The 72,089-nt window shown below is 39.6% G+C and overlaps 2 protein-coding genes across 6 annotated transcripts; both read right to left on the minus strand.

The window, feature by feature from the left end:
- Positions 1–3,987: 3,987 nt before the first annotated feature.
- Positions 3,988–33,146, minus strand: RWDD1 (RWD domain containing 1). 5 transcript variants are annotated; one of them, XM_045071131.1, is made up of 9 exons: positions 32,627–33,146; positions 31,311–31,375; positions 25,899–26,001; positions 24,948–25,013; positions 18,713–18,843; positions 7,686–7,829; positions 7,226–7,358; positions 6,638–6,700; positions 3,988–4,273 (listed from the first exon to the last, which is right to left on the minus strand). In XM_045071131.1, exons 1-9 carry the CDS (start codon positions 32,697–32,699, stop codon positions 4,152–4,154), a joined length of 900 nt encoding a protein of 299 aa, XP_044927066.1. In that variant the 5' UTR covers positions 32,700–33,146; the 3' UTR covers positions 3,988–4,151. The 5 variants fall into 5 exon arrangements, with proteins under 5 accessions (XP_044927066.1, XP_044927069.1, XP_044927071.1 ...); XM_045071134.1 differs by having other exon boundaries at positions 25,902–26,001; positions 32,627–33,145; XM_045071136.1 differs by lacking the exons at positions 25,899–26,001; positions 31,311–31,375 and adding an exon at positions 30,111–30,224 and having other exon boundaries at positions 32,627–33,141.
- A 9,301-nt stretch (positions 33,147–42,447) lies between these two features.
- CALHM4 (calcium homeostasis modulator family member 4) lies at positions 42,448–47,742 on the minus strand. Its single transcript, XM_004740052.2, has 2 exons — positions 47,185–47,742; positions 42,448–43,330 (listed from the first exon to the last, which is right to left on the minus strand). Exons 1-2 carry the CDS (start codon positions 47,740–47,742, stop codon positions 42,944–42,946), a joined length of 945 nt encoding a protein of 314 aa, XP_004740109.1. The 3' UTR covers positions 42,448–42,943.
- Positions 47,743–72,089: the final 24,347 nt, after the last annotated feature.

Raw genomic sequence — 72,089 nt, forward strand, 5'->3', positions numbered from 1 at the left:
GGAAAATGTTCCAGATCTGTAATTTCTAGACAGTGAGTTCCACAAGAATCAATCTATTAAAGATACCACCAAATTTAGAGTATAATTCATTTTACTAAAGATTATATCACACCTATGGTTGGATTGGTATGGTCAAAGCTATATCCTATTTTTTTTTATTTTGTTTTTCCAGTGTTCCAAGATTCATTGTGTATGCACCACACTCCGTGCTCCATGCAATACATGCCCTCCTTAATGCCCACCACCAGTCTCACCCATTCCCCCCACCTCCCTTCCTTCCAAAACCCTCAGTTTATTTCTGAGTCCAGAGTCTTTCATGGTTTATCTCTCCCTCTGATTTCCCCCAATTCACTTTTCCTTTTCTTCTTCTAATGTCCTCCACGTTATTCCTTATGTTCCACAAATAAGTGAAACCGTATGATAACTGACTTTCTCTGCTTGACTTATTTCACTCAGCATAATCTCCAGTCCCGTCCATGTTGATACAAAAGTGGGGTATTCATCCTTTTTGAAAGCTGCAGAATATTCCATTGTATATATGGACCATATCTTCTTTGTCCATTTGTTTGTTGAAGGGCATCTTGGCTCTTTCCACATTTTGGCAATTGTAGCCACTGCTGCTATGAACTTTGGGGTACAGATGGCCCTTCTTTTATAACCTATTTTTTAAAGATTTTATTTATTTGAGGGAGCACAATCGGTGGGGAGTAGAGGAAGGAGAACTAGACTTACCGCTGAGGAGGGAGCCTGATGTGTGGCTCCATCCGCTCCTTGGGGTCATGATCTGAGCCAAAGGCAGACGTTTAACCAACTGAGCCACCCAGGTTCCCAGCTATAACCTATTTTTTGGGATGTCTTAGGCATGTGGCAGTAGCACATAGTCTAGTAATTTCCAGGCCCTTAATTGCTTTAGCTTAATAACTACTTGAAGCTGGTATGAATTATTCTTTTTTTCCTGAGCATCTGCATTTACACAAAGGAGCCCCCCTCCACATGGTTTCACCTCCAGGCCTGTCTCAATATTCTTAGGATAGAGACCAGAGAACCCTGAAAGCCTTTTGGAACTATCAAGGACTATGGTAAGGTAAGTGGCACTGATATTAGTTGCAAAATTAAAGGAGGCACCAAAAACTCAGTTATTAAGTTAAATACTATTTAATGCAGTATTTTAAAAAATAAAGATTAACATAAAATCCAAAATAAATAAAATATTCCAAATTTTAATTACTGGTTTGTCCTTTTACCTCAGGTGCCAAAATGGCTCTGCACAGCAGTTATTATTTAAAATTTTGTTTTGCTATCCCTTATAATGTTCTTGAACATTTTCGAGCATTTTTCCATTTTTTATTAATGGAAGGTAAACTAAACTGTGCATTCCCAAACTACCTCACCCATTTCTTTCCAAATCCTTTGCCCAACTAAAGTGGTAGGAAACAGAAGACTATCAACATAATATACCTTTTGGCAACATTCTGCATCTCTTATTCTGACACAGGTCCTAAAGCAGCGAAGAACCTAATGTCGTTGCTGTTTATACATTTATATGGACTCATACTCCACATATCATTTGCAAAAACCTTCCCCTATCACATTAGATATCGATGGTCTCTCCAAAATTACTCTCTACAGTTGTGGAAGTGTCAACCCATTTTAATATATCATACAATGTCTACCTTTGCTGCTTGATATGTATGTTCTCTGAAGGACAAACACTGTGAGCTACTGGAGGTCGTTTACTACCTCGTGTTGTAACATGAACTATGTGTTAGCACATAAATACTGAAAACCCACACTCCCCTCTCTCCTGGACTCCAAGAATGCATCTCTTTGCATCTTAGCACGTGTATCTTTGGAGTTTGTGACAGTACAAGCCATGAACTCATCCTGTGCATCCATAAGAGCTGTTATTCATCCTCTTCCTGGTCTTACCTCAACTAGGAAATGTTCCTATAACCTTTTAGATGTGTTTGCCTTAAGTCAGTATTTATCCACCTCTTCCCTAAGGCACCTCTGCTAGCAGAAGAGTATAAAGTAATGCAGAATCCAGTTATGCAAAACTGAAGATGGCAAACAGAACACTGAACTGTCATGTTTTATCTTTAAAAAATGCATGCCAATTTTTCATTCTATTTCGTAATTCACTCATTCAACAAATATTAGATGCCTACTCAGTGCCAGACATTGTCACAGGGATACAGCAAAGGATACACATACCTGTATTTGTTTTTAATCTTATATTTTATACAACTTAGCATACATAGAGAAACAAAAGCAAAAATTATCCCAAATCCAAGAACCAAACTGATAATCTGAGATGGCCAGTGATTGCTTCAAATACCACCAGTCATGCTTTTGCACATCCTGGGATTATGTGTGTTCCATTTTGAAAAGTAGAGTCCTTGTGTAACTCAGAAAACAAAAGAAATATTAGTATTTACTCTGGATGAAAATATTTCAGAGTATCATTAGAACTAACTCTTTGTCTTCATTTCCATACCATTAGGTTCTGCCTATATTCTGAAATGACAAAGGCAGAATTCAATTCAATACCTACAGAAAATGTAAAAAACTTATACTTTAAAAGAAAATCAGGAGTGAAGAGGAGGTGGAATCACTCTGGACACTCGAAGGTCAAATCTTCATTGACCATAGCACTACATTTCTTCATCATTGCTTGTTTTACCCTTTATTAAACTGCTCTTGAGTTCTTAATGCATCTTCAGAAAGGATCTCTCCTTAGAAAAAGTTAATTTTTGGGGTGCCTGGGTGGCTCATTGGGTTAAAGCCTCTGCCTTCGGCTCGGGTCATGATCTCAGGATCCTGGGATCAAGCCCCACATTGGGCTCTCTGCTCAGCGGGAAGCCTGCTTCTCTCTCTCTCTCTCTCTCTCTCTCTGCCTGCCTCTCTCTGCCTGCTTGTGATCTGTCTATCAAATAAATAAATAAAATCTTTAAAAAAAAAAAAAGAAAAAGTTAATTCTCACACAAAAGAAACTTTTAGACTTGTCTCTGCAGAGAAATGCTGAGCATTACTGATATTCCCTTTTATTGGTCAGAACCAAAGCTAGTGACAAAGTATTACATTCCTCAATGATAGTTTTGTCTTAAATAGTATGATTTTAGCCAGAGTTCTAACTCCAAAATTAAACATGGGACTGAGGTGCTTGTGCTTGTGGATATGTAGTATATGTTCTTTTGAAAGGAGGCAGTGATCTGCAATAGCACAAGTAACTTCCTATTAGGATTAAGACTCAATTCTCCAAAACTACAGTGACTGGCTAACCTGCATGAAGCCTGGCTCACCTACCTGAAGTCCCCAAGTCAGTCGTTCCAAATCATTACAGAAAAGGTCTCATATGTGCATTAATGTAGGTATGTATTCTCCTGCAGACAGTGTATGACCTCAACAATTCAGAGCTTTTCAGAACTGGTTAAATTAGAAAAGTAAGGGAACATCACAAATATATATATTTCACGACTGGAGGATAAGGATTATCCAACGATGTAACCTGAGTCAACTGGCATGAGATTTCACTGTTTCAAAATTCAGATTAAAGTCAGTGTTTAATAAACTAAACTGAGAAGAGCCTAGGAGTGCACACCTTTTAATAATTCCACAGAGGATGCTGACTCAAATACTACCATAAGACTAAAGTCCACTTTAATCCTGAATACAAATTAGACTTCTGTTTTTGTAAAGACTTAAATCTATCAAGACCAAAGGCTAGAATTCAGAAGGTTTAATGTGCTCTTTACCTCCGTCTGCTAGTATTTTATATTAATGATAGCACTCAGAAGCATAAAGCCGTCAGTGTCTCCAGCATAGGAATTCCAAGTTACTACAATTCCTTGTATATGAACCCTCACCTGTGCACTGCTGCACTCTATCTTCAAGTCTTAGTGTTACAGGCTGGATCTCTCTCTAACAGTAAATGATTTTAAATATGTGACCTTATTCCTACCAAGAACAGGAACTGAACATGTTATATTTGAAACTTTAAGGTCAGTTTATTAAGTTCAATGATGAAAGCTATCAGAAGAATATTCTCCTGAAAATTATTTTTTCTTAGAAAAAAAGAAAGAAAAATCAACACCTCAGCACAGCCACAGATACTGTGGCAGTCACACCTCGCTGCAGCTGGGGACAGTCCATTAGTCAGTCAAATCACTTTCTGGGTCAGCAGGATTATAGTCTGGATCATCCTCATCATCCTCTAGCTCCAAGTCATCCATTTCTTGGAACAGAGATTCATCTACCTCCACGTTGTTTCCAGCTGCAAAAGACAAAAGATTTCACTTTCAGTCTTATACTCAGGAATAAATCACATAACTCACTGGCAACACCACACACAAACTTCTAAATGTGCAAGTGAGGTGCCCATGATGAAATCCTAAACTACTACTGCAAATCAAAGCAACAGTGATCTGCATTGGTCAGCACAGACACATATTTTAAGAGCAACTTCATGCTTCAAGTTTTAAAAAAAAAAATCCAGTTATTAAAAAAAATCTTTCCTAGAATGAATTATTTATGACATGGCATGTTCTAAGCAGAGGACAATAGTATATCCTGGTTATACAAAGTTGACTGTTACTGACCACGGGGCCTGAACCAGGAGTTTATCTCTTCCAGTACTGGCAGATATGTACATCACTAAAGCTCAACTGTACTTGTTATTTCATTGTTAGATATAACCTGACCCTTCCTCTCACGTAGTTCCCCTTATAACCAATGGTATGCCTTCCTCAGATTCCAAATATCTGAGCACTATACAAAACAATACCTTGGCCTTGCATTAAACATCTTTACTCTTCTGTTTGTCTCAAGTACATAAACGTGGGATAGTACAGTACTCTTAAATCACCAAAAATTGTTCATCTTCTGTTCCTGGCAGACTCCAGCCCACTAACATTCAATTCAATGAGAATAAGTCTGGCTTCACGCCTGTGAGCTATTAAGTAATAAAATACACTTTTGCTAAGTGCGGGCCAAAGAATAATTCACTGTCTCTGGGAGAGACAGAGAAGATTTCCCCAAATAGATAACATCTAAAATATCTTTAAAATAAATTTTAATCCACCAAGAAGAAAAGGGGACAGGATGAAGCAATTATAGGTAGAGGTATACACAAAGGGAGAAAGAAAAAATAAGACTGAATATTTTCAACTGGAACACAAGATTCTTTAGGAAAAACATCTGGAGATAACATAGATGAAGTCCAAATTGAAGGACTGTGTATGCCAACCTTTTCCTCTAAGTAACACAGAACCATCAAAAGATTTTAAGGAGAGAAGTGTCATGATCAAACATAAGTTTTAGGAATGCCACCTCAGGGGCGGTGACTAAAGGCACCAAAAAGAGGAAGGGACCGAAGCAAGGAGACAATGCAAGAAGCCAGCACAAACACCGAGGGGTTAAAGAATGATAAAACACTCAAGTTAGGAGGAAAGAGTTGAAAATGTCTGGAAAAGACATTTCTGATGCAGAATTGATGGAGAGCTTTTGGGGTGAGTCACTGGATATGAAGAGATACTTGATCCATTAGACAGGGTAAGGAGTCAGGGATAAGGGGAGACAGTAAAACTTCTAAAGAACAAGAGAGAATAAGACACAGCTTTCTGGTTCCAGAATTTCTCAATAAAATAGGAGAAAAACAAGCTAGAAAAGTGAGGGGGGGTGCACAAGGACAACCTTGCTGGGTCGGTATGTCTGTCTGTTTGGGGTGTTTTTGTTTGTTTGAGACTAATAAATGTCTTGGAGCAAGAATGCAGTAAGATAAATAAAATAAAATGGTGAGTGTCCATAAGGGCCTAGCTCTAGTTAAGAAGCATGATTTGGCAGTGAGGCCACATCAACATTGCTTCTTAACCTTTTCCAGGAGATAGTCTAGGAACAAAGCTGAAAGGCCAGATGCTACAGGATCCCCAACTGGCAAGATGAGCATGAAAAAATGCTAATGAAGCAGAACTCTAGGACACTATCACAAGTGTGACTGAATATGGAACCCAGTTTAAGAACACACACAGGCCAGGGCAGGGAATTTGTCTATACTGTTCTCTGCTGCTGTATCATCAGCAACCAGGGCAACGCTTGGCTTATACTAGAGGTGCAAAATATCTATAGATGGATGAATAATGGATGGACAGAAGACTGAAAAAGGATAAGGTTTAGGATAAAAAGGAGAAGGAAAGTACAGGGAAATAGATGTTCAGGACAGTAAGATTAGTATGAAACATAAGATTTTCAGTTAGAGGGCATGAAGACTTTCAGATTTGAGGTCTTTATAAAGTTCCATGACCATGAAATAGTTTCCAGAGATTTTTGATACTAGAAATTTAAGTAAACCAGGTCACCTGGTTTACTGAGTTACAGTGGCCTGGTTTACTGGTTATCAGAGACTAATGTGACCACAGTTGTTTACTTCTATCTTTGATGTTGCTTAAGTTATCAGAAAACTTTAAAAAACATATTGCTATGGTTTAGTGTATAAATTAATCAAACATTATAATCTACTCTTCAAAATGTGTGTGTTTTTAGCCTTGGAGGAAAATTTTACATTAAGTTATCTCTCTGATTTTCATGGTTTGATATTAAGAACAGTACATTATGTACACATGGAATCTTAATATTATCTTACCATCTTCCAGAAACTGGATATCAGATGTGTCAAGATTATGATCTGTCTCAAAGAGCTGTTTCCCTAAAAGAAACAAATATATTTAATTCAAACATATTTTTCCTATATGTTCCAGTTTCCCACCTCTCCAGTTTTCCTCCATCTTCCCTACAATCCTTTAAAAAGTATAATAATCCAAGAAAACAAGAAAACCTATTTTTCTGTGAATTTCAATAAATTTATCAATTCAGTAAGTAGCTAAGAGGCATGTGATATGTATCTGCATTAAAATCAAACAAGTGAAAACCCAGTCTGCTTCAGAGTCCTAGAAAACCAAATGCACTTGTCTCTACCACTTCTAATCATTGTGATTCAGAATGTTGTGGGAGCCACATCTCAAGATCTATCCGTTGCGATATTTTCATCAGAGGTAAGCCATAAAAATTAATTATAATTATGGATGAAGAAATGTCATCATGTCGATAGAATGCTTTCTCTTTTTGTCCTAGATGCCCAAATATGTTACTTTTTTTATAGAAATCTGTCCAAATGATCCTCTTGCTGTGTAAGAATATAGAACAGCCTGGGCAGCAGTGACAGGAGTCATACCACTTAATTTATTTTTTCCTGCTTGTTCTTCTTCTTTCATTCGTTTCTTTTTAATTTCCAAGAGTTCTGCATCAAACTTGGCCTTCCAGCTTAAGAAATTCTCAATTGTAACAGGAGTGCCATGAAATAATTGCTTAGAAAATAAAAAAGACATATGATTACATAAATAAGAAACTTAAGATTTATTAAAAAATTAATACTTTATAAAGAAATAATGTATATTTCTCAAACTTACTTGCATGAGCTCTACTAACCTTTTATTATTACCCATGCTATGTGACCAATGCAGTAAGTGACTTCTAAGATTTTATGTAGGAAAATTTAAGTAAATTTTACTCTTATTTATTTTGCAATTGCCAAAAATTACTGAAATTTCCAAAAACAAAAAATCCCACCAAACAATTAAAAAAAAAAAAAAGATGTAAAAAATAATGAAAGAAAACCCAGCTTTATAGTATACCTTTTCAGCTTCCTCTGCCTCTTTTTCTTTTTGTTTCTTTTCTTCTTCTCTTCTAGTTTTTATTTGATCTACTATTTCATTTAATTTTTCTTGTACAGCTGTCACTAAAGTAAAGATCATCACCATACCAAGGTTTTCTTCTGCCTATGTAAACAAAAGAAAGATTGTAATAAGAAACATACTTCTCAGAAAAACAGAAAAACTAACCAATGAATAAGTGCTTCATCATAATCACTAAATTCCAGACATTTATGATATGATTACTAATTCAGTTACAATGTAAGTTCAGATACCTGGATAAATGAGCATTTAAGAATTGAGCACATACATACATATATGTAACTATATGTTAAATTTTAAAAGACATGTAATTTGCTACCTCCAACCTGAAACAGATACCTATTTTACTCAATTCTATTTAATAACCAGAATTCAGAAAACTTTTTCCTACAGCAGCTAGTAACATGAGCTCTCCACCAAATGTTCACGATTTAGATCTTTTGGGCTATTTTAAGAGCTGTGACAATGAACTGAACTTTGAGGCCAAAGTGACTTTCTAATATACAATAATAAAGAATATAGGTTGTGATCTAAATTACCTATCTTTTTCCTTCAATTTGAAATGGCTTAAAATCAAATATAAAAGTTCTCCAACTCAAGAAAGGGACAGACAGTTGACCAGTTGACCCTTGAACAATATAGGTTTGAAATGCACAGGTCCACTTACATCCATTTCCCCCTTCAATAAACACAGTATAGTACTGTAAATGTATTTTCTCTCTCTTATGACTTTATAAGAACATTTTCACGCTTATTTTAAGAATACAGTATAAAGAACATATATCATACAAAATATGCATTAATCAACTGTTTGTATTATGGGTAAAGCTTCCTGCCAGTTAGTAGTAGTTTTGGGGCAGTCAAAACTTCCACACAGATTTTCGACTGTGTGGAAGGTCAGTGTCTCTTAGCCTCCATGTTATTCAAGGGTCAACTGTAATTCAAAAGCTATTTGGAAGTTGGTCTTTTGAAAGCAGACCAAAGAAAAACAAGGTTTCTTGCTTATCATAGAAACAAGATATAGTCTGAAGGAAACAGACCTAAAAAACAAAACAAAACGGGGAGAAGTCAAGAAGGCGGAGAAGTAGCAGGCTGAGACTACTTCAGCTAGCAGGAGATCAGCTAGATAGCTTATCTAAAGATTGCAAACACCTGCAAATCCATCAGCAGATCGAAGAGAAGAAGAACAGCAATTCTGGAAACAAAAACAACCACTTTTTGAAAGGTAGGACTGGCGGAGAAGTGAAGCCAAAGCGACAGGAAGACAGACCCCGGGGGGAGGGGCCGGCTCCCGGTGGCAGAGCAACGGAGCACAAAATCAGGACTTTAAAAGTCTGTTCCACTGAGGGACATCGCACCAGAGGCTAAACCGGGACGAAGCCCACGCGGGGTCAGCGTGGCCTCAAGTCCCGCAGGGTCACAGAAGGATCGGGGGTGTCTGAGTGTCGCAAAGCTTGCGGGTATCGGAACGAGAAAACCGGCTACAGAGACACAGCGGACAGTAAGCTCACAACTCGGAGTTACCTTGAACCAGCCACAGGCTCGGTGAGCTTGGAGCGCGACCGGAGGTCAGGCAGACGGGAGTAACTGAGCGCTGTTCTCTGAGGGCACACTGAGGAGTGGGGCCCCGGGCTCTCGGCTCCTCGGGCCGGAGACCAGGAGGCCACCATTTGTATTCCCGTCCTCCGAAACTCTACGGAAAGTGCTCAGGGAACAAAAGCTCCTGAAAGCAAACCCTAGCGCATTACTCAGCCTGGCCCCTGGTAAGGGCGGTGCAATTCCACCTGGGGCAAAGACACTTGAGAATCACTACACCAGGCCCCTCCCCCAGAAGATCAACAAGAAATCCAGCCAAGACCAAGTTCACCTACCAAGGAGTGCAGTTTCAAAACCAAGGAAAGCAGCAAAATTCCAGAGGAGGAGAAAGCAAAGCACAGAACCCACGGCTTTCTCCCTGTGAGTTTTTTTAGTCTTGCAGTTAATTTAATTTTTTTCTTTTTCATTTTTTGTTTTTTTTTATCTCGCCTTCTGGTAAAATTTTTTTTTAACTTTTACCCTTTTCTTTTTTAATGTTTTTTAACAAGTTTATCTAATATATATATTTTTTCTTTTTTATATTTTTCTTTATTCGTTTTCTTTTTCTTTAATTCTTTTTTCTTTTTTCCTTTTTTTTTTTTCTTTCTTCCTTTTTGAACCTCTTTAAGGTTTTATCCCCTTTCTCCCACCTCACAATTTGAGATCTCTTCTGATTTGGTTAAAGCATATTTTCCTGGGGTTGTTGCCACCCTTTTAGTATTTTACTTGCTCCTTCCTATACTCTTATCTGGACAAAATGACAAGACGGAAAAATTCAACTCAAAAAAAAGAACAAGAGGAAGTACCGAAGGCTAGGGACCTAATCAATACAGACATTGGTAATATGTCAGATCTAGAGTTCAGAATGACAATTCTCAAGGTTCTAGCCGGGCTCGAAAAAGGAATGGAAGATATGAGAGAAACCCTCTCGGGAGATATAAAAGCCCTTTCTGGAGAAATAAAAGAACTAAAATCTAACCAAGTTGAAATCAGAAGACCTATTAATGAGATGCAATCAAAATGGAGGCTCTCACTGCTAGGATAAATGAAGCAGAAGAAAGAATCAGTGATATAGAAAACCAAATGACAGAGAATAAAGAAGCTGAGCAAAAGAGGGACAAACAGCTACTGGACCACGAAGGGAGAATTCGAGAGATAAGTGACACCGTAAGACGAAACAATATTAGAATAATTGGGATTCCAGAAGAAGAAGAAAGAGAGAGGGGAGCAGAAGGTATACTCGAGAGAATTATTGGGGAGAATTTCCCCAATATGGCAAAGGGAACAAACATCAAAATTCAAGAGGTTCAGAGAACGCCCCTCAAAATCAATAAGAATAGGCCCACACCCCGTCACCTAATAGTAAAATTTACAAGTCTCAGTGCCAAAGAGAAAATCCTGAAAGCAGCCAGGGAAAAGAAGTCTGTAACATACAATGGTAAAAATATTAGATTGGCAACTGACTTATCCACAGAGACCTGGCAGGCCAGAAAGAGCTGGCATGATATTTTCAGAGCACTAAACGAGAAAAACATGCAGCCAAGAATACTATATCCAGCTAGGCTATCATTGAAAATAGAAGGAGAGATTAAAAGCTTCCAGAACAAACAAAAACTGAAAGAATTTGCAAACACCAAACCAGCTCTACAGGAAATACTGAAAGGGGTTCTCTAAGCAAAGATAGAGCCTACAAGTGGTAGATCAGAAAGGAACAGAGACCATATACAGTAACAGTCACCTTACAGGCAATACAATGGCACTAAATTCATATCTCTCAATAGTTACGCTAAATGTTAATGGGCTAAATGCCCCTGTCAAAAGACACAGGGTATCAGAATGGATAAAAAAACAAAACCCATCTATATTTTGCCTCCAAGAAACTCATTTTAAGCCCGAAGACACCTCCAGATTTAAAGTGAGGGGGTGGAAAAGAATTTACCATGCTAATGGACATCTGAAGAAAGCAGGAGTGGCAATCCTTATATCAGATCAATTAGATTTTAAGCCAAAGACTATAAGAGATGAGGAAGGACACTATATCATACTCAAAGGGTCTGTCCAACAAGAAGATCTAACAATTTTAAATATCTATGCCCTCAACGTGGGAGCAGCCAACTATATAAACCAATTAATAACAAAATCAAAGAAACACATCAACAACAATACAATAATAGTAGGGAACTTTAACACTCCCCTCACTGAAATGGACAGATCATCCAAGCAAAAGATCAGCAAGGAAATAAAGGCCTTAAACGACACACTGGACCAGATGGACATCACAGATATATTCAGAACATTTCATCCCAAAGCAACAGAATACACATTCTTCTCTAGTGCACATGGAACATTCTACAGAATAGATCACATCCTCGGTCCTAAATCAGGACTCAACCGGTATCAAAAGATTGGGATCATTCCCTGCATATTTTCAGACCACAGTGCTCTAAAGCTAGAACTCAACCACAAAAGGAAGTTTGAAAAGAACCCAAATACATGGAGACTAAACAGCATCCTTCTAAAGAATGAATGGGTCAACCGGGAAATTAAAGAAGAATTGAAAAAAATCATGGAAACAAATGATAATGAAAATACAACGGTTCAAAATCTGTGGGACACAACAAAGGCAGTTCTGAGAGGAAAATATATAGCGGTACAAGCCTTTCTCAAGAAACAAGAAAGGTCTCAGGTACACAACCTAACCCTACACCTAAAGGAGCTGGAGAAAGAACAAGAAAGAAACCCTAAGCCCAGCAGAAGAGAAATCATAAAGATCAGAGCAGAAATCAATGAAATAGAAACAAAAAAAACAATAGAACAAATCTACGAAACTAGGAGCTGGTTCTTTGAAAGAATTAATAAAATTGATAAACCCCTGGCCGTACTTATCAAAAAGAAATGAGAAAGGACCCAAATAAATAAAATCATGATTGAAAGAGGAGAGATCACAACTAACACCAAAGAAATACAAACTATTATAAGAACATACTATGAGCAACTCTATGCCAACAAATTTGACAATCTGGAAGAAATGGATGCATTCCTAGAAACATATAAACCAGCACAACTGAACCAGGAAGAAATAGAAAGCCTGAACAGACCCATAACCAGTAAGGAGATTGAAACAGTCAGTAAAAATCTCCAAACAGGGGCGCCTGGGTGGCTCAGTGGGTTAAGCCGCTGCCTTCGGCTCAGGTCATGATCTCAGGGTCCTGGGATAGAGTCCCGCATCGGGCTCTCTGCTCAGCGGGGAGCCTGCTTCCTCCTCTCTCTCTCTCTGCCTGCCTCTCTGCCTACTTGTGATCTCTCTCTGTCAAATAAATAAAATCTTTAAAAAAAAAAAAAATCTCCAAACAAAGAAAAGCCCAGGGCTTCCTGGGGTAATTCTACCAAATATTTAAAGAAGAACTAATTCCTATTCTCCTGAAACTGTTCCAAAAAATAGAAATGGAAGGAAAACTTCCAAACTCATTTTATGAGGCCAGCAACACCTTGATCCCAAAACCAGACAAGGATCCCATCAAAAAAGAGAGCTATAGACCAATATCCTTCATGAACACAGATGTGAAAATTCTCACCAAAATACTAGCCAATAGGATTCAACAGTACATTAAAAGGATTATTCACCACGACAAGTGGGATTTATTCCAGGGCTGCAAGGTTGGTTCAACATCTGCAAATCAGTCAATGTGATACAACACATCAATAGAAGAAAGAACAAGAACCATATGATACTCTCAATAGATGCTGAAAAAGCATTTGACAAAGTACAGCATCCCTTACTGATCAAAACTCTTCAAAGTGTAGGGATAGAGGGCACATACCTCAATATCATCAAAGCCATCTATGAAAAACCTACCGCAAATATCATTCTCAATGGAGAAAAACTGAAAGATTTTCTGCTAAGGTCAGGAACACGGCAGGGATGTCCATTATCCCCACTGCTATTCAACATAGTACTAGAGGTCCTAGCCTCAGCAATCAGACAACAAAAGGAAATTAAAGGCATCCAAATCGGCAAAGAAGAAGTCAAATTATCACTCTTTGCAGATGATATGATAGTATATGTGGAAAACCCAAAAGACTCCACTCCAAAACTGCTAGAACTTGTACAGGAATTCAGTAAAGTGTCAGGATATAAAATCAATGCACAGAAATCAGTTGCATTTCTCTACATCAACAACAAGACAGAAGAAAGAGAAATTAAGGAGTCAATCCCATTTACAATTGCACCCAAAACCATAAGATACCTAGGAATAAACCTAACCAAAGAGGCACAGAATCTATACTCAGAAAACTATAAAGTACTCATGAAAGAAATTGAGGAAGACACAAAGAAATGGAAAAATGTTCCATGCTCCTGATTTGGAAGAATAAATATTGTGAAAATGTCTATGCTACCTAAAGCAATCTACACATTTAATGCAATTCCTATCAAAGTACCATCCATCTTTTTCAAAGAAATGGAACAAATAATTCTAAAATTTATATGGAACCAGAAAAGACCTCGAATAGCCAAAGGGATATCGAAAAAGAAAGCCAACGTTGGTGGCATCACAATTCCGGACTTCAAGCTCTATTACAAAGCTGTCATCATCAAGACAGCATGGTACTGGCACAAAAACAGACACATAGATCAATGGAACAGAATAGAGAGCCCAGAAATAGACCCTCAACTGTATGGTCAACTAATCTTCAACAAAGCAGGAAAGAATGTCCAATGGAAAAAAGACAGCCTCTTCAATAAATGGTGCTGGGAAAATTGGACAGCCACATGCAGAAAAATGAAATTGGACCATTTCCTTACACCACACACAAAAATAGACTCAAAATGGATGAATGACCTCAATGTGCGAAAGGAATCCATCAAAATCCTTGAGGAGAACACAGGCAGCAACCTCTTCGACCTCAGCCGCAGCAACATCTTCCTAGGAACATCACCAAAGGCAAGGGAAGCAAGGGCAAAAATGAACTATTGGGATTTCATCAAGATCAAAAGCTTTTGCACAGCAAAGGAAACAGTGAACAAAACCAAAAGACAACTGACAGAATGGGAGAAGATATTTGCAAACGTCATATCAGATAAAGGACTAGTGTCCAAAATCTATAAAGAACATAGCAAACTCAACACCCAAAGAACAAATAATCCAATCAAGAAATGGGCAGAGGACATGAACAGACATTTCTGCAAAGAAGACATCCAGATGGCCAACAGACACATGAAAAAGTGCTCCATATCACTCGGCATCAGGGAAATACAAATCAAAACCACAATGAGATATCACCTCACACCAGTCAGAATGTCTAAAATCAACAAGTCAGGAAATGACAGATGCTGGCGAGGATGTGGAGAAAGGGGAACCCTCCTACACTGTTGGTGGGAATGCAAGCTGGTGCAGCCACTCTGGAAAACAGCATGGAGGTTCCTCAAAATGTTGAAAATAGAACTGCCCTATGACCCAGCAATTGCACTACTGGGTATTTACCCTAAAGATACAAATGTAGTGATCCTAAGGGGCATGTGCACCCGAATGTTTATAGCAGCAATGTCCACAATAGCCAAACTATGGAAAGAACCCAGATGTCCATCAACAGATGAATGGATAAAGAAGAGGTGGTATATATACACAATGGAATACTATGCAGCCATCAAAAGAAATGAAATCTTGCCATTTGCGACAACATGGATGGAACTAGAGCGTACCATGCTTAGCGAAATAAGTCAAGCAGAGAAAGACAACTATCATATGATCTCCCTGATATGAGGAAGTGGTGATGCAACATGGGGGCTTAAGTGGGTAGAAGAAGAATCAATGAAACAAGATGGAATTGGGAGGGAGACAAAGCATAATCAACTCTTAATCTCACAAAACAAACTGAGGGTTACTGGGGGAGGGGGGTTGGGAGAAGGGGATGGGATTATGGACATTGGGGAGGGTATGTGCTTTGGTGAGTGCTGTGAAGTGTGTAAACCTGGTGATTCACAGACCTGTACCCCTGGGGATAAAAATATATGTTTATAAAAAATAAAAAATTAAAAACAAACAAACAAAAAAAAAAACAACACAAAAAATCCCAAATATACAAGCCAGAATCTCTATCTTAGAAGCAGAAGAGATTTCCAGCCACTACTTTGACAGGGCTGGCCTCAGTGGCATTCAAGTAGATATTTTATCTCCTTGGCCTTCTCTGAATACAAGGTCTCAAGCTAGCTCCTATGATTCTCTTCCGGGGGTTTCTCTGTGGTATCTTCATGCTAACCTTCCTAAATCTGACTACATAAACCTATCTCCTGAGTGCAAAACCCATATTAAAACTGCCCAGTGGACAGCAATATGATGTTCGCAGGCATGTGAACACTAAAATCATCATCTTCTCCACAACTATTTCTATGTTCCCCAACTCAGAGAACCAAACCACCAACCACCCAGCATGAACACTCACATCCTATTATAAGCTCTGCCCCTGCCTCTAATCTATTCTTATAATGTCATTTCAATGTGCCTATTGTTCTCTATCAACACTGTTATTACCCTAACCCAGGGCACCATCATCTTCAAGTATTACAAGAAACTCCTAACCGGTTTTCTTAAAACCTGTGGTCTTGTCACCCCTGATAACAACTTCTCTAGCCACTCAATACACACACATAACTGATCCAGTCAGTCTCTCACTTAAAATTCCTGACAGCCTCCCAAATCAATCAGAGCAACACCATACTTTTAAAATAGTTCAGAAGATCCTTTGGGAATTAATCTTTTTAGTTCTGTCACATAAGATCACTAACCTCAAATTCTAAGCTCAAGAAATTTAGTATGACTAGAAGCTCTGGAAGGAAATATTGATCTCTTCTCTCCCTCTCATTTCCATGCCTCTGAACAAGCTTGTTCCTCTGCCCTGAATCTTCTCTTCATTGCCTGACAAACTCTTTCTCTTGAAAGCTTCTCCAGTGCCTCAAGTCTATGTCCACTCACAGCACTTTTCCACACAGAATAACAATTTCCAATTTGCTAGTCCACATTCCTCACCAGAATATAAAACCTATGAAAGGGGGGATGGTGTCTGTCTTGGTCACTTAACTTAAAGCTTGATACATTTCAAAATCAAATCCCAGTATGCTCTCTTTTTTAACAACTTAAGTATTCCAGGGCTCCAATAAGAAAAGCAAACAAAGAATCAGTTATATGAAACTAGACAATGAGAAGTCACACAAGAGATTTCCACATCACTACTAATTAAAGAATTTCAAATTATGATTAAATACTATTTTCATCTTACCTTTTTTTTTTCTTTCTAAATGAAAAAAATCTAATGTTAGCAGAGGTGGGCAGACACCTCAATGGCTACAGTGAGATCATAACCTGGCGCAACCATTTTGAAGGTCTATTTGGCAATGTGTTAGAAATTAAATATGCACAACCTTTAACCCAGTAATCTTACTTATAGAAAACACTGGACTATATACTCATCAATAATATACTTTCTTCATTTATTCAAAAAAATATCCGAGTGTCTACTATATGCCAGGCAATAGGGATTCAATGGAGACTCTGCTCTAAGGATTTACGAATAGTGATATAGAAGAATGTGCAAAGGGACACCTGGGTTGTTCAGTCGGTGGAATGTCTGACTCTTGATTTCAGCTCAGGCATGATCTTGGGGTTGTGGGGTCAGGCCCCATGTTGGGCTCCGCACTGGGAGTGGAGCCTGTTTGGGATTCTCTCATTCCCTCTGCCCCTGCCCCTTCCTTCCCCCACAAAAAAAGAAGCATGTTCAAAGAATTACATATTAAATCAGATAAAAATGGTAAATATTGTTTCAAAAAGGATATGTGTAATTACACACAATGAAATTCTACACAGTTATCAAAAATGATGACGGAGAACAGTGTGGAGATTCCTCAAGAAATTAAAAATGATGATTCATCTGCATGTTTATTAAAATGGACAGATGCTCACATCTGGATGTTATAAAACATTATATATAGAATGATCTAATTTGGGGTAGAAGAGGAGTACTAGGAGCATAAGCATAAGAAAAAAAGTCTGGAACCATATCATACCAAAATGTTAATAGGCAGTTATACCTGGTTGGTGAAATTAACAGTAATTTTAATTTTCTTTTTTATGAGTTTCTATACTTTCTGAGTTTTTTATAATATGAATTATTTTGATATTGAAAATCAATACTATTTTGGAAGAAAAAGTATAAATATTCCCTCAATAGATATGATCTTAGGTAAGTATGAGAAAGAAATCAAAACTACTTTTCTGAAATGACGAAGCTTGAGTACAAACAAAATATAAAACACATAGAAAGTAATCACTCAGATCAAATAACTTACATTAATAAATGACTAACTGAATTAGCATATTGCCTCAGGTTCTCTGCAATGTTTTAAAATGAAGCATTTTAAGTCAAATATTAGAATTAGTATAACTTCATACTGGGTAGTAGAATGAACAGAGCCAGCCCAAGATAAGCATAAATTCATGTTTGATCTATTTCACTCTTCATTCTCTAATAGCTCCAGATATTTTTAAAATATCAGCAGTCGGAGGACCAAAAGTCCTTGAAACATTTAAAGTGTAGATATGTTTTCTGTCAATTGTTCTTAGAACAAATAAGCAAAACTAGGACTTCTATTTATAACATGGTGGAATAAAGATTTTACTCGTCCTCCCTACTCCCTACTCTGAAGAAGCCAGGAAAACGCTCAACCAAAGCAAGACAGAGCTTTAAATTCTGGCTAAGCACAAACTATGGGGAACTTTTCCTACCACAGAACTAACCAAGAGTTTTCCAATACCCACTTTTTCTTCACAACCCCCCATTCTCAGAGGGATCATAAACCCTGGCTGCTTCTTGTAAGGCTCAGGAGATGAAAAATAAGAAAAACAAAACAATCACCAGGCCTCTTCCCAGATTGCAGGCAACTAGCCTACAACAGGTCAGAGGGTTAGGAGTTTTAATTTTTTTAAAAGTCGGAATATTTTTATTTTTTAAGTCAGAATTTTTAACTGCACATGGGGCTAGACATTTTGAGAACCAGATCAAAACTATGTTTAAACTTAAAGTACTTACCAGACATTTTATTAACTAAAAGTCATGAGGCTGACTGAGTTCCAGGAAGTATATAGGAACGTCAGTTACTCAAATTTTAAATGTACAATGGGAAACAAAAAAATATGCTTTGTGAATACCTGTATCTGTACATACATATACATACATACAGATCTCATGAGAGAGAGAGAGAGAAAGGGAGAGAGATACATCAGGAATTCTCCTTGTTCAAGGTACTGGTTATACATATTTACTAGCATTTTCTGACTCTTGAAATTATTGCATACTATTTAAAGCCAATAAAAATGCCATTACAAAACGTATTTCCTTACCTGTAATGCTAATAGTTTTAAAATCTCTGAGACATCACTATCTTCTAGATTTTCCTGGGAGAATATTTCATAAAGAGGGGCTTCATCTGGGTATTTTTCACTGTATGTAAACTTGAGAGTAGTCTGGACAGCTAAAGACATGAGATAAGAATTTGATATGAGTATTTTAAAATGTAAAGTGTAGAGAGGTCAACATTTTTGTTGAATCAGTAATTAATTTACAATGTGTCAATGAAAAGTAGCACAAGAAATTTTCCTGCAAAGAAAAACAAGGTTACTATGAGATCAGACAGATAATCACTAAGATAGATAACACATACCACAAAGATAAGTGAAAACAAATCATGGGAATACCAAAAATCACCTCTAACACATGAAATACATTTATTACTTATGAGTATTTTACCACACTGCATGTCTGAGAAAGAGGATGGATAAAAGCCACTCTTTTTAAGACCCTCCTTAAGATGAACAAAAGGCACAGAATATAATACATAGGGAAAAAAATACTACCTTAGGCTTATTTTCAGGCCTCTACCAGAGCCAGCTCCCAGTGAGGAAGATCTGCGTCAGCCCTGAAGTCTGTATATCTATATGCACAGTGCCAGCAAGGGACTGCTAAGGGATTGCTAGATGACAGGGTTTGGGAGATTGTCTGAGAAACTTTTTGCTTGACTCATTATACATTCTCACTCACTCTTTTAGCCATATCAATGCATACATCTGACATTTGTATAGGAATGAGATCCTTATAGGCAGATCAATGCAAGGTATCTCCCTACAGACCAACCTGGTGAACTCAGTTCCACCAGGAAATTTACAACTAAGCAGCAGTGCTAAACATTTTCTATTAAAAATTAATATTCACAAATACATAAATAAATAAAATTTATTAATCACAATGATCCTTTATCTAAACTTCACCTTTCTTATAAAAACTCACATTTTAATTATTAAAAATTCCTGATCTTGACAATTTTAACTCAAATCTAGATTCCTCCCCATAAGAGGAAAAAAGAACCTTAAAATGTGTGAGTTTGATATTTTAATTTTTGTGTATGATATCAGTAAGAAATTTTATGAGTCAATGGATATGAGAAAGACTGGGGGCACCTGGGTGGCTCAGTGGGTTAAAGCCTCTGCCTTTGGCTCCAGTCATGATCTCAGGGTCCTGGGATCGGGCCCCATATCGGGCTCTCTGCTCAGCGGGGAGCCTGCTTCACCCCGCCCCGCCTGCCTCTTTGCCTACTTGTGATCTCTGTCAAATAAATAAATAAAATCTTTAATAAAAAAAAAAAAGAAAGAAAGAAAGAAAGAAAGGACTGTTAACCCAAAAAGATAAAATCATGAATGAAAGAGAGATCAAAATCATCATCACAGAAATACAATTATAAGAGAATACTATGGAAAATTATATAACAAATTGGGCAACCGGGAAGCAAATGAATAAATTCCTAGAAACCTACAAACTACCAAAACTGAAACAGGAAGAAATAGAAAATTTGAATAGAACCATAACCAGCAAAGAAATTAAATCAATAATCAAAAATCTCCCCCAAAATGGAAGTCCAGGGCTAGATGGCTCTCAGGGGAATTCTACCAGACATTTAAAGGAGAGTTAATACCTATTTTCCTCAAACTATTCCAAAAATAAAAATGGAAGGAAAACTTCCCAACTCATTCTCCAAAGCCACCTTGAATCCAAAACCAAAGACCCCACTAAAAAGGAGAAACATGCCATCAGAGGATGAACACGGATGTAAAAATTTTCAACAAAATACTAGCAAATCGAATCCAACAGTACATTAAAAAAATCATTCACCATAATCAAGTGGGGTTTATTCATGGACTGCAAGGATGGTTCAATATTTGTAAATCAATGCATGTGACACACCACATTAATAAAAGAAAGGAAAAGAACCATATGATCCTCTCAATAGTTGCAGATAAAGTATTTGACAAAATGCAGCATCCATTTTTTATAAAGACCTTCAACAAACTACAGATAGAGGAAACATATCTCAATATCATAAAGGCCATATACAAAAAGACCCAAAGCTAATATCACCCTCAATGGGGAAAAACTGGAGAGCCTTTCCTTTATGGTCAGGAAAAAGACAAGGATGTCCATGCTCACCATTACTATTTAACATAGTACTGGAAGTCTTAGCCTCAACAATTATACAACAAAAAGGAACAAAAGGCATCCAAATTAGCAAGGAAGAAGTTAAACTTTCACTATTTGCAGACAACATGACACTCTATGTAGAAAACCTGAAAGACTCCACCAAAAAATTGCTAGAACTAATACAGGAATTCAGCAAAGTTGCAGGATATAAAATCAATATGCAGAAATCTGTTGCATTTCTAGGCACTAATAATGAAACAGCAGAAAAAGAAATCAAGGAATCAATCCCATTTACAACTGCACCAAAAATGACAAGCTACCTAGGAATAAACCTAACTAAAGATATAAAATATACATACTTCGAAAACTGGAGAACAGTTTTGAAAGAAACTGAAAAGGGCATTAGGAAGGGCGCAAAGAAATAGAAAAATATTCCAAGCTCATGGACTGCAAGAACAAACACTGTTCAAATGTCTATACTACCCAAAGCAATCTATACATTAAGTACAATCCCTATCAAAATACAATACCACCAGCATTTTTCACAGAGCTAGACCAAATAGTCCTAAAATCTGTATGGAACCACAAAAGACCCCAAATAGCCAAAACAATCTTGAAAAAGAAAAACAAAACTGGAGGCATCACAATTCTGAACTGTAAGCTCTATTACAAAGCTGTAGTCATCAAGATAGTATGGCACTGGCACAAAAACAGACACAATGATCAAAGGAACAGAACAGAAAACCCAGAAATGGACAAGAACTATATGGTCAACTAATCTTTGACAAAGCAGGAAAGAATATCCAATGGAAAATAAGACAATCTCTTCAACAAATGGTGTTGGGAAAACTGGACGGCAACATGCAGAAGAATGAAACTGGACAGCATGCAGAAGAAAAGACCACTTTCTTACACCATACACAAAAATAAATTCAAAATGGATGAAAGACCTAAATATGAGACCGGAAACCATCAAAATCCTAGAGAAGAACATAGGAAGCAACCTCTTCAACCTCAGCCATAGCAACTTCTTACTAGACATGTCTCTAGAAGCAAGGGAAACAAAAGCAAAAAATGAACTATTTCATTAAGATAAAAATCTTCTGCACAGTGAAGGAAACAATCAACAACTAAAAGGCAGCCTATGGAATGGGAGAAGATATTTGCAAATGACATTATCTGATAAAGGGTTAGTATTCAAAATCTATAAAGAAATTATCAAACTTAACACTGAAAAAACAAATAATCCAGTTAAGAAAGGGGCATTAGAGGGGCGCCTGGGTGGCTCAATGGGTTAAAGCCTCTGCCTTCGGCTCAGGTCATGATCCCAGCATCCTGGGATCGAGCCCCGTGTCGGGCTCTCTGCTCAGCAGGGAGCCTGCTTCCCTTCCTCTCTGTCTACTTGTGATCTCTGTCAAATAAATAAATAAAATCTTTAAAAAAAAGAAAGAAAGAAAGAAAGAAATGGGCATTAGACATGAACAGACACTTTTCTAAAGATGACATACAGATGGCTAGCAGACACATGGAAAGATGCTCAACATCACTCATCATCAGGGAAATACATACACATCAAAACCACAATAAGATACCATGTCACACCTATCAGAATGGCTAAAATTAACAACAAAAGGAACAAGAGATGTTGGTGAGGATGCAGAGAAAGGGGAACATTCTTGCACCGTTGGTAGGAATGCAAACTGGTTCAGCCATTCTGGAGAACAGTTTGGAGGTTTCTCAAAAAGTTAAAAATTAGGGGTGCCTACGTGGCTGTTAGTTGAGCATCCTCTTGGTTTGGGCTCAGGTTAAGATCTTATGGGTTATACGACAGCCCTACATCAGGCTCTGCACTCAGTGTGGAGCCTACTTGGAATTTTCTCTCCTCTCCCTCTGCCGTCCCCTCCCCCCAACACACACACACACACACACACACACTCTCTCTCTCTCTCTCTCTCTCCCTCTCTCTCTTTCTAAAATAAATATTATTAAAAATAAATAAATAAAATTTTTTAAAGTAAGAAACAAAGCTACCCTACAATCCAGCAATTATACTACTAGGTATTCATCCATAAGATACAAAAATACAGATTCGAAGGGGTACATGCATCCTGATGTTTATACAGCAACAGCCAAACTCTGGAGAGAGCCCAAGTGTCCATCAACTGATGAATGGACTAAGATGTGGTATACAGGGGTGCCTGGGTGGCTCAGTGGGTTAAGCCTCTGCCTTCAGCTCAGGTCATGATCCCAGGGTCCTGGGATGGAGCCTCTCTGCTCAGCGGGGAGCCTGCTTCCTCCTCCCTCTCTCTGCCTGCCTCTCTGCCTATGTGTGATCTCTGTCTGTCAAATAAATAAATAAAATATTTTTTAAAAAAGTAAATAAAAAGTTGTGGAAATTTGTTTAAAAAAAAAGATGTGGTACATATACACAATGGAATATTACTCAGCCATCAAAAAAATGAAATCTTGCCATTCACAATGATGTGGATAGAGCTATAGTGTATTACACTAAGTGAAATAAGTCAGAGAAAGAAAAATATGAACTCACTGATATATGGGATTTAAAAAAGAAAACAGATGAACATATGGGAAGGGGGAAAAGAAAAAAAGAAGAGGGAAACAAGCCATAAGAGACTCTTAACTATAGAGAACAAACAGAGAATTGATGGAGGAAGGTGAGTGGGGGGTGGGTTAAATAAATGTGTGACGGGTATTAAAGAAGGCACTTGTTATGATGAGCACTGGGTGTTGTAAGTAAGTGATGAACCACTGAATTCTATTCCTAAAACCAGTATTACATGGTATGTTAACCAAGCAAAATTTAAATTAAAAAAAAAAGATTGTCAGGCCAATAAGGATACATAGTATCTTCTGGCATATTCTTTCTTTTTTAATTAACACACTTCTAATTTTATTGCTAGGAAAAGAAATCTTTAATACATTTACTGATTTTACTGTTTGATAAAATAGACATTCATTATAGAAAATTTGGAAATATATTAAGGGGAAAACAAAATTACTAATAATTCCACCACCAGGAAAAGATCACTGTTACCATTTTGGGATATTTAAAGCATCATAAAAATATTTTTTAAAGGTATTTTAAAGTATCTTCTATACATTTATTTACATTTCAAAGTATAAAAGGATACTCTGGTTGTATTTGAGATTCTATGTATAAAACCTACGTAAATATATAAATACATATAGAAGTAAAAATGACTGTGTCCAACACCTTTTTAATTCAGATTTTAGTAATATCTCTGTGCTAATCTCTTTTTCAATTGTACAAGACAGATTTAGAGTTATCAGGTGATACCACTAAAATTTGCATTATTGATTGCTCATAGCGAATTTTAGTTGACTAGCTTAACGTTAAAAAAAAAAAAATCCTTGGGGTTAACACCAACTTATGTAACATTTTATCAAATTCCAAAATTAACTGAACTAGACGAATGGTGGAAATGAACTTCAGATCCTCCCCCAACATCTGCCACATTTAAATCAAACTATTTAATTTTAAATTATTGGTTTTATAGCTGTTTTATTTCCATCAGTATATTTATCTTGGTTCAATCGTTGTATAATAATGGCTTTTACCTGGTTTTATGTATATATGTATTTAAACAACAATACAATATCCATCCTAAAGAGAGAGAAAATCATAAAGAAAGACATTTATTCAGTTTAATTTATAAATAACAGCAAATGTCCAATAAGCAATCTAAATGCCCAAAGAGTAAAAACAACCATGGGAAAATAACACTCAATGGAATACCACAACATAGTCACTGAAATATACTTCAAAGTCTCATTTTACAGAGTAATCTTCTAACTTTTCTCCATTTGCTATATTGTTAATGTTTCTTTTTCACTTTTCAAAACTAAATTCATTGTGTCAGAATACATCTCGGTGACTTCCTGTTTCTCTGTAAGTCATGTTTACATAGTAAATGCTAATTAGGAAATACACAACATTCATGCTGGATTCCTAACAGCACCATACTTATTAGCACCTCCACATCTTCAATGCCAACATAATGGCTGCAGGAATAACATTCCTGAGAGCAACTTAGAAAAACCACAAGTATTTTCGATTGGACTTACTTTCATCATTTTCTCCAGCCTCAGATGTCACAGTAATGGTGAAACTGGGTGGATTTTCTGATAATACTGCAAGAAAATATACACAGGTTTTAAGTTATTAACATGTCTCTTAAGGCAAATGCTTTCCTTATTACCAAAATACCACTACACAGTCCTGGAAACTGATCCCTAGTCTGTATTTCCATTTCCACAAACACAGACTGAACTGCACATTCAAATAATAAAACACTTATCAATTTTCTATTTAAATCAAGGGTTACCTTTCATTTGGAAAAAATATATATATCTATAGTAGACTCTTGGGAGTTTTATCCAATCAATTAAACTAATTAAGTAATTTACCTTTTAATTCAAAATTTCCATCTATACATGGAAAATTACATTCTAAAAAATTCCCAAACAGAATGACAAAAAAGTTTGATGTTTCATCAGAAACTATCCACTGACAGTATTATCACTAATTTGTAAACTTATATATTCTAAGCTATAATTCAGAATCTCCATGACAAACAGTAAATATTAACTTGTTAACAGTTGTGTCTTCTTTCTCTTTCTCCCACATCATCCCTAAAACCAAACTTTATTCTTCCCCCAATCATTAAGTCTCTACCATCTTTCATGGAATTACAAAATTAGCTATGAATCCCAATATCAAATTGCTTACAATTTGTTAAGCAAGTCAAGACATGCAAATCAACACTTATATAAATAAGAAAACATATATACCATCTTACAGCCTGATGCCTGACAGTATATATGTTTATATCTCTTCCCCCACAAGAATACTATAAAAATTATAAGAGCTCCTAGCTCAGTGCCTGGCAGTATCTAGAAATTCCACAAATTCTAGCTAAATGGTAGAGCTAAAACAATGGAATGAAAGCAGAAAAACAAAAACAGATTAGACTTATATTCAGAACCATTAGAAGAGTAAACAAGAAAAATACAGGCCACCTGGGATTGCTGCTGAGCCCCTGAGAAAAGCCTGTGCCTCACTCCAGCCCTGGGAAGCACTGGCCCCTGTTAAGGTTGGCAGCAGCTCAGCAACCTCTTTCTGAAATGAAAGGGCAAGGAGATCTCTGAAGAAGTCACCAAGGAAAATACTCAGTTTTTCCTACTTAAGAACTTCTGAAGCTTTCATAAATATTCATTATCAATAAAATTTTCAAGACATATACCTTCGTTTTAATTGAAGTTTAAAAGTACTTGAAGCATGATGAACATCTATGATTACTATGAAAGTATCTGTCAAGAAGGTAAGACTCACTGGACTCATATTTTAATAGGCCTCGGATAGTCCAGCCCACGCTAAAAAAAAGTCCCTGAAAGGTAATTAAAATAAAGCTTTTAAAATATGATTGACCCTTTTTAAAATTTTTTAATGTGTATAAAATATATTTGATGCATCTCATTCCTACTTCTTTTCATGACCAACTTTAGCATTCATATGTCATCAAATGTAAACATAGCAACTACAGAAATAAGGGTTCAACTCAATGACATTCCAACTGATTACCACTTTTAGGACTCCATGAGGCCATAATTTAAGGGTCATCTATACCTAATAACAGCTAACATTTATTGAGCACTACTCTGGGCCCATGTGGTACTACGCATTTACACAAAGATCGTTAATTCTTACACCAAGACCACGATATTACATTGTTGCCATATGATACCAAATTTAAGATACTATCAAGTAGGAGATGCACTCCACTTTATGTACTAAGAAAAAAAATCTGCCAATTAAACTTTAATTATAATCAATTATAAGACAAATTCCTATTTAGACATGTTAAAACATAGAAATGTCTTAGAACCAATTAAATATAGTATTACCCCAATTTCACAGATGTAGAAACTGAGATAAAAGAGCTCTTAAATACTCTGCTCAATGTTATTCAGCTAGTAATTGGAAGAAGTGAATAAACTATATTGAGTTTCATGTAAAAAGAGAATGTTTTTTCCTGCTGAGAAATTCTGGCAAAGTCACTTGAGCTAGACTGTGAATTAAGGCATATTGTAAAGATGGAGAAAAGAAATATAAGCAACAGAAACATGGCAGCAAGGGCATAATGGTTTAAGGAATATATAAGGAAGAAGAAATTATTCCGTTTGGTGGATGTATATGTGGGAAAGAAAGCTACTTGAAAAAATACTGCTGAAAGTTTAGTTGTAGACAATGATATTTTTTCTAGCAGAAGCAGTATGGGCAGAATTGTATTTCTAAACATAGGAAGATAAGGGTAGCAACAGAGCATAAATTGGAAGGAAAGAAACAAGACCAGAGGCAGGATGAAACTAGATAGCTATTAAGATCATCCCAGTAAGGTTAATGAGGTTCTGAACTAGGTTAGCAGCCATGGGAATTGCAGGGAACAGGAAGGACTCTTCATTCCAAATTTGCAGGCAGAGGATGGTAGCACCACTAACAAAAAGCAAAAAATACAAAAGAAAAATCAGACATGATATACTTAAATGACACAGGAAATTTCAGTTGGAAATATCGAGTATACAATATGCAATAAGAAATGGGCAAATGGAGCTAAAGCTATTAGACCAAATGAGATCACCAGAGGAAAAAAAAGAGAAATAGGGCCAACAGCGACTTTGTAAGGAATCCTAAATTTGGGAGAAAAAAGTACGAGCAGAAAAAACTGCCAGAGAGAAAAACAAAAGCAGCAGCCATGAGAGGTCAAAACAAACTCAAGAGAAGCCTATTTTATTTGTGAAGACATGCCAACTATTGAGATCCAGTTATGGTATGGCACCGTTTACAATGTGTACTATATGGGTCTGTGTAGCTCTGTCAGGGGGAAATTGGCGATGAACCACTGGCCTACAAGATCAGATCTAAATCCCTAACAAGGCCCTCTGCAATCTGGTCCCTGCTCACTTGTCAGGCTTCATTTTTCATGACTCTCAGTACTCATTTTATGTCCTAGGCATATCAAGCCATTTTCCCTTTAAATACATTTTACTTTTGCAGAGTCCTGCTTTTCCACATGCTATGTCCCTTCCCCTGGTCTCACCCACTTGTTAGTTCCTCATCACCCCTCAGTTCTCCAAAACAACCAAGACCCTCCCCTTTTCCTGTGCTCTGGCTGTATCCTCCATGAAAGAATCATCACATTATGTTGTAAATTACGTATCTGATGTCTCTGGTAAATGAGAACATGGGCTGCTAGCAAGAACATCACTGAATTGCCTGACCTTCAGAAACATAAAGAATAGGGAGGCAAGACAGACAAGAAGCTGATAGACTCTTAATCCATGAAAAATCACGATGAGAGGCATGTTCAGCAAAATAACTAGAATGAAGAACTGTGGGGCAAAAAGTTTAAGGAAAGAAAGAGGACTTTCAGAGGGCAAAATTCTAAGGATGACCTTAAAGATTGCATGCCCTCATGCAATTGAAGGAAATGGAAATCAAAACTGATCACCAATAAAGACAAGGAATTATGAAGCCGTATTATTAGAAGAATCAGCAACTAAGATGGTAAATTTCTAGGAAAGAGTATCTTATATTTAATAGTTAAAAAGTATTTGCATACTTTGTATTGCTCCCCATTAAACACATATGGAAACTAAAGATTGGAGAGGTTGTAAGAGTTGCCCAAAGACACAGAGCTCATACCCACTACACCAAGCTGCCATTAGAGAGAAAAAAAAATGTGAGCCAGAAACAACAACAAAAAAGGATACTGGAAAACACTACTTATATCCCCTACTATCTTATCTACTCACCCCATCTTCTAGTGATACCACTTTTAACTGAGCATATTAACCACCCAGAATAAAGACTATATTTCCCAGCCTCCCTTCCAGTTAGGTCTCACCAAATGACTGAGTTCCAGCTATGGAGATGGAAGCAAATAAGTTATTTGACAGTTTCCAGGAAATTTACTTAAGAAACTGCTGTCTTTGGCTTCTCCACCCCCCCCCCCATTCCTACTTCTGGAAAGAAATACTGCCATCTTCACCATGAGGTAGAGACTACATCTTAGGAATGGCAAGGAACTAAGATGCAGCCTGGGTACCTAAGGAATTTTTGGACTAGAACTACATATCTTTTATTTGCAAAACAAATAAAGTTTACCATTTTAAATTTACTTTTATTTATTTAGAGAGAGAGCATAAGCAGAGGACTGGGGTCGGGGGGTGGGAGGTGGGTACAGAGAGCAGAGGGAGAAAGAATTTCAAGCTGACTCCGAGCTAAGTGTGGAGCCCAATGCAGGGCTAGATCCCATGACCCTGAGACCATGACCTGAGCCAGCATCAAAAGTCAGATGCTTAACCAACTGAGCCACCCAGGAGCCCCTAAACTTTTACCTTTTTAAAACCATTGCTTTTGGGGGCTTTCTGTCACAGCTGAACCTAACCCAAGAAAAGGAAAGGAAGGAAAGGGGAAAAGGGAAAGAGGAAAGGGGAAAGGGAAAGGAAAGGAAAGAAAAAAGAAAAGGAAAGGGGAAACGAAAAGATAAAGAATATTCCAAAACTTGGAGGAAGCTAACATAGGAATGGGGAAGTTATTTAACTGGACTTGCAAAGATGAATGTTTCATCAGCACTTTGATAAAGGAATAATCCCATTCTAATGCATTACTGTGAGTTGGGATAAAATTAGCCTTCACTAAAGATGTCGGATTTCCACCACTGTAAGTGAATCAAAATATTTTTGAGAAGAAGAATAAGGCTGCTGGGCATAGTGGAAGGAACCAGTGAGCAAGCAGGGGAACTCTTAAGCGATAGAGGGGCAGATGATGGCAAACTGGACAGAATTAAGGACAAACATAATGGAGGTAATAGCTCAAAGGTACGCTAAAGGGACACACACGAATGACATCAAGGTTTTCACAAAGAACTAGACAGCCCAGATTAAAATAAGTCCCTGTGGTTCTTAGGGAGTGTCTCAGAAAAACTGCTTTTAAAAGATGACTTCTGCCCCATCTCTAGGATGCAGTTCTAACTGTTAAATGCTCATGGATGCTACTTAGAGGTACTGACACAAGTAAGTACAGAATTACGTACCCCTCTTTGTAAGACCAAATAGAATTAAGGGAACTTGACTTTTGGTTAGCTCAAAGCCAACCAATGTGTTTCAACAAAACTCCCCATAGTCAGAGATTTTGATACAGAAATGGAAATAACCAAATTCTACTACCTTAGCAGGGCCTTGTCAAGTGAAGCACTACTGAAGGAGAATGTGGTATCAGGAGAGTCCATTTATATTTTGGAAGACTAGTTGTTAGGAGGATTGGATCAATGTGCAATCAAGCTACAGAACAGGCAAAAAGAAGAAACTGTATTATGATTTGTTATAATTCACAACAAATTCAACAGTGGACCAAAAGTTCTTTGCAAATAGTCAAGCAATCAATTCTGAGGTTAGGCTAGGTCTATGTGGCTAGAACTATGGGCTAGCTGAATTGTGCCTCTTAGAGCATCCACAAAGGGATCATGATGTGCTTAACAAAGGTTTCTCTGTCAAGCACCAAGTTCTCTATTAAAAAAATACACACTCACACACACACACACATATATATACACATATATATACTTCCTTCATCAAGAGCATTGAGCATTTACCACATCTAATATTAAATGTGATTCAAAATGAAATTAGAAAACTGTCAATCAGTGTTCCTTGACAAACTGACACAAGCAAGCTCTCTTCTTAAATCTGGTACAAAAATAGGAAAGTATGAAATCATCAACACAAAAGAAGGCTGTAAACAGTAAACCTTACAAATCCTCATGATTCCAAAAGATCTAACATGGAAGAGTTTTATTCCAAACTCCTCTGCCTTTTCCCTGAGAGGTTTCATAAACAACATGATCACGAGTAAGGCAAAGTTCCTAAAGAACTATAAATCAAGACATCTTATTTTAATTTATTTATTGCAAAGTTTTAGGAATACTGGTAGGAATTAGAGACAGATGGGCTCAGCTGATAATGCAGAATACTTGAATGCATCAAAGATTCATAAATTGTCTTTTGTTGCCCTAGCTCAGAATCCTCAAGCACTTTTGCATCTGACAAGAATTTCACATACTGAACTATATCAGAGCTTAGTGTAATTTGAAAGAACCATAAGATTGGTTTAGGATTTAAAATGTATCACTTTTCAAAATGCTTATAGGCACAGTATTTAATGAGGGATACCTTATGTCCATAGAAAAGACTAGCACACCTTATGCTTTAACTCTACCTACACAGTGCCAATTACATTTCCAATGTGCTAGAAATAACCAAACGTCACGATTAAGAATATATCCAGCAACTGACCCTATATTCTCTTTTATTTAGACATTGATATATAAGAAAGGATAGAGAAGGGAGCCAGACTCCATCCACACTCACCCAGTTAATGACACTCTCAAACCCCTCTTCACTCATCCCCTTAACATCCTCACAGCACAGCTGTACTGTTGGTGAGAGAGAACATGAACAGGACTGGAGCTATACAGGGGTAGCTGAGAGACATCTGCCTGTTGGCAAAGCAGAACAAAATTTGCTACCATTGCAAGCAGTGGTCAAAAGGTGGAGCTAAGAAAACTAAGCTAAACAAGGAAAGGGAGAGGGATGGGAGTTGAACATACCTTACATTCTGAATTCTGACAATCAGTGATGGACAACAAAGGAAGGGACAGGAGCTGTAAATCCCACAAACCTAGGTTCTACTCACTTACACTGGCTTTACTGGATCACTCCTCAAACACTGAGTGTCATGCGAGAAAAGCCGTATTGATAGCGTTACCTTGCGGCACTTTCAAAACCATCTGAAGCACGGCTTAATACAGAAAATTCTCTTCCCTTAAAACATACCGAATGAGTTTCTCAATAATATTTTACAGTAGCCCAACCTATCCAGTAATCTTCTGCTCCCCTTCATCCCAGCTGGAGCTAGATCCCAAGTTCCACAGGTCTGCAAAGTGAAGGAAGAGGAGGGGGGTCCAGACCTAACTCTTAGTACCACTTCCGCCGCTAACTGCTGGTCAGACCCAAAGCAAGCCACTTACCCTCTTCCTGCGCCTCCATTACCTTGCTTGTAGCAAGACGCGTCCAGGCCAATATCCCCCCCCTAACAAACGTGAATCTGCGGTGGTGCTGAAATTTGTGCCACATCATTCACTGGGCATTCACAGAATATTAAAAAAAAAAAAAAAAAAAAGACAAATCCCAGGGATTCTCAAAACTGCTTCTTCTGGGTAACTCTGAGAACAGCACTCTGAACCCCCATAAACTTTAAAACACCAACATATGAAAACAGCTTCTACCCAAGTAAAAGTGAAAATCGACACCTCTGCAGCTCTAGAAAAACTACTCCCACTTGGAGTTATCTGTTTTCGTGTTTTTTCATTAAACCTCGTGTCGCTGTTAAGTTCCACAGAAACCAAAGTGCACCCAATTCAATTCCAGGCCTAACACTCTCCAGGAACCTCGCCAGTCTCTCCCGGACTTTCAGATCTCAGGGAATAAACCGAGAACGGGAAAAAGCTGTGGAGTTACTCCTAAGTGCCTGAACACTTCGGGAAAAGAGGGTGAAGAGAGAGTAGCGGGCGAGGTGGCCACGCGGCCTCGCTGTCCCTTTCTCCACCCTCGCCCGGGAGGCCGAGGGCTCCGGCCCATCCCACTCCACCCCGGGGCCGCTCCAGGCCCGCAGTCGCGGAAGTCACCTGTGAAGGAGTCGGGATAGATGGACTCTAGAGCCTCCAGCTCATTGCGCTGCTCCTCGCCGTAATCTGTCATCGTGGCCCTCGCTGCTGCCCATGGACCGCCCAGCCACCCAGGCGGCGCGCTGCTGCTGGGACCGCGGCCGCACCAGGAGAGCCGGCAGCAGCCGGACGGGCGCAGGCGCAAAGTCCCCGGCTGGGAGGCCCGGGGCCCAAAGCCAGGCCGGGCCTGCTGAGCAACAGCCCCGTACGGGCCTAGCCTGCTCTCTAGTTCCGCGTTCGACTCGTTAGGCCTGGCCAGCGGAGCACTGCGAAGCTGCCGGGCGCACCGACGCTTGGGATTTGCTAATATGGAAATGGTACCCGGCCGGGCATTCGCTACGGACACCTGGGGCCGATTCCTGGGCTTTTCAAGGCCTGAGCCTGAGAAGCCACTCAGCGCGACACCATCGATCGATGGGTCTAGACTTAACGCCGGCCACGCGCACCGAGGCGGGACAAGGTGGCTGCGGGAGGTACGCGCGGTGCGTCCGCGAACTCGGCCGCTTCCGGTTTCCGGTTTGCGACCCCGTGGCCGAGGCGAGGGGGATCGGTGCACCGCATAACTCGGCTTATGGTGGCGTCCGGGTGGTTTTTACGCTTGTCGAGTCTCCCAGTTCCTTGGCATCCCAAGGGAGTTGTTTGAAAAGCCGACCAGGGTAGGCTCCAGTGGGCAGAGAAGCAGAAATTCTGCTCGTGCTAAATGAGCATGGTATTTTTAAAGAGAAGACTGAGCTATTTATATTTTGTGTTTACAGTAAAGGAACATGGATGTGTTAAGTCAAAAGGGAACATGGGGAAATATAATACTCCCAGCCTATTAAAAGATGATAACATTCTTTGTAATTTCCTTCGTTTTCTGTATTAAACTGATTTCACTTGTGTAGTGGGGGTAACAATTTTTAAGTAAGTTCCCCAATGATAAAGTCTCTTAAGTTTTCTCTTGTTAAAATGGTAATGTACTATGGACCAGAAATCATCTTGATCTTCTATTGGGAAGTATTACTTAGAGCAGAGGAATACGTTAAAACAAACGTATTCAGGTACACTTTGGTACTGATTCTGTGTCTTTAAGAGTTGGTTTGGGGCATTCTTTTAGACTTTGAGGTGAAAAGTTGGGAACTCTACTGCCGGTGGTGAGAATCAAATAAAATACAAGAGTTAACTTTGCAAATATAAGGTGCCTATCTTTCTGGATATCCTGAGTTCACAGAAAACAATGATTTGTTAGGGAGGGGGGGTGGAGAGCTGAACAGCAGAAGAGTCAGTTCAAAGGTCCTAAGGTGAGACCCCACTTGGTATTTTGGAAGCCAAGGTAACTAATGCACAGTGAACTGGGGGATGAGAAGGAATTTGCAGATCCTGTGGGATCAGGATTTGATGTGGTTTGTTAAAAAAAAAAAAAAAAAAGTCAAAAACTGTTTTTGACTAGAACAGGAAAGATGAAGCTCCAGTAACCAAATTGACAGGTAATGACAGAATGAGCTTGGCGCAGAAGTTGATAACGCCTTTAAATAATGGATCAAAGAAAAAAGTAAAATTTTAAAACTTTTCCTTATGTGATAAAAATCTATCGAAGTAGAGGAGGTACAGCAAAACAACAAATTTAAGGTTTATATTCAAAAAAAGATTAATGTTGGTTGCAAGTTTTAACTTAGTAAATGAAGTGCTCCTATGTTTCACTACTAATAGAATTTTTGGTTAAAAAAAAAAACCTTTTTTCAAGCGTGTTAGCTATATTCACTACAAAGCCTTCATATTTCAGAATGTTCATGTGGCGGTTTTATTCTGTTTCTCAATACTGCAGATAACTGCCTTAGAGAGTTCTAGTGCTAATGTAATCAAGAGAGCACCCCCCCCCCGCCCAAATCTTCTTTATCACATCACTAGGAATTTTTTTGCATTTTTAAATTTTATTTTTTATTTATTTTCAGCATAACAGTATTCATTGTTTTTGCACCACACCAGTGCTCCATGCAATCCGTGCCCTCTATAATACCCACCACCTGGTACCCTGACCTCCCACCCCCTGCCCCTTCAAAACCCTCAGATTGTTTTTCAGAGTCCATAGTCTCTCATGATTCACCTCCCTTTCCAATTTCCCCCAACTCCCTCTCCTCTCTAACTCCCCATGTCCTCTGTGCTCTTTGTTATGCTCCACAAATAAGTGAAACCATATGATAATTGACTCTATCTGCTTGACTTATTTCACTCAGCATAATCTCTTCCAGTCCCGTCCATGTTGATACAAAAGTTGGGTATTCATCCTTTCTGATGGAGGCATAATACTCCATAGTGTATATGGACCACATCTTCCTTATCCATTCATCCATTGAAGGGCATCTTGGTTCTTTCCACAGTTTGGCGACCGTGGCCATTGCTGCTATAAACATTGGGGTACAGATGGCCCTTCTTTTCACTACATCTGTATGTTTGGGGTAAATACCCAGGAGTGCAATTGCAGGGTCATAGGGAAGTTCTATTTTTAATTTCTTGAGGAATCTCCACACTGTTCTCCAAAGAGGCTGCACCAACTTGCATTCTCACCAACAGTATAAGAGGGTTCCCCTTTCTCCACATCCCCTCCAACACATGTTGTTTCCTGTCTTGCTAATTTTGGCCATTCTAACTGGTGTAAGAAATCACTAAGAATTTTTTTGTTGATCTCTAATTTCATTTCATTTTGACAATGACAAAGACACTTCACAGATGCAGGAAGGCCCTTTACTCCCTGAAATGGGGGAATTGTTATGAGGCAAACTGGCTTTCTTTTAGTGTTTCATTTTTAATATATAAAGATGTTAGAGGATAGGAGTGTTTCAAGCTCTCCAGATAGGCAAATGGTGTAGGGAGAACATTACAGGATCTGAGGCCAGAAGTGAGAAGCCCGGCTTTAGCTACTTATAAGCTAAATAAGCTTATAAGATCATTCATAGAACAGGAAATAATGCAAATTCAAAAATAGGATATTAGTGTTATTTGTAATTTTGAATGTATAGAATATCTTCTGAAGCACCTCTGCTCTCTGTTGCTGTTCTCCATTCATCCTCATTACTAAAGAATACTGTCCCTAAAATATTTGTCTTACTCATTTGTATTCATCTAAGTTTCTTTGCAAGTAATGCAAACTCTCAGTTGCTATTTCCTAATATTATCAGTCTTTAAAAACTGTTTTGGTATTTTTTACTTGTCTATGCCTATGAATTTTCTAGGCACTCTTCACTACTCTCAGATGCACAGAATTTCAAATTGCCTATTTAAAGGTTAATCCTAATTCTTTTAGTTCTTGTGGCTAATGTTTCATTTATCCAGGTGTCCCAACACTCATCACTAGTCACAAGTACAAATAGCCATATGAAATTCTAATTTTGTGTCCTCTGGAGTGTTCCCTTGAAGGGTAGTGATCCCAGTATCACTTCGAGCCTAACACCTCCCTACTTACCCCTCATTTACAATCTGCTTTAACTCAACATGGGAGTCAGAGTGATCTTGCTACAGTGTAAATCAGGTCATGTCACTGTACTCATAACTGACCGCTCCCCCCCCCCAAACTGAAGGCCCGTCTGGCTTCCTTAACCCTCACCTGCACATCTTGTTACCCTTTTGACCTTATCTCCTACTGCTCTGCCACCTATTTTCTGGTCCTGCCACACTACCCTCCTTACAGTTCCTGCAGCATGCAGTGCAGATTCTCCTCCTGACGTCTTTGCACTTGCTTTCCCTCTGGTTGGCATGCTCTTCCTCCCCTACCTACATGGCTCCCTCCCTCACTTCCTTCAGGTTTTTCCTCAAATGTAACTCTCCCTGAGGCTACCTTGATTACCTGGCTTAAAATTACAATCACTCTTCTCAGTATGCCCTATCCTCTTTACCTAATTTTATTTTTCTCATGGCATATTAAAATTGCACTAGAAATATGTATTCATATTATTCTCCCCCATTTCTATCTCTCTCTCTCTCTCTCTCACACACACACACACACACTCACACATACCTTTTCTTTGGATTTGAAAGAGACTGGGTGGAGAAGGAGAGAAAGTGAAGGAGCAAAAATATAGAAGAAGATAGGGTTAGGGAGATACAATATAAATTACTTAAAATGTAGAAGGAAAATGAACTTGAGAGTTAAAAAACACTTAAGTCAAATTATTTTTTGGCTTCTTGTGAGAAAATATAGTGAAGGGTTGAATCAGCGGCACCCCAAGGGTATGTAGTTTCCTGGGCAAACATGTTTTGGGGGGGGGGGTCTATCTATATAAGCAATATTATTAAAAGGTGTATTTTAAAAATTCATGGGCAAAGTAAGATATGGTGATTTACTGATAAAGATTTAAAGTAGTAGAAACATGTATGCATTTCTTTGTTTAATCAGTGAGCATGAAGGTTGTCTGTACTGCCCCATGTACCATCTCTTCACGTTCTTTATCATGAAATACACTGCTCCTATCTAACTGACTATCTCCCACCATGAAAAAAAGAAAAAATGTAACAGTGCTGTTACTACTCAGAATGCCAAGACTCTTTGTAACTTCTACTGAAACAATCAGTTCTTGTTTCTGCAGTATCCTAATGCCATTAAGGTAATGTTGGCCATATCCTTCTCATTAAGTTCCATCATCCAACATGTTGCTCTTGAGTACTGGCTTCTAGTGGTTTTCTCAAAGAATGTGCTCTTTTGTTGATGTCCACAAATGCAAGTCTTACCCAGAAGTATGCCAGAAAATGAGAGTGATCATTTGTTTTCTAGTCACACTAAACTTACTACACATCTTCCAACCGTGTCTTGATTTCTTCGGGCCTGGATCACCGCATCCCTAGAATGGGATCTCTTTCAGTGTCAGCAGCACCATACCTTCCAGGTGGGTGGATCCGGTTCAGCAGTTGCATTGGCCAGCAAGAAATGCACTTGACTAGCCCGGGAGAGCACAAAACCACCACATGATCTGGGGCTGGGGAGGACAGCCATCTGAAGGGCCAGTTGTAAGCCTCAGAGGACTTGAAGCACCACCCCAGTGGTCTACCAAACCCAAGGCACATAGCTTGTGCTTGTCCCTACCCGGGGTGCCAGTGCAGTGCACTTGAGTTAGGGACCTGCAACCACCCCACTTTGGGTGCCATAGACATAGTGGGGAATACCCCCAGCTCCATGCTCCAGGAAGGAAAGACTTGGGTCCACCCAATGAGGTCCAACTCCAGGAGCGCCATATGAGGGGGCTCTAGAAAATTTCCAAGAAGGAGCTCAAAACACCCGATGCCCTGATGGCAAGTAGTACTGAAATGCATACCGAATTATACTATTCTTGCTCCACCATTTGGATAGTTTTTTCCTTTGGCTTTATCGTCCCCACAAAATACAGATCTTTCTCTGGTCTGCTAGGACTTCATAGGATCTGTAAAATTATATTGGAATAAAAATGCTTATTTTGTAGGCAGCTTTCTCAAAGTCAAGTTAAAGTGAAAGAATGAGAAGCATAACCTAAATAATAAGCCCATTTTTCTTGATCTCTAAAATTTATATAATCAAAAAATACCACATAGATCCAGATTTGCCTTCCCCCCTCCATTGGTATGTGTTTTCTCATAGTTCAGTTCCTACAATATGTCTATGTTATGAAATAATTCACAGTACATAGTTCTGTTGATGTCACTCCCTGGCAACTAAAGAAAAATATATTTAAATGTTTTGTATTTGTAGTTTAGGTTGAAATATCTATTGATACCTAAAAAATGTGTATCCAGCTGTTCTTTCTGCATTTTAGAATACCTTCAGTTCTAACACATTATTTATAAAGTATTCTATTATAGATTATTTATTTACCAGGAGCAAGATTTGCCTAGGGCAGAGCATCAGTGCATATAGAATCCCAGGATACTTGTGCTAGAAATTACCTTGAAGAGGTCCTAACCCAGGACATGTCATTCATGACCAGCTTGTGGGTTCATAAATTTCCTGAAATGCGTTGGTAGGTATATTAGTTTGATGCCCCTGGAACAAATTACCACAACCTTGGTGGCTTTACGCAGTGCAAATTTATTAAAGTTCTGTAACTATAAGAATAGTATATAATTCTGACTGGTCTGACACCAATTACACAGGTCTCAGTAGGCTGAAGTCAAGGTATTATTGGGGCTATGTTCCAGAGGCTTTAGGGGAAAAATCTATTTACTGTGTTTTGCAGGTTCTAGAGGCTGTCTGCCTTCCTTTGGCTCATGACCCCCTCCATCTTCAAAGCCAGCAATGGCTAATTTCTCGGGTGTCACTCTGATACTCCTTGATACTCCTTTTGGGTTTTCACTTTGCCTTTGCTGACTATGCCCCTCTTACAAGGAAGCTTATGATTACTTTGGGCCCCCCAGGATAATCTGGGATATATCTCCATTTCAAAATACTTGATCACATCTACAATGGTTCTTTTGCCATGTAAAGCCCAGCATAACATTCACAAATTCCAGGATTCTAACATCAACATCTTTGGGGAGACCACGATTTAGTCTACCCTAGTGTGTAAACTCTGAGACCAATGAGCCCATCTCCATGTGTTTTTCTGCAAAATAGCTTGCCCCGTAATGGCTTTTCAAAGAGATCTGTGACTTGATATAGTTTAATCACTCCCACAGTTTTGTCACCCTCCCTGTCTCATGTAAGGGAACATTAAAGTCCCAGAGAGATTGACTTATCCAAAACCATATGAATGAGAGATGTTTCCCAGACTCCATTTTTGACCCTTCATAACTAGAGCCTGCCAAAAACAAGTTGGCAGACGATAGCAGTGTCCTGCCCATTCCGTGCATGGAAAGAATGCCTGAGCCTCCTGGGAAGCCCGCAGTTTGTCTGCGGCTAACAGAATTGGTGCCACTGGCTGTAGCGTAGCTCAGATCCAAAGTGATGCCCCAGTGAGAGTGCACATCTCACTTTGTTAAGAAGCACAGTGCCTTGAAGCTGAGCCTGTCTACCTTCAGGTACAGTGGAAATGGAAAGAGAGGGGCAGAGATGTGATAGAGTACCTTATTGTCAGAGCTCAGGGTGTTTGAGTTATTCACTTTCAGACATAGCAGGAGAATTCTTCTGACACCTGCAAGGCCTTGGAAGGTTGATCAGCTGTCTGCTGTTGCTGTATTCCAGCATAGTACTATGGAGTGCAGGATCAGAAGTCTGACTGCTAGAGCCAGATTCTATCTCTATCACTACGAGTCTGTGTCCTTTGGCAAATTGCTTGACTTCTCAGTATCTCAGTTGCTTCATCATTAAAATGGGGGGACTTACTTTACTGGGATAAGATAGGCTTTAGGGATTCCAATTATGAATGTTTCCATAGTTCACCAGTTATGTCAATGAGACAGCATTTCCTATGTGTAGAATTTCACATACACAAAATTGCTTCACATTATCTGTTATTCACGCCATTTCAGCAAGTCATATCAGAATATATGATTCTGTTTACCAGTTTGTTGCAAAGAGTAAATGGGATAAATTTGTTTAAAGTAGCTGGCATATAATAAATACTACATACTATTTTTACTACTATTAACCACTACTACAGATGGGTGCAGATACTTGTCTTGGCCACTGGGGACAGCAGAGGAAACAACACTTCGAATCCATTTCTGTCTAAAGTTCTGGTGTACTGAGATTAAAGAAGTTTAAATGTACCTGGTGGTTAGTGCAGAAAAATAATTCAGTTCGGAAATGATATAGTTTGCCTCTCTGGAAACACTGTTCATTGATCTTTGGTCCACCAGTCCCATTTATAGATGTGTGCCCCACAGCTAAAGGATAAAGTTGTGTAGCTATGTAGCTGAGGACAGCCTGCCGATATCTGTTCTTTAGTTACCAGGGCTAAATTTTGGTAGATTTATTTACAAGCTAATATTATATTGCTACACTTCATATTTTGAGGTAGCAAATAACTACCTAGTCTTGCATTTGAAAGGCCTTTTGTCGACGGTGATATTTTAAAGTTTTAAGGTCAATGTGGTTTTCCTTTGCACTAAACCAAATGCAGAAAGCACTTTGGAAATTCACTTTCTTGTTTCTTATTACAATCCTGCATTTGAATTTTTTAATAGAATTTGAGATTGGGAACAGAGAAAGGAGACAAAGAAGATAAATGTAAGTATGATTCTGCAATTTGGCTTTGGAAAACATAAAGCTGGATAAAACACATCTAAACATTTATATTGCATTTGTCTTCCAGAAAGGAGGCAGCTTAGATTGTGGTGGTGGGATGGGGAGCTGACAAAGTCAAAGTTAAGAAATGAGCAAGTCTGTACATATGCCAACCCACAGCATTTGATGTAGTAGCCAAAAGCATTTGGTAACAAAATATAAGGTAGTATTAGCATATAATTGATTTTAATTATATGTCTTAAAATTACATATATCCACTAGGCATTAAGAGGAGGAAGTACAATGTTCTTAATGGAAAAGTCTTGTCTAACTGGCTGTGGAACAAAAGAATATTCTGGACAAACACACATATACACACACACAAATGTACATACACATACACACATACACACACATGAATGAGAATTTTATTTATTTAATTGGAAATGGGTAGTATACAATGAAATCTTCAGGGATGTAAACCACCCTTCAAACGCTCACGTAGTGGCTGTAAAGCATCTGAAGCCATGTAGAAAAGCCAAAGATTACTTTAATCCTTTGCTAAAAAGCGCTAGTGGAAGATCATGATTACATGATTTAGAATATAAACTGTGCATGTCATAGTCTGAAGGAGTTTGGTGTAAAATGGGCTTCCAGAATCTAGTAAAAAGAAAATTTCCTGGTGTTACTGTATATAAACAACTATTATCGTCTTTCTAATGATGTAATGCTTTAACTTTATATACTCTTTGATCCTTCTGTTAACTGAAAATCTTATTGGAGAGTATGTACTATGGCATAATCCCCCAAAACTAATAAAATAATTCTGAGCATGGTGTAAAGTGTTGATTGAACTATTCTGTCCCAATACAGAGGAATTTCAAAAACTCCCAGACAAATAGAGTGATAGAATTTTAGTGCTGGAGGAGACTGTGGAGAACAAAATGGACATAACCTTCCATATTTACACAGCTCATTTACATCAGAGCCAAATGAGGACCCTAGTCACCTTCTACAACTTCTCGGGTTTTTTTTTTTTTTTAAGGATCCCTCTTGTAATATCAAGTCAGCCAGTCTTGTGTATGGATTTATGTGATAAAGTTGGAATAGCTTTCCTCAGCCACTTTAAAAAGTTCAGTACATTAACATTCTTTTGAAAGTGGAACACCAGCAAATGTCTTTAGACAGAAAATTAGAAAACTTAAATATTAGAAGTATGAAGTCACAGAGAAGAGTCAGGTGGGTCTCCCCTTTCGGAGTTTTAGACAACAGATGTACAAATGTAGGTGGCAGTCTCATATCCCTCAACAGATTTTGAGTGCAAGGGTACAAACTGATCATGAGAAGACACAGATAGTGTCTCTGCAGTAGAGACACACTGCACAGAAGGGAAGCTTTCTAGAATAAACTTTATATGTTGTGGCTATAAAAATGCTCCTAGTGTGGAGCTGCTATAAATAACATTTATGATACTAACGATGATAGAATAATGCATCATCATCCCCTGGTTATGGCAGAATGACTCAAGACCTTCTTGCATGGGTTTCTCCCTTACATGTTATCAGCTTAGAAAGGACTTTTTTTATTCTAGTTCCCAAAAGGTCAGATATTTAAGATCAAAAGAAGGGACAGAAACAAGTGAAAAGTTGCTGAATATTAAAGAGGTAGAAATAAAGAAAACTAGAAATTAGAGATGGGGGAATAATGATAGACATGGAACACAAAGAGAAAGGGAGAAAGTAATGTGTGTTGGCACTTATTTTAGGAAAGGCACTGTGCTGAGCACTTTGCTTATATTATCACATTTAATCCTCACCACAGCTCTATGAAGTAGCTATTATGTGCAGATAACAAAATGGCCTTCAAAATATCAGTTTTCCCACAGCTAACCAAGTAACAGAACCAAGATTCCCATTCTAATATGACTTCAAAATCCATATTGTTTTAATCAAACCAATACAGGCATCACCAGACCACCACAGAGATTTCAAAAACAGAGATTAGCACAATGATCAGATAAACTGCTTTCGGAAGAAGCATCTTGAATGGACTTATTTAAACAAATATCAGAAGAGACAGAAAAGATGAAGGGATTACACTGAAACTCCATCATCACGAGAGTGAAGTATCTTTTAAGCAACCTGAATCTGTTAGAGCAACCTGAGGTGCTATAATCAAGGTTTTAATTCAATCCCTTCCGGTTTGCTTTCCTCATTATCCTCATCCACCCTATCTCTAAGGAAGCTGTAGTGACCTTGCAAGTCCTCACCCATGCAGAGAAGACTGGGTGCTGAAATATCTCTCCAGTCCTGACACGAAGGAATACGGATGTGTCTGACATCTTCCTTTCCAGGAATGAAGCCGAAGAGTTTCTTTATGCGCTGCATGATGAGGAGTCGTGAATGTTGCTCGGCGGCTTGTTCAAAGAGCTCCCTCTCATTGTGGAGGTGGTTGGTCCAATAGCAGTGCTGCAGAGATGTGAGGGGAGAGCAGCACCTCGCCAAGCAGCGGGAGACTAGGGCAGCGATGGTTGCCAGGGTGATCAGAATCCAGCCCAGCATCTTGATGTAGTTATTTAAAAGAAAAGCAGAAAACGTAAATATAGTAAGTATCAAAGGAACAGACCCCATAAGAAGGATTCCTGAGAAATAAACTGTGGGTAAGAAATTTTGGTGGGGGGAAGCCTAGGTGGTTCAGTCAGTTAAACATCTGCCTTCTGCTCTGGTCCCAGCCTCCTGGGATCAAGTCCCACATCGGTCTCCTTGCTCAGCGGGAAGCCTGCTTCTGCCTCTGCCTGCCACTCCCCCTGCTTGTGTGCTCGCTCTCGCTCTCTCGCTCTCTCTCCCTGTCAAATAAATAAATAAATAAAAATTTTCCAAGAAAAGAAAAGAAATTTGTGGGGCACCTGGATGGCTTAGTCCTTAAGTGTCTGCCTTCAGGGTCAGGTCATAATCCCAGAGTCCTGGGGTTGAGCCCTGCATCCAGCTCCCTGCTCAGCAGGAGGCCTGCTTCTCCCTCTCCCACTCTCCCAAGGCCTCTGCTTGTGCTTCCCCTCTCGCTGTCTCTCTCAAATAAATAAATAAAATCTTTAAAAAATTTTGAGATCACCTATTTAAAAAAAAAACAAATTTGTTTTTCTAGTCTTTGAAATAATAACAAGGTACTGATCACTTAGTATGGATATACGCATGATGGAGAGAATAAGCCCAACCATTTCAGTTTGGTTTGGGGACTACAAAAGATATTGACCTGTTAACTTGGAATGGATTAAAACTACTGTCCTTGAAGTGGCAGATGCTATAATTCACCAATTACTCTTGTGTAGGATACATAAACCATACTCTTTGGTTTTAGCTCAACTTTCCTCCCCAACAATTAGGGACAGGTCAAACATCCTTTGGGTGCTTAATAACTATTTGATAATGAGATAATGATGGTGATGAAAATGATGATATGATAGATAATAATGGTAGCTTCCTAAGTGCCTTCTTAATAATGTGCTAACAGGTATCCATTGATATTTCTTCCTGAGTTGCTCTTACCTTTTATTTTTCGTGATCAAAGAAGACACTTATGTACCTAAATGGAAAGCACCTTATTATTTTCCTTTTCCTTTCCTTCCTCCTTCAAATAGTTATTTCCTGACCAGTTTTATGATTCATTTTTGAAATATACTGTGAAAGGAAAATTAACTATATTTTATTTACATTTAGTGCCCTCTTTGAAAGACTGACATAATGGCTGTTTTCTAGTCTTAAAACTCTTTTTTTAATTATTCTTTTTTCAATAATTAGCTATTATTATGTAAAGGAAGAGAGGCAAGTTCCACAGGTATAAGGAAGCCAGCAGTCAGCAGCCTCAGTCTGGGAGGTGAAGGTCTCTCCCCCAGCTTGTGATTCACCAGTAGGCCTGGAATTACCAGTGTGAGCTCAGCAGAGCTGCTGCACTCAGTGGAGGCTAAAATCTACAAAGTGACACTCACAGCAATTTAATTTGAGAGAGGACAGCACAGTGGAGGAAAGGCCATCTGAGATGCCCATTAATTCATCAGCCATAATTTATTGAGTCCCAGGTTGACCTTCCACCATGTTCTATACATGGTTGTTGGTGATGCGGACTCAGATGTGAATAATTTAAGATATATTCACTCTTTCCACAGTCTTTAAGCCTAAAGAGGGAGACAAAATAACAAACTAGGAAATATGGTAAAATGTAATCGTTTCTTGTATCAGTAAGCACAGTGGGAGAGAAGTGAACTCATCTTAAGGAAGAGGAGGATCAGGGAGTGCTTCCCAGAGGAGATGATGTTCAGACTTAAATATTAAAGGGTAGTTCACCAGATGCAAGAAGTTGAGGAGAGCTCTAATAAGAGAAGAAGAAAAATCAGAGCATGAAGAGTTAGGAGAACCTCAACAAGTTTGTACCTCCAGGGTCATAAGAGTCACGTAGAAAAGTGGTCAGAAACCAGACACTGAAGGACCTTGTATTTCATGACAGGATTCTGGATTTCTGATTGGGCTAGTCAAAAATCATCAAAGAACTTTATACGGGGATTGGGAGAGGTGGTGCTCATCATTCAATTTGCATTTAGAAAGATAATTTTGGCATGGCTGTGAAAATTGATTAAAATTGGGTAAAACTCATGTCAGGAAGCTATTTTAGAATGAGGTATGGGCAGAGAAAGGGTTTGAACTTAATATGATCTTGTGGCCAACTCAGAAAAATCAAACAGAAATACAGTGTATATTCTTCAAATGAGATTGAAGTTCAAGGTGGTTGTAAAGGAAAGACAGCCTGGTGAAATGGAAACAGTATGACTTTTGACTATCTCAATCAACCATTTATTAGCTCTGTGAACTTATATGAGTTACATTAACTCTTTGAGCTTTGGTTTCCTCATCTGTAAAATGGGGTTGATTATACCTCTCTCAAGAGTCTAAGGATTAGAATTAAATGTGAACTGTTTATGCAGTAATGATAAACATCTTAATAAATATTAGTTTTGTGGCCATTGATCCAAAAGCATCCACTGGCTGATGACATTCTGAACCATAAAACTATCTTTTCACAGAAGTCTTTGTATGCATCAAATAAGACATTTTATTTTCACTTTAAGAAAATCTTACCAGAGGCACCTGGGTGGCTCAGTGGGCTAAGCCTCGCCTTCGGCTCAGGTCATGATCTCAGGGTCCTGGGATTAAGCCCTGAATGGGGCTCTCTGCTCAACAGGGAGCCTGCTTCCCCATTTCTCTCTGCCTGCCCCTCTACCTACTTGTGATCTCTCTCTCTCTCTCTGTCAAATAAATAAAATCTTAAAAAAAAAAAAAGGAAAATCTTACCACTGTGTATTACATGTTAGTTTTTTTTTTTTTTTTTTGAGCAAGAACATTTTTGAAAGCTTAAAATTGCCTCACTGATTATTTGACTTTTCACCTATCTTCACGTAAGTCCTCTGCCTGAGCTTTAGGGCTAGTGTAAAATGTTGAGATGGAGCCTACCATAATGAGATTTCTAATTTTGCTTAAATAGGGCTATGCAACACACAGTATTCTATGTGCTGATAACAATTTTTCTTCAACAAAATAACACTAGCACTTCTAAATTTCAATAGTTAAAAAGTGATGAGTGAAAAAGTGTATGCCTTTGCAATAAAGAGTTTAAAATTAATGTATTTTTATTGTATTGTAGTGGTTTACAAATGTGCTTTTTATCCCAGATCCCTCGGAGAAAGTGATGAATGCCAGTGACTCTCTGTATTCACAAAATACACTTACACTTCTTAAATTTAACCTGTAAGTACAGTAGATACAGGTCTTTTCCCTGACTCCTCCCACCACTTCACATAAACTGGTCTGAGGACATTAAATTTAGAGCCATCACTGGAATTTATTTTAACCTCTAATTTAACCTCTAATTTTAGATAAAATTTTAAGACACAAGAATGAATATTTCAGGATATGCAAGGTGGAATGAGGTAATTTAGTATCATTATTATTAAAATATCAAAAAGTGTTTGTTTTTAATATGGAATGTGGACACAAGGCTGAGCCCTTTAGATGTATTAGCTCATTTGTTACTCACCCCAACCTTATGTGGTAGACCTTGTTAATATCACCACTTTACAGTGGAGAAAAGTGGAAACATGGATAAGTTATATGACTTGTTCAAGGTTTTGCAGGTTAATAAATGGCAAAGCAAGATTCCAACACAGGTCTGCTTACTCAGAAGCCCAACATCCTAACCGTGTGTATATAGCTGCTCACTAAAAATCACTTTGGTGGATGGCATTGAGTTTGTGTACTCAGATAACACGAGAAGCATTAGGAATGTGAAATGTTTCCAATGGCTGTGGTTAAACTGGGATACCATAGCAAGAAAAAAGAAAACAAACAAACAAACAAAACCAAGAACTTACTTGTGACTGGTATCTGTGCCGGAGAGCTACTTCATCTCTTACCAGGATCATGTCAGATGGAGCTGATTTGCCGCATGGAAACCCAGCCAGGATCTCCTTCCGTTTGTTGACGCTGACATTGTCAAACACAGAGTAATGGTCCACAGGTGCAAATTCACTTGCCGCACATTCATAGTAGGTGCCTGTCAGCAGGGTTACAGCCAGCCACGTTAATGGCGCAACAAGTGCCCTCCCGGTGATGCTGAAGAACTGAAGACAGGCCAGCTTGCGCTCCAGAGGGCTGATTCTCCGCTGAGGAGGGCCACAGCTGCAGCAGTATTCACTGGTCATGGTCCACATTTGGCTTCTCAGAGCATAGCCAGCAACCAGAAGGATCAAGGCTGGAATGACTAGAAAAGCAGAACCATAGTAGAAATTTTTCCCAACCTGACAGGGACAACTGAAGGTAAAAGAGGAGAAAAGCTGTTGCGCACCAATGGTCGAAGCAGCAATTAAAGAATTCATAAATGTTCCACTTCTCTGCAGGGAAGATACGATATTGTTGAGAGTCGGGCTCATTGTTGGGAAGCTCTGACACAAATGGCCCTTTCTGATCATTACACTCCATCAGCTATAACCATTTTATGGGATCTTACTGGTTTAACTGGCTGTGTCAAGTGACCCAACATCCTCATATGTTTAAAGGATTCTAGCATCTTTCCTTGTGTAGTTTGTGAATCCTGAGCTAATTAATGGACTTCAGATTCCACCCGGGAAAAACTAGAGAAGAGAGTCATCTGGAACGAGGGACAGGAAAAACTGCTGCAGCATATCTTTCCACTAAGAAGAGAATGGCTTGCTTGCAAAACAAACTGCTGCCGTCTCTCCATGTGGTGCTCTGTGGGACACGACCTGCTCGGCACCAGCAAATAGAGCATTGGAAGCAAAACAGAGAACATTCTTACCCTTTACTAGACCAGGATTTAGTTACCATAAAATTATGACACAAGGCATAACAGAAATTATCAAATAATAGAGTAATCCAAGCTTTAGGGCTGTCTGGAACGTCCATAACCTAAGAGTTCTGCCAGAAGATCCCAAAAGCTTTCCCCAAAAGAAGAACAAGACCTAGGTACCCCTAAAGCCAAATCACAACACAAATATTCTAATTTTGCATAAAAGTGCAATTTGTATTGATAGAACGTAATATAATAATGTGTTGCCTTGTAAGTTAAGTTGAAATTTTGTTTATATGCTATCTTTTTGTCACATGAAAATGTGATACTTAGGCATTGGTAAAATTAAGTATCTATGAAAAGAAATAAAATAATCAAATACATGAGGTGTTTTCTATATTTATTTAATCAGAAAATATTTATGATATGACTTCTATAAAGAAGGCACTGGACAAGGCTTGTTTGGGTTAATAAAAAGTGAGTAAGATATAATTTCTCTTCTCAAACTCTCAACTGGGTGTGGCTAAATACATATTACTGAATTGAAACATAATGCTGAGGAATTCACCCAAAGTATACAATCAAGTATTACAGTATAAAATAACATATTTTAAAAACCAATTCAAGGAAACAAAAGACAGATTAAGCAACTCCATAATAGGAGTCCCAGAAGGAAAGAAAAATGAAAGGATAGGCAGAGAAACAATATTTGAAGAGAAATAACTGAGAATTTGGCAGAATCGACAAAAGTTCTCACATCAGAAGAGTGTTAGATGTTCTGAACAGTGCAAATAAAGACAAATTGACATATAAACATGCCACAGTAAAACTGCAGAGTGTGAAGCATGAAGAGATGTTATAAAAAAAAAAAAAAAAAAAGGTACCGGAAAGAAGAAACAGAAAACTACAAAAGAATGGCCTTAGACGGAGGAAAGATTTCTCATTAGCAACACTAGAGACAACAGAGGAAAGATTTCTCATTAGCAACACTAGAGACAAAAGGCAACATGTTCAGAATGCTTAGTATCAGATACAATACCACTCAAGACAGAATTAAATAAAGATACATACGTTAATTTTAAAAAGAGATACATAAAGGCTAAGGGAATTTACTACTCACAAGGTCTCATAAAAAGCATTATTAAAGGATATAGTTCAACAAGAAAAATGAACTCTAAGGAAAGACATAGGACAAAAAATAATGATGAGTATAAATATGATATTTTTAAGTTATTTTCTTTAATTATTAGCTGTAGAAAGAATTACTTTTTTACTTTACGAGACAGAACTAAGGCAATACAGGGATATAATAAGATATCACTGGGAAATGGCTAAAATTAAGAAAACTGACAATACCAGATGTTGGTGAAGATTGCGAAGTAACTGGAACACACACATATACACACACACACTCTCTCTCTTCTTTAAGATTTATTTATTTTAGCATTCCTGGGTGGTTAAGTGTTGGTTAAGTGTTGCCCTCAGCTCAGGTCATGATCTCAGAGTCATAGGATCAAGTCCCACATCAGGCTCCCTGCTCAGCAGTGAGTCTTCCTCTCTTTATCCCTCCGCCCCTCTGCCTGCTTGTGCTCTTTCTGTTGCTCTCTCCCTCCCAGATAAATAAATAAAATCTTTTTTTTAAAGATATATTTATTTTAGAGAGAGAGAGAGAGCATGGCAGGGAGAGGCGGAGGGAGGAGAAAGAAAATCTCCAGCAGACTCCACTATGAGCATGGAGTCCAAGTTGGAGCTTGATCTTGACACCCTGGAATCATGACCTGAGTCGAAATCATGAGTCCGATACTTAACCAACTGAGCTACCCATGTAGTGGGAATATAAAATGGAATAACCACTGTGGAAAACTGTAAGTTTTTTCTAAAAGAGTAGCTATGTACCCAGTATATAATACATTTACCTCCTAGATACTTGCTCAAGAGAAATGAAAGTATAAGTCCGCATGAAAACTCATACTTGAATGTCCACAGTAGTTTTATTTATAGTACCTGCAAATCGAAACAACACAAATGTCCATCAATAGATGAGTAGATCAAAAAATTGTTATATATCCATATGATGAATACTACTCTGCAAGATAAAAGGATTAAACTATTGATATATGCAATAAGAAGAATGAATTCAAAAGGACATTCTGAATTAAAGAATTTAAGCAAAAGAGTACATAATGTATGACTCCATATAAAATTCTAAAAAATTCAAATGAATTGATACTGACACAAAATAAGCCAGTACTTGCCTAGGGAGTGGAGGAGGAGGAATAAGAAGAGAGTGATTACCAAGGGGCGTGAGAAGACTTTAAAGAGTTGTATCAATTTATAATGACAGGGTTTTAATTTATGGAGGTGACCGAGAGATGAAAGGGAGATGCCAAAGCCATTGACAGAAGATTTCTTACTTTCATTTATCAAGAGAAGAGGACATGCCAGGCCATGCAGGGAAGCACAGGTTTGGTCAGGGTGCAGAAAGGAAGACAGGAGACCCTATGCCAGAGCTTTTATTGGGATTTCCATGGTAAAGACAAGGTAAGGCATGGGAAACAGCTTAGGATTGGTTAGTTTAAATAATTCTGATGGGCTTTGGGGCATAAGGGCTGGCACTGCTTGTCCAGTACCTGGTCCCAGGTTGGTCTAGAGCAGGGGAAACAGTGGCTTGATGTATGAAAGGTAGATAAGAAGGTGGTTCTAGGTATGGGCTCTGGATTGAGGGGGGAGATACAAATGGCTTTGGCTGGTAGTGCAGCCCTATAATTAATGGATGCCAACTTGACAAAGAATAAGATAACAGAGTTCAAACAGGGGTAGTGGGAATAATTATGTTGATTGATTTGATGGCTTCAGGGGTGTACACATATGCCAAAATGCATCAAATTGTAAATCAATTTATATCTCATTAAAGCAGTAAAATTTTAAGTATAAATCAAATAATTGATATATAGATCATTCAAAAGCAGGAAAGAAAAAGGGAATACTAACTACTAACTGGAAAAGAGATTGTAAGCAAAGGGGAAATGATGGTAAAAGAAAACACAAAATAATGGTAAAAATGAAACCAAACACATCAGTAATCACACACACACACAAAATTTTACATACCTAACAATTACCGCAAGTCATGACATGCCAGGCACTGTTCTAAGAACTATGATGAGATACTAATGTTATCCTCAACTTCTTTACACATGAGAAAACTGAGGCACGGAGAGATAGAGGAAATTGCACAGGGTCATACAGAGATGCTGGAAGAATCAGGATTAGGAGCCCAATTGTCTGGCACACACATTTCACCACCACACCAAAGCTGGAGTAAACTTACCTCCAGAGTGATTAAAAAACAGAGTCATACTGCCTATAAAGGCACCTAAAACTAGACCACACACAAAGCTTGAAAAATAAAGGTATTAGAAGATATTTAACTGAGAATAATAAAATTAAAATACGGCAAAACTTAACTAAAGACAAAAAGTGTCAAAAGGGCTAATTTGGAACGCTCCATTATAATAAAAGGAACAATCCATTAGGAAGCTATAACAATTGTCAACTCATATGTCTGAAATATATAAAGCCAAAACTGGTCAAGTTACATGGAGACTTCTTATAATCAGAGATTTTAACCATATCTTTATCAGAAATGACTAACATGAGGGTATAAAGGATATGAACAACAAGCAAGCTTTATCTAAAGTATATGTAGTAGTCTATCATAGTATTTCCATTCCATTTCATTAGTAATGTCCAATAACAAAGAAACAGATTAAGAAGCCACAGAAATAGAATGCTATAGACGAGGAGTGTACCATATAGGGCTCAAAGACTAAACTGGCCCACAGCCTGTTTTCTGTGGCTGTGAGCTAAAAATGGTTTTTACGTCTTAACACAGTTGGAAAAAAATTTTTTTTCAGTATTTCATAACACGTGAAATTGCATGAAACTCAAATCTCTATGTTTACAAATAAAGTTTTATGGGCACCTAGGTACACCTGTTCCTAAATTGTCTATGGCTGCTTTTCCACCACAATAGCAGAGTTGAGTGGTTGTGACAGAGTCTCTATGTCCATAAAATTTAAAATATCTACTCTCTGGCCCTTTACAGAATAAGTTGGCTGACCTCCGCTATAGAGGCTGTGAAAATAAACTATCTAGAGTGACAGCTATTTATATGGATAAATTGTAACAAAGAACTAAGAAGGAAAAATGCAAGCTGTAGGATAGGTACAGTATGACCAATTATGTAAAGATTTTGAAACAAAACGACATTACATATTCTTTGTGGTTACTAACATATGTAGAATTTAAAAACAAGAATAGGGGGGCGCCTAGGTAGCTCAGAGGGTGAAGCCTCTGCCTTCGACTCAGGTCATGATCTCAGGGTCCTGAGATTGAGCCCCGCATCGGGCTCTCTGCTCAGCAGGGAGCCAGCTTCCCCCCACCCCCCGCCTGCCTCTCTCCCTACTTGTGATCTCTCTTTCTCTCATTCTGTCAAATAAATAAATAAAATCTTTTTTAAAAAATAAAATAAAATAAAAACAAGAATAGGAATGAGAAATACCGAGTTCTGCGTAGTGATGACCACTGAGGAGGACAGACTAAATTTAAGGAGGGGGCTGGCTAACTCACTTGTATCAGTACTGCTTTATTGCTTACAGCAGAGCCTGAAAGATCTAGCAGCTCATTCAATAGAGCTTGGTAATAACCACATCTTCCTTATGCTTATAATTTCATATTTTAAAAGTCCATTTCATGGAACACATAAGAAGTAAGGAAGCAGAGAAGGAAACTGTAGGCCACTCAGGGAACAAGGCAGGAAAGGATGGAGCATTGATTGATGAGAACTCACTACAGGGCGTCAAAGTCTTGCCATAAAAGCATTTGTTGATTACAAATTCTGGAGTGTTTATTGTTGTTTACAGTCAAAAGAACAAGTGGCTTCCTCAGGGGTACCTGTGTGTCACTTGTCAGTGATCATCAAGGATTTACCTCTGACTGATCAACTTCCTCCAGGGTTTTGTAACCAATCGGTCTTTTCGCTAAAAAGAGCTTGCTGTCACCTGTCTATCCAACATATAAAATGTCTGTTCGTCAGCAGAGACCCATCTAGCAACTCATTCGCTGGGGATATGCTGGCGCACCGATGGGGAAATCAGATATGACAGCTGGAGCAGCCCTCAGAGGGTTGGGGTGTTGAGTGTATCATCACTTATTTTACATAAAGAAGTTTGGTTAAAATAAACACAAAAGCAGTCTTACAAGAGAAGTTGCAAAGAGAGAACAAGTTCCGGTACAGATGTGATGTGATGACCACGTCTGAGAGTTTGTGGGCGCTCTCAGATCACGATAACAGGGCTGACACATCAACAGATGTTGCCTTCGTTAGCACCTCCCAGGTCCCTACCCAGCTACCCAGGAACCTGCCAGGGGACCATTCTCAGGGAGCAGCCCAGTTCATCATTTCCTTGGGCTCCAAATTCTAGCCTAGGCTACCAAAAGAACTCCTAATAAAACAGCAAAACTCCTCTGCATTATTGTGAAACCATTCATCTTCCTAGTCTGCCTGCCGCCAGAAGAGATACTATTTATCAGCTACCTGTTTGAAACATTCCTTCCTCTGTATTTTTCTTCTATTTAGGTGAAGGAGTGAGCGAGCCTGGGGCACAGCAGACATCCTTGGTTCCCAACAGCTGCTCAAGGCTGGTGGGTTTCACAGTCTAGTGTCCCATGCCACTGGCTGTCTTCATGCAGGCTGTGCTCTTGGGAGCGAATGCCAGGCAGGGACTCCTTCCTTAAGCCCCACGGTCCTGGATAAAGGGGCAGGAGAGGGGAGAGGCCTGTCAATCCAGTGGAAGAGCTGGCTTTTCCTACAAGTATCCGGGATGTCCTGAATCTGCATGGTGTCCCTGATGTCAGCACAGCACAGCCACTGGAGTTTAGTGAAATTGATTCCAGTCTCACCACTCCCCGCCTACCAAGCACACAGGCGTTTTCTTGGTTTTTCTCAGAACCCAACATTGCCCCACACTAGGCTCAGCGACATGTTCTCACCATACCTTAGCAGCTATGGGGAGTCTACCTCTGAAATATTTTGCTCTACCATAGAGTGTGTACAGAAGAAAAAAAAATGTTTGATTTGGAGTCAGCAACTTGAGCCCAAATCCCTCTTTGTTGCCAACTATCCAGTGACTTTGAGCAAATTTCTTAACGTGACTTTTAGATTCTCATCCTAGGAAATGGTAATCATGAATGATTACAGTACTATTTTGCAGATGGTAATTGAATTAAACTGAGATAAAATAAAACTATGTTGTAAATTTTAAACTTTGCATAAATATGAGGTGTTGTTAATCAACCACTGAAAACAGCACCCCCACACACACACCACCACCCAGCAAAACTGACTTTTCCTGGGAATAGAGTCATGGAACATGGGCACGAATAGGGATACCCTAAATATTGTAGAACCTCATTCAACATACTCACTTATGAGAAAAATCCATAGGAATTAATGTTTCTATAGTGCATTATAATGTGTTTTATAGCACACATTATCTCTTTGATGCTCACAATTATTTTGTGAGGTGGGTATTATTATTGCCAGTTTGCAAATGTGGAAACTGAGTCATAGAACAATAAAATGGCTTGTCCAAAGTCACACAGCCAGTCAATGGTAGAACTGCAGCTCAGCCTGAGACTTCCAGATTCTCCTAGGCTCTTTCAACTACACCACTCTTTCAAAGTAGCAAGTAGCCTGTCACTTTATAGCAAGAATTTTCTAGGACACGCAGAGCTAATTGATTCAGATGGCAAGGAGCAGGAAATTACTTTCTTAAATTGAGTTGTAGGCTTCTATTTCTGGAACAGTTTTGATCCTCCACATCCTGCAAATTGTCAAGATGGGGGAGTTTATCATTTTAACTTTGAATATCTATACTCCAACATAAATAAAGAGAAGCTTCCATAACTAACATCTCAGGAACTATCAAAAGAAAGCTAAGGACTTGCTTTCTCGGCCAGAATCATTATACATTATTAAACTGTAGAACACCCATTCTGAGCAACAGTTTTATGAAAAAAAAAAAAATACCAACACCCCAAATCCATCATTCCTTAAAACTGCTGCTTAGGAAAACAAGTGTATCGGATATATTTGAATTTTGTAATCACTCAAGATGGGGGTCTGCGATACCCATTAGAGTTGTTGATTAGGTTTGAACCCAATATGTAGTACCTACAGATTGCTGATCCTGTCTCGAATTCACACATCAATCAATACAAAGACAGAATAATGCTAACATTTAGATCTATTGGATTGTGAAGGTTTCTTTTTTATATATAATTTTTTAATTTATTTTCAGCATAACAGTATTCATTATTATTGTGAAGGTTTCTGTTTGTGATTTTAGAACAATGCCTTGGCATGAAAGCAAAACACCATTCTTATACTCCCTTGGGCTAAAGAATTTTCAGTAGCTGATGCTTCTGATCTGACTTCCCATTATCAGTATTTATGCCTCTAGATTACAACTTGTACTCCCAAGTGAAGCAGTGTTTGATCAGGGGCAAGGTACATGCCCATTAAGACTGTCCTGCTCAGAATTGTTTTCCTCTTCAACCTAGCAAAGAACAACAGCAGGAGAGTGCAGAAGTAGCACTCTTGTCTCAAAGCAAGAAGGAACGTGCAAAAACAGACAGAGATGGATACACCTCTAAGGTAAAAGCCAATTAAGAGAAATCAAAGATCACATTCTCTCAAGCACCATGTCTCTCCCTGCGCACAGAAGACCAGAATACCATAAAATCGTTAAGATCTTTTTATAAGCATATTCTCAAAGAGGTCTTTCTTCTGCTTCAAAGGAAATGTTTTCTTGAATAAATTCTGATTTATTTCAAAAGGTGGCACTATACATAGACTTTTCTTTTCGGTAGAGCAAGGGAGTGTTGAGTGGATAAGAAATCACACCCCTGGGAATAGTGCAATGATCTCTAACACACTATAACAGAATACTTGAGTATTTATATGTATTTCAGGGTTTTCTTCTGTGACTAATTAGATCCATAAAGTGTCAAATTTGTCTCTTGTGTCTGACAGAAAATATGAAAAGATTAAGCAATTCTTTGTATTTCACACTTGTAATTCTTTATATTTTGTACTTCGTGAACTAGGAAATGAAATGTATATAAATATATATATATAAAATAGTGATTATGTGTTAAGTTAATGGGGATAGATCAGCAAAAAACTCAGCATTAAAAGATTGCCTTTTAGGGGCACCTGGGTGGCTCAGTGGGTTAAAGCCTCTGCCTTTGGCTCAGGTCATGATCCCAAGGTCCTGGCATCCAGTCCACATCGGGCTCTCTGCTCAGCAGGAAGCCTGCTTCCTCCTCTCTCTCTGCCTGCCTCTCTGCCTACTTGTGATCTCTGTCAAATAAATAAATAAAATCCTAAAAAGAAAATTAAAAAAGATTGCCTTTAGAAATGTGTTTCCTTGTCTTAAATGTAAGTATCTATTATTATAATTTGGTATGTGCTATTATCCTTTCTATATACTCCAAGCTTAGAGTTATTTTCAAAACTTAATTATTTGCAGATTAGCTTTGGATAAATATTCTTCTTTCATCCTCTCATTAGAAGTTACAGATGTGAAAAATCTATTGTTACATTTAAAACTCTTTTAATTATTTCAGGGAACTGATAAGCATTGAAGAAAATTAAGTGATTTCAGTTATGGGTACTTGGAATTGTATGATTAGCTGTCACACCCCAGTTGGGAATGTCTGCAGATGGCCCATCTGGCATTCTGGGATCTTGATTTATTTTTATGTGAGGCTCTGAAATACTAAAAGATATTGCAGAGTTCATACTGCCCCTTAATCCCTTCATTTATGTGTCAGTTAAAACACACTTTTCAGGGGCACCTGGGTGGCTCAGTGGGTTAAGCCTCTGCCTTCGGCTTAGGTTGTGGTCCCAGGGTCCTGGGATCAAGCCCTGCATCAGGCTCTCTGCTCAACAGGGAGCCTGCTTCCCTTGCTCTCTCTCTGCCTGCCTCTCTGCCTACTTGTGATCTCTGTCTGTCAAATAAATAAATAAAATCTTAAAACACACACACACACACACACTTTTCATCCCAATGTATCCAAAGCCTCGAATAACTAATGGTGTCCTATTTTGCATATGTGAAAACAACTGTTTTTGTTGTTTTATAAATTGTGGAGAATAAATTTTATGTTGACACTTTCTGTGACTGGTAGTATAAATTTGAGACCTACTGGGCAAAGTACAGAGAACTCAGAATGGAGAAAACTGACCCTCATGGGTATCAAACTTGAAACTCAGCTACAAGGAAACTGTAGTTAGTATTCATCCATCAGAATAAGAGAGAAAGAGGAAGAAAAAAATGCCATGATTTCAGTTTGGCCAAATGGGCACAATACTGGCATTTTAAGGAAGGTATAATTTCATTTTCTTTTATCTCTTTTTCAAATTCTTCTGGTTTTGCTGCTAATGGCAACAGCCACGTTATTCTTTCTCTCTCCTTCAACCATTGCTTATTTTTATGCTGTGCTCTTACCACAGAACAGTAATTTATCTTTTGCGCTGGCTCCATATATACTGAGAAGATATTTCATATTTCATATGCTGAGAAGATATTTCCACATAATTTACAGACATTTCTTGCCGTGTATGGTTCAGTTTTCTGAGTTTAATAAGAACAGAACTAAGTCACCCTTTAGTGACTTAACAATATTTTTGTTAAAATCACTTGCTTTACATTTGTTTTCTAGTAGAAATATGAATGTACTTGTTATTTTCCTGTACCTGACTCATCTAGATTAGTCCTTAATGTAATGTCAATTAGTGTATCTAATGTACATTCTACACACACATTTTGATTTATATTTTCAACATAAATGATGTCTACATGTAGACCTACTTTTGTGACTATAACTATTTAGATTCTATCCATTTAAAACTTATTTAGTTATAACAAATATTCTATCTGATTAAAGAAATATATTTGTCGATGTTTGGCAGAAATCTCCTGAGAATTGGCCAGAAAGCCCTGGTCAACTCGCATCCGGCGGCGGAGGCCTTTCGGGGAGCCACCTGGGCCCAGCCCAGGATCCCACCTGGTGTTCCCAGAAGCTTACAGGAAAGTGCTCTAAAGGGTGGGTGCACACATGGCCCCAGTCGCCTCCAAATGCCATGCGGGCCAAACCCACCCTCTACTCAGCCCCTCAGGGAGCCCACCTCAGCACCATCAGGTGGGGTCTGCCATGCCCTTGGCCCAAACCCTAACTCAGGGTTGGATTCTCAGGCTTCCGTCCCCAGAGGCCTGGACCTCAAGCCCTCCGGATTGGGGAACCCTGAACCACACCGCAGGACTCCCCCTGCCGCCCAGGAGGAAACTGTGCCTTTGGGAGCCAATAAAAGCCAGAGCCTGAGGCTCAAGCTCACACCCTAACTCAACTCTGCCCCCTGGGGAGCTCGCCTCTGCGGGGTGCCTCCGGGAGCCCCGTGGGACCAGCTCGAGCTCTCACAGTGCCCCAACAAGCACCTAGCAAGAAAGCACTCTCTGCATGGGTCGGTGTGCAGCCCCAGTCGCTGCCCAATGCCGGCCAATTCTAACAGCCAAATCGATGTCGATTTGGTCATGAAGTTCGTGAGAACTGGCCAGAAAGCCCAGGCAAACTTATTTCCTGTGGTGTGACCTTCGTGGGAGCCACCTGAGCTCAGCCTGGGGTCCCACATAGTGTCACCCTAAGCCTATGAGAAAGCACTCTAACGGGCGGGTTCACAGGTGGCCCTGGTCACCTCCAAATGCTGACCAAACATGGCCTCTACTCAGTCCCCCCACCCCCACGAGGAGCCTGCTTCAGTGGTGGCAGGTGAGCCCTGCCAGGCCCCTAGGCCCAAACCCCAACCCTGGGTTAGGTTCTCATGCTTCCATTCACAGAGTCTTAGCCCTGAAGACCCCATATTGGGGACCCCCGAACCACACCTCAGGAGACAGCCTGCCCCCCAGGAGGAAACTTGCCATTTGGAGCTACCCAGAACCCTCAGAATGGGAGAAACTGCATGCGCCCCTGAGGCCACCACGAACTTCAGCCGCCCCCCCGCCACAAACCTGGAACCCAATGCCCCCTTTGACCACATCCCTCCACTCAGATGCAGGTGCGACCCTCAGCACCTGCAGATCTTTCCTGTACTCCCAGTCTCTCATGAGACTCTTTATGGGGCATATTCTGAGAACAAAGTTCATGTCAGAGCCACAGAAACCTCTGACACTGGTTATAATGAGACTCTGATGACAATGGAGTCCCAAGCCATGGGCCATCTCAGAGTTTGTTTGCAAAAACATGGTTGGTAGGAAACCCACATGTTGAGAGAGGGTAGAGGAGATGGAAAAAGCTAGGCTTTTCCATCGTGACTGCACAAGTGGCCTAGGCCAGGCCCATGCCAGTGCCACACGGGGCCCAGGAAGCCAGGTGCTCCATAACATTGATGACGGCTGAATCAGACTCATCCTGAAGCCCATACATGCTAGATCTTCTGCTACCTCAGGAGAACCATACATGTGCTCATGGCATTGGCCTGGACAAGATGAGCATCTGTGTGGTATGTAACCCATAAGATATACCCACCAGTCAATGGGGATGAACTCAGCCATTCAATACCTACATGGAATTCAACCACAGATAAACGTGTTGTGGGAAGCTGGAGGCCTCCAGAGACATGGGGTGGGGTGGGGGGGGATTCCCAAGGTCTTAGCTGTTGGTCTATCTCACTATCATCATTTTTTTTCTTTCACGTGCAGGGGCTGGGGTCAGGCAGGATAGATCCCAGTGTCTTCCCACTCTGCCACTGGAAAAGAAGATCCCTCTCTCCCATCATCCATTGTTTTGCAGATCTGGGGTGTGGGTCCACCCATGGGCCAAATGGACCTCCCCCCATTTTCTCGCAATCAAGTGTGTCGGGAACAGTAGTTTATGGATGGTCTGTGGCTGCCTTCAAGCCATAATGCAAGAGTGGAGTCATTGTCACAGACACCACATGGACTGCAACACCTAACAGAAAATCTTTACAAGACTTTCCAGAAAAGTTCGTGCTGATTCCTGGTCTCAAAGATCTTAGGATCATGTCCCTTTTTTTTTTTTTTAATTTTTTATTTTTTATAAACATATATTTTTATCCCCAGGGGTACAGGTCTGTGAATCGCCAGGTTTACACACTTCACAGCACTCACCAAAGCACATACCCTCCCCAATGTCCATAATCCCACCCCCTTCTCCCAACCTCCCTCCCCCCAGCAACCCTCAGTTTGTTTTGTGAGATTAAGAGTCACTTATGGTTTGTCTCCCTCCCAATCCCATCTTGTTTCATTGATTCTTCTTCTACCCACTTAAGCCCCCATGTTGCATCACCACTTCCTCATATCAGGGAGATCATATGATAGTTGTCTTTCTCCGCTTGACTTATTTCACTAAGCATGATACGCTCTAGCTCCATCCATGTTGTTGCAAATGGCAAGATTTCATTTCTTTTGATGGCTGCATAGTATTCCATTGTGTATATATACCACATCTTCTTGATCCATTCATCTGTTGATGGACATCTAGGTTCTTTCCATAGTTTGGCTATTGTGGACATTGCTGCTATAAACATTCGGGTGCACGTGCCCCTTTGGTTCACTACGTTTGTATCTTTAGGGTAAATACCCAGTAGTGCTATTGCTGGGTCATAGGGCAGTTCTATTTTCAAAATTTTGAGGAACCTCCATGCTGTTTTCCAGAGTGGCTGCATAGTGACTCAGAAGGAAGCCACCCTCATAGAACAAACTTCATCTGCGAGGACTCCCAAGTCCCTTGTCCTGGACACTAGGTTCCACCAAGGAGCCTGTGGGGGCACACAGAGGGGCAGAGACTCCCCCTGCCCATTGGGGTTTTGAAGGACATCTGCTATCCAGGACAAAAGATCCCGAAACCATTCATCCACCTGTCATCCAACAAGACATCTGTGAAAGAGATATACTCCAAGCAGAAAGGACAGACCAAGAGACAACAAATGACAGCCTTGTGTGCCAAGTGCCACAACAGGAGAAACTCAGGAGGACTGGGGGTGTGCAGGGTTGGCCAGACCGGGGAGGAGGGGGACCAGGGGTGCTCCAGGAGGATGTCACATCTGTGCCTTTGTGTGGCTACATGTGTCAGTGTGACTGGGCATAGGCCAGACTAGAAATGACAGTACGGGTGAGGGGCAGTGTTCCTAAACTGTCTTCTGCAAGGCAAAAGTTCACTAATGAAATTTCTTTCAGCACAATTTCATGTCACATGCATCTGTGAGTCCCTAAAGCTGATTGTGTAGAACAGGAAGTACATAGTGGGCCAAGACTTTCAAACTTGAGGTGCTGGGGGCAGAGCACACTTGATGTTTCTTTTGGCTGCTTTTAGTAGAATGACTTTTCCCACCTTCATCTCCGAACCCAGGAGCGGGAACAAAGGCAACACAGATCTACACTTCGAAAACTCAACAGAAATCTGCAAACCCAAGTTCTCACAGGAGCTAAAGGTTCAGGACCAGGGTGACAGAAAGGGGAGGCCGACAGCAAGGAACCAAGGGAATACGTCATGTGCATGGGAGCAGGCCCACTTCTTTACTGGTCGGAAGCAAACCATGCCTGAGAGGAGGGAGTCCCACCTGCACCTGGTCCCTTTGTTTGCTTACCTTGAGCAGAGCTGAGGATGCACTGAGCTGGATGTGGCTGTGGTGGGGAGATGGCCAGCTGGCCACAGATGCTACCTGCCAAGCACATATAGGCCCATCTCCTGGTCCTCAGCTAAGATGAAACAATCATTGTGTTTAGTGACCTATTTCCGGGGACAGATCATGTGCTCAGTGCTTTGGTAACTATATCTTCTCTTAATGTATTCTTTAAAAACACCTCAGCCTCTCTCTTTGCTTAGAGGACCCCTTTCAATATTTCCTGTAGAGCTGGTTTGGTGTTCGCAAATTTTTTTCAGTTTTTGTTTGTCCTGGAAGCTTTTATAAGTCAATCGGAGAAAGACAACTATCATATGATCTCCCTGATATGAGGAAGTGGAGATGCAACATGGGGGGTTAAGGGGATGGGAGAAAAATAAATGAAACAAGATGGGATTGGGAGGGAGACAAACCATAAGTGACTCTTAATCTCACAAAACAAACTGCGGGTTGCTGGAGGGAGGGGGGTTGGGAGAGGGTGGTGGGGTTATGGGCATTGGGGAGGGTATGTGCTATGGTGAGTGCTGTGCAGTGTATAAACCTGGCGATTCACAGACCTGTACCCCTTGGGATAAAAATATATTATATGTTTATAAAAAATTTAAAAAATTTAAAAATTTAAAAAACACCTCAGGCAGGTAAGATTGACATACAAGAAGCTGTCCTATAGTTAATGTATGTAACTTGACCCCGACCCAACCCTAATTTAACCCTAATTAACTCTAATTTATAAGCAGTATTCCAAATAGAGTATATATTTAGAATACTGCTCATAAATTAGAGGATGGTTTTTAGGAGCTAAGGAATTCAAGGACCAAACTTCTTCTGTCTTATTCTCCCTTGAATCCAGTAAATCTGACCCATTTGGCCATGTGCTATCTGGAGAGTGGCCACACGGGGGCAACAGTGCCCCAAACCCCACTGCAAAGCCCATTCTTCCTTCATCCTGTCAAAACTTATTCATTCCATGTTTACAGATCATGGTAGAGATGATGAAAAGTGTGACTTTGTTGAATTTTCTAAAAGCTGAACTAATTCTTTCAACTTGTTAAGAATAGAATATATTTTCTAAAATCCTGGACTTCGAGAGCACATGAAGGCCCGGGGCCTGGGAAAGGGCTACTACTATGGAATCTATTCAGGTCTACTTAAGAAACAAGGATGGCTTCTATTCCACATATTTTCAGCAAGAATTTGTGTCAACGAACAGCACTGAATCCACACAAAATTGTGCAGCTCAGAGAAAAACAAAGGAGAATAAACAGCCTCCAGAAGCAGAGAAAGAACCACACCCAGGAACAAAGAAGAGAGACCAGGAAGGCTCTGCTCAGGCCAATTTGCATTTCTGTAGATCCTCTGGAGCTAGAATGTCCCAGTATCCCTGGGGGTCGTGGGTCAGGCAGAGCGCACACCCTGATGCTACCTGTTGGAACCTGTGAAAGCCTCCTGATCCCTTCCTCCACAAGACACCCTCTACCCCTTGATGACTCCACCTGCTTCTTGGAACTCCCATTCCCCTTTTTGATGCCATCATTCACTTTTCCAATCACAGCCATTATATAGAGTACATTGAACTACTAACTATTCTGTCATTTAAATGTTTTTTGCATCGTTTGGTGGGAATCGATACCTTGCATTATCTACCCTGATGTAGAATCCCTTGTCGCATTGCATGACTTCACTGTGGACTCTGAGTGCCCTCACAGTGTCATGGGGCTACTGTCCTGGGCAAGGTCCTCACTAAGCCAGCTCAGTGGTTGCGGTGAAGGCCTGACCCAGGCACTGCTATTTGTGTGCAAGGAAGGCAGAACAGCCAAAACCTTGGTTTGGATTCAGAATTAATTGCTCATGGCCCATCAGCCTGTCAGATGGCTTGGGAGCACACCCTGAAGACACTGGCTAGTCCAGTGTTGCCCTGGGGAATCTTCATGGAATAGCCTTTGTGTCCAATGAGGGAACTCCATAGGAGCAGGGTCAATAGGATTCAGAACTCCTGAGATAGAATCCATTGTGGAGACTGCCCAGAACTTAAAAACATTTTAAAATAGAGCTACCCTACAACCCAGCATTCACACTCCTAGGTATTTACCCCAAAGATACAGATTGAGTGAAAAGTAGTGGCACCTGCCCCCTCCCCCATGTTCATTGCAGCATTATCCACTCTAGCCAAACTATGGAAAGAGCTCAGGTGTTCATTGGCAGATGAATGAATAAAGAAGATGTGGTTCATATCTACAATGGAATATTACTCAGCCATCAGAGAAGATGAAGACTTACCATCACATCCACCTGGCTGGAACTGGAGGGTATTATGCTCAGTGAAATAAGCCTATCAGAGAAAGACAATTGGGACATGGGCTCATGCATATGTGAAATAGGAGAAACACCACAGAGGGATCAGAGGTAAGGGAGGGAAATGAATGGGAAGTCATCAGAGAGGGAGAAAAACCAATAGAAACAAACTGAGGGGTGCTGGAGGGTAGATCAATGGGGAATAAGGTAACTGGGTGATGGGCATTAGGGAGGGCATGTGATGCAAAGAGCACTGGGGGTTATACAAACCTGATCTATTATTGAACAGTACATCTGAAACTAATGATGTACTATAGGTTGGCTCATTGACATTCAGTTAAAGAAAAAGTATTCAAGCAAACACTCCTAAAAATCTGTATGGAACCACCAAACATACTGAACAGCCAAAGCAATGTTGAGAAAGAAAAACAAAGCTGGAGGAGTCACAATATCTCCTCCAGCTTGAAATATCCAGATTTCAAGTTATGACTACAAAGCTGTAGTCATCCTAACAGGATGGCACTGGCACAAAAATACACACAGTGCCCTAGGGAACAGGAGAGAAGCTCAGATATAAACCCGCAATGGTGTGGCCAATTAGTTTTCCACAAAGCAGGCAAGAATATTGAAAAGGAAAAGGACAGTCTCTCCAACAAACTGTGCTGGGGAAACTGGACATCTACTCACAGAAGAATGCAATTACTTTGCTTCCTTACACCATACAGACACATAAACTCAAAACAGTTTCAAGACCTTAGTGGAAGACCTGAAACCATAAAAACCCTACAAGAGGGTATAGACAGTAACTTCTTGACATGGACCAAAGCAACATTTTTCTAGACTGTCTCCTGAGGAAAAGAAAATAAAAGCAAAAATAAACAACTAGGACTATATCAAAATAAAAAGTTTCCGCACAGCAGAAGAACTAGAAAGAAAGAAGTAATAATAAGAAGACAACCTACTAGAAGGGAGAAGGTATTTGCAAATATCCTATGTAGTAAAAGGATAGTGTCAAATATATGTGGAGTAGATACAACTCAACACCAAAAAACAAACAATCCAATTAAAAAATAGTCCAAAGACATGAACAAACATTTCTCCAAAGAAGAAATACAGATGACCAATGGTCCCATGACAAGATGTTCACTATCAGTCAAGCTCAGGAAAATGCAAATCAGAAGTATAATGAGATATTAGCACATACTGCCAGAATGGCTCCCATCAACCACACAAGGAACAGCAGGTGCTGGGAGCATGTGGAAAAGGGGACCCTCATGCACTGTTGGTGGAACAGCAGCCTGCTGCAGGCACTCTGGAAATCAGTATGGAGGTTCCTAAAGATGTTACAAGTAGAGCTACCCTAGGACCCAGCAACCACACTACTGGGTATTTACCCAAAGTTTACAAAACATGCACCCCTATGTTTCTTGAAACATTATTTACAAGATCACAATATGGAAGCAACCTAAGTGCACAATGATAAAGTGCTAAATGAGCTGAGAGATGTGTACACACACACACACACAGTGGAAATTTACTCAGCCATAAAAAGAATGAGATCTTGCCATTTGCAGCCACATGGGTGGATCTAGAGAGAATTACCCTAAGTGAATCAGTCAGTCAGAGAAAGACAATACCATCTGATGTCACTCTTCTATAGGATTGAAGAAACAAACACACATAAATAAAGGAGAAAAAAGAAACAAACCAAAATACAGATTCTTAACAATAGAGAACAAACTGACAGTTACCAAAGTGGAGGTGGGTGGAGGGATAAGTGAAATTGATGAAGGGGACTAAGAGTACACTTTCTTGATGAGCAGTGAGTAATATATAGAATTACTGACTCACACTATTGCACACCTGAAACTAATATAACACTGTTTGCTAACTTGACCAGAATTAAAATAAACAATAAATAAATTTTTTTTCTTTTAGTAACTTATTTGAAAAAGCTTTGATACACAATGTTCATATGCCCTACTTGGGAGTATATTCTCATCAATATTTATTCATTCTATGCCTCCAGTTCAAATTTCAGTAAATTCTTATATTTTACCTGTTAATCCCAGCCCACAAGGAGCCATGGTCCCTTTCCATCCAGGATCAGCACCTATGCATTCAAAAGAGTGTAAGTAGAGAAAGATGCCATGTCATAATCCAGAAAGCTATTACTGTGTCTGTTTTAGTACAAGATGGTCACAGAGTGTGGGACACGTTTCAGACATGGTTTGTTCTCTATACTGGATCACTAATTCAGTGATGATGACTTGGATCCATTTGGCTACTAGATTTCCTGTGGTGGAGCTTGCTTCCAAGCACATCAATGGAAGACACGAAGGTGGGTGGGCTCAGTGTGGGATAGGAAGAGGGTCAAGTACAGACAAGGATATGACCCCTCCCCTGATCCAGGAACTGCCAAGGGTGCAGGTTTGGGACCCAGAAGCAACGGAAAGCCACCAAGCTCCCCAGCTGAATGCAGAAGGCATAGGTCAAGGGATCTCCTGATGTGGGATGTAGAGGCTTCTCTGAGCTACTTCTGGGGAGGGGGAGGAATAAGAAAGAGAAACTGCCTGTCCCAGACCCATGTCACCTGCCCAATGCTCCTGGCACACATCAGTCTACACTGCTGACACAACCTGGGCTCAGGATGGGCTGGGTCCAGGGCTCAGGGACATGCAGAGGGTAGTGGCAAGGAAGGCTGGCCCTGCAAGACCATCCCATCTTTGAGTAGACAGCCCTGCAGGACTGCTGAAAACCCACTGAGAGGTTTGAAAGACATGCCATGGGTGAACTCAGGCATGGAGAAACACAAAACAATATTGGTTTTTAAGGTCACAGCCATCACCTGAGGAAGTATGACAGTTTCCCTGAGGAGGACTGAGGGGAGGGCAGGCCAGGCTGAAAAGGAAGATGTGGGTCTCCTTATTGGGACCTGCAGCTTCCTTCCAGGGCGGGGCATCATCCTCACCTCACAGGGGACCGATGGAAGTGTTACATCAGGGGACTGACAGAGCTACCTCTTGAGATGGCTACCCTGGCATCAACTTGCATAAGGCAAAGGATGAGGGTGAGATGGAGGGAGAGCAGTACCCCAGGGGGACACAGGGCAAGAGCAATGGAGCCCCTGGCATGAAAGTGCCACGGGCACAGTGCCCACAGTTACAGTGACTGTGTGCCTTCTGTGCCAGGCATGGTTCACTTCAGGGAACTCCAGATTGTGCTGACCACAACCCTAGGAAGTGTGCACCACCACCGCCCTCCTCTCCCCATGCTGCTGCTAGGAAGCACAGTCACCAGATCCCAATTGGTTTTCATGGAAATGGAGCACTGGCTACCACCACACACTGACCCTCTGGAGTGACCTTCATGCATGTCTCCACACAACTCAACAGACAAGAGGGTGTCCCTGAATTCCATAGGTTCTAATGAGACAGACCACAGGCCCCACTTCCCCACTCACCACCAACACCCAGTGGGTCTTTCAGGACCTTGGCTATTGTCATGAAACTCACCATGCCCTGTTCCTGTCACTTACAACAGCAAGTTGGATTCTGATGCCCCAGTTTACTGTACATCCTGGTTTATGACTTGGGCACCTGTTAGAGAAGGCCCCCCTGCACCTCCTGGAAAATGTTTCTAAAGAAGTACATGTTCATCAGGGCTACAGTATGAACAGTGGTACACAGCTGGCATGGTAGTAATCAATAATTCTAACAAGTGTTGACCACCTTCCCCATCCCCAGTCTCACAAAAACTTTCTCTGTCCCCATGGAAGTCATGGTCTGCTTTCAGATAATATCCCAGAAAACTAACCTTTAAACTGAATGTTCCCTTCACACTCTGGTTCAAATCTTGTCCAACCACAGGAGTACGAAAGTAGAAATCAGTCAGAAGAAGAAAATGGGACAGTCACAAATATGTGGAAATGCAAAAACATGCTAGTAAACAACCAATAGTCAAATAACAAATCAAAAGAAAATTTAAAAGTACCTTGAGACAAATGAAAAAGAGAACCTATGAAAAGCTATGGGATGCAGCCAAAGTAGCTCTAAGTGGGAAGTTCATAGAAATACAGATCCTCATCAGTCCATCTGAAAGCTCTCCAATAACCAACCTAATATACACAGGAAAGAAGTGGGGGGGGGGTGGGAAGCAATGCCCCAAATCAGTGTTGGAAGGATCTAACAAAAAAGAAAGTGGAAATAAATCCAATGGAGATGATAAAGACAAAAAAATCAATGAAAATATGAGCTGCTTTTTTTGGAAAGTTAAACCAAACTAACAAACTTTTAGCTAGAAAATGAGAGGCCTCAAATATAATGAGGAAAGAAAGATAATTGAATCCTGTCTCGCATCAAAATCCTAGAGGAGAACACAAACAACAACCTCTTCAATCTTGGGCACTGCAACTTCCTGCAAGACATGTCTCTAAATGCCAGGGAAATAAAGCAAAAATGAACTATTGGGACTTCATCAAGGTAAAAACTTCTGCACAGCAAAGGAAACAATTAACAAATCTAAATGGCAATGTACAGAATGGGAGAAGATATATGCAAGTGGTATGACAGGTAGAGATCTGGTATCCAAGATCTACAAAGAACTGCTCAAACTCAACACCCAAAAAACAAAGAAACCACTCAAGAAATGGGCGGAAGACAGGAAGAGACACTTTTCCAAAGAAGACACACAAATGGCCAACAGTCCGTGAAAAAATGCTCCACATCAATTGTCATCAGGGAATTCAAAACCACAATGAGCTACCACCTTCCAGCAGTTTAGGATGCCTAAAATCAACAGGACAGGAAACAACAACTGTTGGCAAGGATTGGAGAAAAGGGAACTCTTACACTGTTGGTGGAATGCAAGCTGGTGCTGTCACTCTGGAAAACAGCATGGAAGTTCCTCAAAAAGTTAAAAGTAGAGCTGCCCTACACCCCAGCAATTGTATTACTGGGTACTTACCCCAAAGATACAGATGCAGTGAAATGAAGGGGCACATGCTCTCCAATGTTCATAGCAGCAATGTTCACAAGAGCCAAACTCTGGAAGGAGCTGAGATGCCCTTCAATAGAGAAATGGATAAAGAAGAGTTGGTATATACATATCATAGAATTTTACTCAGCCATCAGAAAGGACGAAGGACCACCATTTGCATCAACATGAATGGAACTGGAGGGGGTTATGCTAAATAAAAACCACCAAGCAGAGAATGACAATAATCATATGGTGTCGCTCATATGTGGAACACAAGGAATAGTGTGGAGAACCACGGGAAGGGAGGGAAAACTGAATGGGAAGAAATCAGAGAGGGAGACAAAGCGTGAGAGACTCTTAATCATAGGAAATGACATGGAAGAGAGGTAGGTCGAGGGGTGGGGTAGTTGGGTGATGGATATTAAGGAGGGGACATGTGGTGATGAGCCCTGGGTGTTATATGCTACTAATGAATCATTGACCATTACATCAAAAATTGTACCTTGACTAACTGAATTTAAATTAAAAGTGTAAAAAACTTTTAAAAAAGAAAAAAACACAAGCTGTTACAAGGAATGTTACAAAAATACAAAGGATCGTTACAGCATGCTATGAGCAAATAGAGGCCAACAGCTTGGACAACCTAAAGGAAATGGATAAGTTCCTAACAACAACCTAGAATGAACCATGAAGGGTATAAAAAATCTGAACAGAGTGGTCACTAGTGAAAAGATTGATTTGATAATCAAATCCTCCCAGGAAACAGATGCCCAAGACCAGACAGTTTCACTGAGAAGTTCAACCAGATGGTTGAAGAAGAATTAAACCAACACTTCCCAAACTGCTTTTAAAAAAGGAGAGAAGGGCATACATCCAAACTCATTTCATGAAGGCAGCAGTACCCTGCTACCAAAACAAGACAAGGATGCTATAAGAAAAGGAAAGGCCAATATCCCTCATGAACAGATGTGTAAAAAATCCTCAACAAATGATCAGGAACATCAATTCAACAGTCCATCAGGAGAAGCACACAACATGATCCAGTGGGATTTATTCCAGGGATACAAGGATGATTCCACATCTGAACATCCAACAATAGCATAGACTGCCTTAACAAAATAAAAGATAAAAATTCTAGGATTGTTACAATAGAGCAGAAAGAACACTTGACAAGAGTCAATATCCATTTATGATAGACTTTAAACCGTCTAGATACTGAGAAAACATACCTCAACCAAACGGAGGCCCTCTATGAAAAGCCCACAGCTATCATTATACTTGAGGGTGAAATATTGAAAACTTTCCCAGTACCAGCAAGAAAAAGATAATGATGCCCACTCTTTTTTTTTTTCAGCATAACAGTATTCATTATTTTTGCACCACACCCAGTGCTCCATGCAATCCGTGCCCACTCTAATACCCACCACCTTGTTCCCACAACTTCCCACCTCCTGCCACTTCAAACCCCTCAGATTATTTTTCAGAGTCCATAGTCTCTCATGGTTCACCTCCCCTTCCAATTTCCCCCAACTCCCTTCTCCTCTCTAACTCCCCTTGTCCTCCATGCTATTTGCTATGCTCCACAAATAAGTGAAACCATATGATTACTGACTCTCTCTGCTTGACTTATTTCACTCAGCATAATCTCTTCCAGTCCTGTCCATATTGCTATAAAAGTTGGGTATTCATCCTTTCTGATGGAGGCATAATACTCCATAGTGTATATGGACCACATCTTCCTTATCCATTCATCTGTTGAAGGGCATCTTGATTCTTTCCACAGTTTGGCAACCGTGGCCATTGCTGCTATAAACATTGGGGTACAGATGGCCCTTCTTTTCACTACATCTGTATCTTTGGGGCAAATACGCAGTAGTGCAATTGCAGGGTCATAAAGATGCCCACTCTTACCACTTTCATTCACCATGATATTGAAAGCCTTTGCCAAACCATTTAGACAAAAAAAAAAAATACAAAAAAAGATATGAAACTAAATAGGAAAAGAAAATGGTCACTATTTGTAGATGACGTGATACTATATGTAGAAATCACGAAGGAGTCCACAAAAAAAAAGGTTTATTAACAAATAAATAAATTTGAATAAATTAGAATAAATAAATTCAGTAAAGCTGCAGGATACAAAGTCAATATACAGAGACATGTTGCATTTCTTTTTTAAAAAGAATGTATGTATTTGACACAGGGAGAGACTGAGAGAGAGAGAGAGAGAGGAGATAAGCAGGGGAAGCAACAGAGATCAGGGAAAAGCAGACACCCTGCTGAACAGGGAGCCCAATGCCAGACTCATTCCCAGAACCCCAGGACCATGACCTGACCTGAAGGTAGACACTTAACTGACTGAGCAACCCAAGTGCCCCAACTTGTATTTCTATCTACTGATGACCAACTTTCACAAAGAGATTAAGAAAGCAATGCCATTGACAATTGCATCAAGCAAAAAAAAAAAAAAAAAAAAAAATCTAGGAATAAAAGTAACCAAGAATGAGAAAGACTTGATATACTCTACACATGGTGGAAAAGGAAGGAAAAATATGTGCATGTTGGTGGGTGAATGTATGGGCTAAAGATTTGGAAGATGATGCAAATAAATGGAAGAATACACCATGCTCATTAGCTGGAAGAGTTAATAATCTTAACATGTCCACTAAACCCAAAGCAATCTGGAGAATGAAGAAGAGAGAGAGTCCAAGATGGCAGAGCAGTAGGACACCTTCATTTCATCTGGCACAAGGAATTTACCTAGATAGCTATCAAACCATTCTAACACCTGCAAATTCAAGCAGAGGTCCAAGAAAAGAATAGAAGCAATGCTACAAACAAAAAAAGCGACCACTTTCCACAAGGTAGAAAGTAGAAAAAAGTGAGTCTAAGCTGATAGGCAGGAAGATAAACCCTGGGGGGAGGGAGCCTCT

The sequence above is a fragment of the Mustela putorius genome, unplaced genomic scaffold (genome assembly GCF_011764305.1).
Source record: "Mustela putorius furo isolate JIRA1106 unplaced genomic scaffold, ASM1176430v1.1 tig00003983_pilon_pilon_pilon, whole genome shotgun sequence".
NCBI lineage: Eukaryota > Metazoa > Chordata > Mammalia > Carnivora > Mustelidae > Mustela > Mustela putorius.

Excerpts from the sequence above, each read along its gene's own strand:
- RWDD1 (XM_045071131.1), bottom strand. The coding sequence starts at position 32,699 with ATGACAGATTACGGCGAGGAGCAGCGCAATGAGCTGGAGGCTCTAGAG. Across the intron at positions 7,830-18,712 it reads TAAAACTATTAGCATTACAG|GCAGAAGAAAACCTTGGTAT; the intron begins GTAAGGAAATAC and ends TTGTTTACATAG. Across the intron at positions 6,701-7,225 it reads AGGAAAAAATAAATTAAGTG|GGAAACAGCTCTTTGAGACA; the intron begins GTATGACTCCTG and ends TGTTTCTTTTAG.
- CALHM4 (XM_004740052.2), bottom strand. The coding sequence starts at position 47,742 with ATGAGCCCGACTCTCAACAATATCGTATCTTCCCTGCAGAGAAGTGGA. Across the intron at positions 43,331-47,184 it reads GGCACAGATACCAGTCACAA|ATGCTGGGCTGGATTCTGAT; the intron begins GTAAGTTCTTGG and ends AACTACATCAAG.